Genomic DNA, 62,612 nt, shown 5'->3' on the forward strand with positions numbered 1-62,612 from the left:
TGGTTCAATCTTATGCAAGGTAAAACATTGTTGACAGATAAGAAAGTAAATACATACATCTGACAGGTAACAGATTAATATTTTTCGTCTTCACACATTTTCTTCAATAAAATATATTTATTTTTCTTTAATATAGAGAGTGTTGTCTTTTGATTCAAATGTGTGAGAATAGAGATGTACAATAGTCAAAAGGAAAATTTTCTCAAGATTTTTAACAATTCAAATTAATATAAACACAAAAAATCAAATATATGTTCGTTCTTTTTATAATTTCCTAATAAGTATTAGCTTGAAAATTTGTATAACCTAAAATTCAGAAACAAAGAGTTTCTAATTTCAACATATGTAATTGTTTATAAACTAATCTTAACTTTTATTATATGTGATAAGATATATGTAATAAGATAAATTCACTTACAATATCCGATTCTACTAAAATACTGCAGTACTGGATTTTTATGAATTATAATATATATATTTATAATATTCGTTAACATTATTTTTATCTGCGGCATTGTAAAGTTTATTAAAACCTTTATAAACAAATGGCTAACAACACTAACTTCACATTCACAACAAAACTTCTTGATACAATTTTCTGAGATTCTTTTGCATGCAATTTGGAGAGTTAGATAAATTTATTGATAAATCAACTAATTGCTAAAATATAAAGATAGAATTATTGATGTTCAATATAGAAAATTTATCTGTTTGTTCAAAATTTAACTTTCTAAATCTCGTCGATTTGCAACAGAAAAGTAAAGTAAAACAAGTTTTACAGCTTATATTAACGACATTCATGTCAATCTAAAATTACAAAGAATTGAAAAATCAAAGGATATTGCAATAAAAAATATGTTGGATATTACTAACGTGCCAAAGTGCTTTTATGAAACATAGAGGTGATACACATGTACGATAACATTTATTTTCTTTATTTGTATGCTATATTAAAATGTAATATCAGCGATATCTTGTTTTTTTGTGATATATGGATATACAAATTAATTTTTATTGCAAAATCTTTCTTATTAGGTTTTGGTTCGATAAAATGTTCTAGAAAATGTTTCAGTTTCACATTATAGCATATATGACTATTTATTACTTATCAGCTATTTCTTTCAGGTAATATAGAGAAATGGCGAGTGAAGAAATAATTGAAGCCAACAAAAAGCCACAGCCCGTGTTCAAAAATCGTTCGTTCCAACAAAAGTTTCGACCCACTAGTAATACCGGCAAAAAACGCACGTGGCGTTCATTAAAACAGGTTTTGGCTCAGGAACGTTCGTTACCGTGGCCAGCCACGATAAAACATTGTACGTGAAATCCTTGATAAAACTGATTTATTTTCACTATGTCATTGTTATATTTGTACATAGTTAAGAAGTATTCCAACTGTGTAACAAAAATATTTAAAAATAATTCACGCGCGATAAAGAGTAAAATTGTTTGCGTCAACACATATCAAATATATTTAGTTAGATAATATTTAGCATGTATATTGATTAATTTTCAGACAGTTCCATCAATGCACCTCCAAGCTTCAAACCTGCTAAAAAATACTCTGACATTTCTGGATTACCAGTGAGTGGGAAGATAATTATTCTCACGATATCAAGAGTCACTTCCTTTTATCGTTAAATGATAAACTCAAATATTACATCTATATATTGCTTTTATTTTGTAGGCACGATATACGGATCCACAGACTAAATTGTACTACGCAACAGCCGAAGAATTCGCGACAGTGCGAAGTTTACCGATGGATATAACAGCTGGATATCTGGCTTTACGTGGAGCGTCTAGTATTGTTGGTTAAACACGATCTTTTATAGATTATTATATTATATTATAGAAGATAGATCGTGTTGTCCAATATGACTCCTAAATTTACGTATTTTAAACACATGGAAAGTTTTAAAGTTTCACTCACAGAAACCAAGGGAATATATTTCGACAAGGATATAAATGCAAGAAAAAAAAGATAGATACAGAATAATTCAATAGACGAAATAAAGTATCGATATTTTTATCTCATCGTACAACATTTATAACATTTGTCATGCCAGCCGAGTAGTGCTTCATAGGATCTTACAAAATAATTCCACAAGTAATTTTTGTTACTCCCACTGTTTTATCTCTTCTTGATATTTTATACGATACATTATTAAAAAAGCTTGTCCCATTATAACTTAATATATGAACTACAGGCTAATAGGGAGGAGAGATGTGAAGGATCCTTAAAGACGTGTATATGTTCATCGGTTGTTTTACAGTATGCGCTGTGCCTTACCCGGTACTGTTTTGTCTCATTTCATCCTTTTTTTTCTTTAATATATTTTCGTGCAAACTTCTTTGCTATCTTCTGTTTTATAGTGAAATATGCTCTATCTTGATTTATTCAATTTGCATCTTCATTTATTTCGTTATGCTGCGGAGAGTTATACAGTTTCCATCCAATTTTTATAAACTTTCATTCGTTATTTTTATTAAAATTTCTTTGTATTCAGGTAAGGCTATAATACAGCAGCTTCAATGCTGTTATCTCGCCTATTGGTTGCTTGCTTTCTTTCTCTTTGCATACTCTAATATTCTTCTTTACTGTACCAATAAAGTTATTATATTCATTCAGTTTGCTACTTGCAACACGGTCATTAGCGAATCTGCAAAATTTGCAATAGAAGAATACAAATAGCAAGGCCTACTGAAATATTGCCCAATCGTGCTCTATCATTAGGTTGCCATTTGTTTTTAGTGTAATTCATTATTTAATTAATTATTCGATACAGGTATCGTTTACAGTTATTATTTTAATCATATAAATCCGGAAGATCTTCGTCATCGCTATCCGCCTCGGCATCCCCTAAATCATCTAAGTCATCAAAATTCGGTTTTTTGTCACCGGAATCGCTTAAGCCACCCATTTGCCGCATCATCTATAAAAATCAGAGGAAATATTCTTTTAATAAACGACCATTATGTAGAACATAAAAAATTAATACTTAATACAAGATACCTCTTCTAAGTCAGGTGGACTGCTTTCGTCTTCGGTATCATCCTCATCCTTCCATTTGTTAAAATCACTCTTTAACCAGTGAGCCTTTGTTTTGTCCTTGATTAATCGTGGCCAATATGGTCCCTCCTCTTTCTTAACAAGAACTAATTCGAAGGTTCTACCTTTCATGTTTTTTATAGTTTTGTTTGGATCAATCTCCTTGTATAAATTAATTGTAACTTCATGCATTTTATTCTCTGTGCCTCCCTCTCCTTTGAAATATACTTTTTCTGGTTCGATTTCAATTATAGGATCCTTACAGTCTTCTAGGCAAATAGTAACATACAAGATATCTTTCCTCTGAGCCCACATGACTGGTGGAGGAGGTATCCTGAAAATATACAATATATACAGGAGTACAGAATAAACAATTCAGATTGTTACAAGTTATATTTTAACTCTTTCCAGTTGTATTTTTCATAGGCATGATAGTCTTACTGATCTGAATTATTTTTGGGTCGCGCACACTCAGTCAATTATTGCTTACAAAATGTACAAATTTTACTCAAATGAGTTTGTTTAAGCTATGTGCATATTATTTACTATCTTAGTATTTGATATTTCATCTAGACTTAATTATAGTTTATGCATGTTGCATAGTAGTGTAAAATTCATCGCCACTACTTTGCACATTTTAATATTCACTAGGCTTTTGTCCCCTCTTAGACATTTCAGAATATAATTTTTACAACATTAAAAATAATATAAATACTAATAAGTAATAAAAGAAAAAAACATTAAATATCAATAATATTAAGTGTGCTGCCTGTTCGGAAAAAACGATTTCAACTGACTGAAACAATGATTCCTGTAGACAAAATTCATATTCAACGATTAGGTTCATATACTGTGCGATAAAAGCAGTGTCATGTTTCACTGCAAAACAGTCCGCATGCCTGTGCTGAGAATACCCCGGCATGCGACGGCAACAATAAAATAGCCTTGCCGGGGTCCGACCGGAAAGAGTTAATATTTTTTAAGAAAACTGGACGGGCGAACATCATCAGGCGATTCTCCACGTGTACGGGGCAACAGGAAATTTGACCTGTTGTACATCTATAGGTTAGGTCAAGGATCAGATTCCAAGGCTACCTGAACGCTTTGTATGAACATCGTTACATTCGCGGGATCGTAAGAAATGTCCCGACGAGGAAGAAAGACTCCTACAATTGTTACACTACAGTTCATCGGAAAATTATTATGAAATTGAGTTATAACGGGCTCTCCGGAGAACCAAGAGTCATCGAGTTCATGCTTTACGACACGCGACCCGCTTCATCCATCCGACCCTTAGGACGCGACCGAGCAGGATGCGGTTCACGGAATCAGAGAACGCAAATCCACGCCAGACGAAGCTGCGGGCCAGAATCAGCGCTCGCATTTTCGTCCGCGAGGACCGATCGCGTCGAATTTCTCGCCTGGAAACCTTCGAGAATCAATAAAACCGACCCATCAACATGGCGGTGCTGTTCGAAAGCCACGGGGCGGCACTTGAACGTCGGCCGGCCGCTCTAACGCGACCGTACGCGGTCGAGCGAACGCAGGATTCAACGATCAAGCACGATTACGAGCATCGCCACGCCGAATTACGCTGATCAAGATGTACTTACTGGCCTTCTTGCGTCATGTTCCCGATTGAGTCCGTAGGACGAGAAAGAAACAAATACACGACGCACTCACGTACCGCGCCGCAAACACGATTCGAGATCGTGCGTTTCGAGATCTCGCCTGCTCTCGACGACACTGACGACAGGCTAACGCGCAGGCTCACGGCGAATGAATATTCCCTAAAAGAACGTGGTGACAAAGGTTGTGTACCTGGCAGTGCTACACAGATATATAATTGATAAAGTAACAGATAAAATAGTAAAAATAAAAATAGTATCAGATAAAGTAGTAAAAATAAAAGATAAATAGTAAAGATCAAGCAAATTGATAAAGGATTAAAGGCAGTCTATACTAGGTACACTGGGAAGTAACGTATCGTGCCGCGTTAAGGCCATCGCATACAAACGAAATTCAGGAGTAAGGCTCAGTTCCACAACTTGCTTTAAACGCAGTTTAAAGCTAAACCGATGGTTAAAAGCAATAGTATATGCGCATATACTATTGCTTTTAACCATCGGTTTAGCTTTAAACTCAGTTTAAAGCAAGTTGTGAAACTGGGCCTAAGACGTAAGCAGTAAGCAAATCGACCAATCACAATCGAAATTTAAGGACGCCATTTTTAAACTTACGAGAATAATTGATTGTGATCAGTTTCTTTACTGGTCAGTTTCTTTACTGCTTACGTTCATTTGTGTGTAATAGCCTTTAAGTATTTTTCATTCAATGGTCCCCACCTATTGCGCATTTTCTCCTCCGTGCTTTCTTCTCCAGCGATCACAAAGAAGGCGATACCATATCACCGATACCGTATCATAATTCAATTGTTTCTCCTTTCATTTATATATTTATATATAAAACGTAATTAATTGTCTTAATTAAATATAAAGCCAATGATACAATAATAAAACTAAATCCTAATATAATGTCAAGAAATATATGTATTTGTTGTTGTATATATGTATTTTGGTTATTTTAATTTTAGTTAAGACTTCAAATAATCTATGAACATCAGTATAAAAAATGTTATGTATAGTTCAAGTATTTTCTGTAATATATAGTAAATATTAGAGAGAGAAACATACTGATGACTTGAACACATACATAAATATATATTTAGTTCTTACTTTCATTAGCTAATTATTAGTTTTATACAAGTAAGTTATCAACTATAAAATAACTTTATACTACGAGCAAAGTTATAACTCATTATTTCAAATAATAAATTTTATATTAGGTCTATGCATAAGTTTTGTAGGTTTTTGAGTTGAATTATTTTATTCACCAAACGAAATGTATACATTATTTTTTAATGAAACTATTCTCTCCCGCTTTCTACAACCTTTTGCCATCTTTCGGGCAAAGGATAGATTCCTCGTCGGAAGAACGCGGTATCTTTCGACGCGATGAATTCATCGACCCATTTTCGGACATCGGCCTCATTTCGAAAGCGTGTGCCAAAGAGACCGTGCTGCATCGATCGGAAAAAATGATAATCAGAAGGAGCAATGTCAGGCGAGTATGCCGGGTGAGGTAGGACTTTCCATTCGAGCTCGAATAAAGTTTGCTGAGTCGCCTCAGCGACATAGGATCTAGCGTTGTCATGAAGCAAAATAATCGAACGACGTCCATTGCCAGTGAACGGTCTTCTTTGCTCTAGATTATCGTTCAAACGGTTCAAACTGTCAGCACTGTCAATTCAAGTCAGCAATTCCAACTGTTGACTATAACGCTCCGCAGTGACAGTTTCGCCCGGTCTCAGGAGCTTATAGTATAGTACGCCTTTCTCATCCCACCAAATACAGAGAAGGACTTTATGTCTATGAATGTTTCGTTTCGGCGTCGAAGGCGTCGCTCGGCCGGGGTCTACATAATATCTTTTCCGTTTAAGATTGTCGTAATAAATCTTCACTTTTCATCGCCTGTTATTATTTTCCAAAAAATTCGTCTCTTCTTGTCGGGCAAGCAATGAAAGGCAAATGTGCAGCCGGTTCCTAACGCGTTTGGAGAGTTCACGCGAAACCCATCTTCCTTCCTTCAGAACCTTTCCCTGTGCATGTAATCGCCTACAAACTGTTGTTTGAGCAACTCCTAGTTGTGCTGCAAGCTGTTGTTGCGTTTGGCTAGAGTCTTCGTCAAGTAGTGCTTGCAGTTCACAATTTTCTATCTTCTCAGGCCGTCCTGAGCGGTGCTTGTCATTAACGTCGAAATCACCAGTTTTGAATCTATTGAACCAGTATTGACACATGCGATCGGTCACAACGTCATCTCCATATATCGCACAAATCATTCTTTTTGCTTCTGCAGCGGTTTTTTGTTGATTAAACAGAAAAAGTAAGCAATGTCGGACATGCACTTTTTCCTGCTCCATTATTACACAAACTAAAAATGAGGTTATGTGAACAGCTACGATCTGTCGTCTATTTAGGCTGCGTTCCGATATTCACTGTCAGTATTGAAAATATATATACTTTATGTTACGTATACTATAGAATTTCAGTGCTGGCAGTGAATATCGGAACACAGCCATGTGGTTTGTTCTTTTTAGCTGCACTACTGAACTGGTGCGATAAGTTAAAGTGAGAAAAGATATATTTGTCTCATTCTAACTTATTGCACCAGTTCTGCAGTGCAGCTAAAAAGAACAAACCAATTGTTGCCACTTATGACGTCATTGATGGAACTAGATGCTGCTGCAGCGCATTGCACGCTTACAAAGAGAAATCTGAAAGTGGCTAAGGCTAATATTACATATGTTATACGATAAGCTTTTCGGAGACATTGATTGGCGTATGCAGAGCAATAGAAATATTCTGTTTGTTAATCAATCAACGTATTCGAAAAGATTGTTGTACGACAAATGTAATATTAGCCTAAAGCCAGCGGTACACGGTGCTTGTTTTCGTGCTGGATTGCTTGCTGGATGAAAATACTGCGTTCTGATTAGTGCATTTCCATCCATCTTCGGAAATGTACGTAAATCACGGCATTTTCTGCGACACCGACTTTCCGCACTAGGAAAGGACGCCATCTGCATCCATTTTGAGAGAGAAACTACGACGTTACATCCACTTTCAGATCTCGGTGATATGCATGTGGCGGCATGTGGTGGAAGTCTGTGCTACATCCACTTTCCGGATGTTTATGTCCGTGCTGCAACCACAGTTGCCATCTCTATGGCAGACCATGTCCGGAGGTCTTAAAGGAGCGAAAGGGGGGAGAGGGGAGGATCAAGAAAAATAAAAGTACTTATTAAATATTAAGGGCGTTTCCAACTAAGGAACTGTGTTACACACTAGTGTTTTACTGGCTATATATTATCTACAACATCTTTTTAGATAATGCATAGCCAATAAAATATTTTTGTGTAACACAGCGTTTCTTGCTGGAAAATAGCCAGTATCTTAATATATGTTGCCGTATCAAAGTCTCCTGTATAATAAACGATTTGACACGTCTGGAGAAGCATGATGTATCGTTGCCCGCGTCCCGTTCCCTTCGTCCTGCTTCTCAATTCAACATCCCGTCCGCTCCGGACATTCACTCGTGGCACTGACAGTGGCCGTCGGTGAGCATTCGATCCACTCGGAGGAGCACGTGTTAATTAACGCGACGAGACTCCGATTTTAAATATCCCGCGAGTCGACGAATATCTGAACTTTTAAAAAAAGCATCAAAGAAAATCACGTTGATGTTGTCATGGGTGAAATCTCACCTGGTACATATTTTTTTATTTTCGAAATAAATAAAGCCAAACGAATGCAATTAAATGTTGCAGCTGCATGTGAGCAGCTGCAACGCTTCTCCAATCATCTATGTCGGCGCGCTTCTACTCCTCAGATTTCTGTCATTAATAACTCGATAATTATTGCGAATCTCGCAAAACGGTATGGGACTTTTATGTTTGTCTCAACCTAATCTATCCTCACACTTCGGGTTGATAGCTAATTACCGGACACTTCGTATGATCTTCATGATATTAATCATACACAATGTCAATTCTTTTTCTTTTTGCACATGTTAACATGGTAATTCATATTATAAACGCGTAACAATGTGCGAGACCGTGCTTGTCAAGAACGCTATTATGGTTGTAGCACGGATATAAATCGCCTGAATATAGATGTAGCACGGATTGCCACATGCAGATTTTACCGCCGAAACCTGAAAGTGAATGTAGCATCGTAGTTCTTCTCTTAAAATGGATGTAGATGGCGCCCTTTCCCAGTGCGGAAGTCGGTGTCGCCGAAAATGCCGTATTGACCGCTCTCACGTTCCTCTCTGATATTATCATTGCTCTTCAATTACCTCCGGGCCCTTTCAGACCCCTTGGTCGAATTTACTCAAGGCTATCAGTCTTTATATTATCTCGTCGGTGGTTGCGTTCAGAAAATACAACGGTTCAATAATTCGTCAACGTGATCGGTCTAAATTTAGGGATTTAACAGTAAGAACCAATGTCATTGACATCTACTGATTGCTTTTATTTCGTTAAACTCAGCTACTTTCTATATTAAAATCTATATATATATATATATATATTCAGCACTAGAAGACAGAAAAGCGAAGAAAGAAGTTGAGAGAAAGTGCATAACTTCATTTCATTCATTCATTCAATATATGGTTCTGAGCAGAGTTATTACACTCCTTCTCTTACGCCAATCACAACGATTTTGGATGGAAATAAAAGAGAAACAGGGACAACGCGTACGCAGTCCCCAAGATTAAAAATATGCGTAGTTACAGGAACCACATCCAATCGCCGCGGAGGCGAACAAAAGACTTAGAAAGCGCACAACGTTACGAAAAAGTTGCTGAACGCATCTAATGTATTTATTGGACGGAAGATGGCGTGTGACGCACTCTTACGGTGCTCCAAACATTACAGACATTGCAATGGCGGCGCGATGATTCGGATTCGGTAAGTCCTGTCCTATTTTCCGTGTTCTTCTCTCGTCTGAGACTAAATTCTTGCGCTATCTTGCCAAATGACAGTCGTGCACCAAATATCGTATTGGCTTTGGCAAAATAAATATCGAAAGTAAATATCAAGCCGGTGTTACGATAGACTGGACCATTGTCGGTTACATTTACGATCCATCTAGAGTCAGTTATGCGTGAAATACTGTTGAAAATGGCACGGATCGAGAATACCAGCGATGAATTTCGTGTGCTTATGCAATTATTGTTATCGAAAATTGTTGAAAATGGATATCTCTCGCGTAACGGCTCGTCGGAAGTATCGAGTGAAGTTTGCCGGTTTGACGCTTCGAGAATCTCAAGCGGCGCCATTAGCACGGTCAGTTATGGAAAGTCGCGAGGCCTCTCCGATTTCGGTTCGCCGAAAGTGAGTCTTACGTGAATTGAAGTCATCGGGAGAGCCGAAGGTAAGCCTCACGCTTTTCTAATGAGAAAATATCACGATACGATTCATAAGAGAATATCTCGCGAATTAAGCCGCCGGCGAGTCTTCTGTCGAGCAAATTTTCGATCGTTCGTCGTATAATTGCAATTCGGGCTGTAAATCGCTATTCCCTATGCCTCGATCCGTCGAAGAAAAACCTCTTACGGCGAAATATTTTCGGAATTGTCGAAAGTTAACATTGTGCGTTTATCGTTTGCGTTTAATGCATCTCGGCTGAAGCAACAGGATCATATCATTGATATAACGGATCGTGAATCGGAAGCACCGATCGGTACTTCGAGAATCGCAATATGCATTACATACGTATATCCGGTCAGATTCATGTCGGACTCGAAAAAACTCATTCGCGCGACTTCGGACCGCTGAAAGGAAAACTCGTGCATGAATGTACGTCATTGGCCGAAAGTAAACTTCACGTGCTCGACGAGTATGGTAAACAAGCTATTGTCGCTTGTGTTTACGACCCGTTTAAAATCAGTCACGCGCGGAACATCGTCGGAAGTGGCATGAATCGAGAGCACGTGAACGATCAGTTTCGCGCGTTTGTGTGCGATTGCGTTTAATGATCGCCATAGAAAACCGTCGAAGATTAATATATCTCGCGGTGCGAGTCGCCGGCGTCGTTCATCGCGCGAAGTTTTGAATGTTCGTCACGTAATGGTAATTCGACATTCAAGCCGTTGCTTTCTATGTTTCAAGCCGCTGAAAGAGTCTCCTGAGCGCGAAATATTGAGTATATCGAAAGTAAGCATCGTGCAGCGTGATATCATCGAAAATTCATCGGAAATGAACATCTTGTGACGAACGACGGGTCAGAAATATCGAATGAAGTTGGCGCGTGTGACATTTCGAGAATCGCAATATGTCGGACGCACGATTCGTCGGACTCGAAAAGTCATCCTATGTTTATGCGATCTTGATTCGCCGAAAGTGTGTCTCGCGCGAGAATGATCGTCATCAGTAGTGCCGAAAGTAAGTTTCACATGTTTATTACGATGAAAGTATCGTTAATTATCGAAAGTCTGGACTGGCAGTCGGGAGTGTTGAATATCGCTAGTTCACCGCATTATAGCAATTTGAAGCTCCGTTTTGTGTCTTCGACTTGCTGAAGGAAATATCGGCATACTGATGTGAAGTAAATACTGGAAGCATAACTTATACCCGACTGTTTGTTTATTTATAAATTTACATCTAATGTAAAGTAATATGTTCAGATTAGCGAAAAAGTATACATTGCCTGAATTCCAAAAGTCGAAAAAAGAAATATTATAGTATGTAAAATATAAGAAACTCTGTTGTATTCTCCATATGTTTGAGATGAGTATCAAAAATCTCCTTTTGTAATATGCTAATAATTGTTATTAATACTTATAACAGAGAGAGGTAGAAAGAATCTGGATTTTTTGTAAATAAAATTAGTTTCAAGTATCAACAAGTTGGTACATATACGTATAAAATATTAGCGTCTTTATAGAATGAAACGGTCGGTAATGTCGGTGCTCTTCAATTATCGGGCCTCTTCCTTATACATTTATTAAATAACGTTTCAATTATATTGAATATTAATGCGAGAAGTATTTAAAAAATTGCCTCTAATATTATTCTAATATTATTTACATTTAAGTGAATTTTTTTCCCTTAATTCTCTGTTTCTCAAAAATTATTACTCTTTATATTTTTCATAATAAATTGTATTTTGCATAAGGAAAATCGTCTCTATGTTCGTTTATAATCATAAAGTGCTAACAAATATTTTTATCGCATTTTCCAACTTACAATTTCAACTTCAAATTCAATAACATTCAAAGATAATGTTTCTCCGTGTAATTTCTTTTATTTTTCCTCATTCGATGCATTCGCGGAAATGGGAACTGATTCACTGTAAGCGTCGCGACTTATAGTTTGAAAGCTGTTTGTTACACAAAGTTCTTCGTTTCGTCGCGACAGAGACTTGCGCTTGCGAAAAACGACGACGATAGCGATAAAGAGAGAGAGAAAGGGAGAGAAAGAGAGGGAGAAAGGAAGAGAGGCAAAAAAAAAACGTCGATATCGCGACGGATCGACGTGCGGAGAAGGGGATAGAGACAAAACGGTCGGAGATAGATTGTAGGTCATCCGTGGGGGGGCCGGGGGGAAGGGGGAAGAGACGGGCCCCGATGGAGGGGCCACCCTTGTGCCGCAAACTAACTGGACACAGACTGACGGTACCAGCAGTCTCTGTCTTTCGCAGGTTCGATTCAGGTGCGATCTGTCATCCACCGCGCTCTCTCGCTCTCCTGCGTACGCGGTGCGTGCATGCGTGGGCGTGCGCGAGTCATCGCGAGAGACAAGCCGTCGTCCTGGCATTGACGTCGATCGCGCGGCCCGACCGCTGTCGATCGACCGATCGATCGTGCGACGCGACGCGACAGTCTTGCGGCTTCTCGGGCGCGTACACGTGCGAGTGTTTCTCCGCGCGATACAAACGGGAGTTCCTCGAAAAGGTAGAGAGAGAGAGAGAGAGAGAGAGAGAGAGAGAGAGAGAGAGAGAGAGAGAGAGAGAGAGAGAGAGAGAGAGATACGAGAAAGGAGGCTGAAAAGATATTGAATAAAAAATGAGGAGGATATTAGAGGGCGTGAGGGAATGAAGGGCACGCGATGTACGAGATGCGCGTTGCATGCTGCCGGCAGGAAAAGGAGAGTGTCAGGAGAGCTTAAAAGTGAATATGTTCGGGAGAAGGCTTTGCAAATCGTCCGACTAACAGGGAAAAACGATAAATGTTGCTCGAGAGGACTCTGTGAGACGCTACAGTAAAAACATGACGATTCTTTTATGTTTTATATATGTTAGCTTCTCCATGAAATTTGCATAGACGATTGAAAATAGGAGAAGAACACATTTGACAGTTACAAGTCTTACGCATGTCTCAACATTTGTAGTCGCGACAGTTTTCCTAGTACATTAAATGAAACGCGCAGTGAAACTGAAAAATCACAATCTCGTTCGCACTGTGACACTCTTCTTCCTATCGCCAAGAGGGCATCCACGCACACACATAGAGACAGACGTATCTTTGTTTTTGTCCTCCATGAAAGAAAATAAAATGTTCAGCTTATCTGTGTTTGCAATGCCACAGCGTGTGCAACGTCTGCGAGATAAACGTAATGGGCGCGACGCGAATTAACTCTCGTTTCATATATTCACTTTCTTATCTGCTGCGTCCGATAATATCAATATCACTACCGATACGTTTCGCGTGTGCAGAGTGTGAGTGCGAGGAGGATTTCCGGAGCGGAAACGAGGGCCGAGGGACCGGCCGGTCGCAGGAGCGGAAGACGGCGACAATGATCAGGACGACGCGACCTTCGATTTGAAGCAAACCTCGTCATCGGTTGCGGCACCATGTCGACGAGCTCGCTCTTCTACAAGGACAAGTACGCGGTGAGTGCACACATATGTATGTTGTGTGCATTACGCACCGACACTTATACGCACACCTGTTTCTCCGCTTTCCATGCCAGTCGTTTTTAACCTTCGTAGCTCGACCAGGGTGCCTACATAATAATAAACGTGTGTTTGCATGTGCGCATATATTTATGTACGTATATATATATATATATATATATACTCTAATCTACAAAATAACACGTTAAAATTCTAGCAAGGGAAAGTTCAGGTGAAATTGGCGGAAGTTTGTATGATCGTCGCTTATTCATTTCTTACAATCTCATTTTGTAAAAAGCACCTTCACTTCGATCGTGTTCGTTGATTAACGAAAAGTTAGTGGACACATTAATTATAATTAGTACATAATCAGTACATAAGTGAGATTGGACTGAATCGTTGATATCTCAACTGACATCTTATTGATCGTGTTTTAATATTTTGTTTAACGTTCTACTCACTTCGCAAGTGGTATCACATTAATCCGCATAACTGTGAACACCGAGATTTTCTCTCTCTCTCTCTCTCTCTCTCTTTCTCTACTGACCCGCGGAGCTACGAGGGTTAATATGTTATTACTGGAAGAAAGCGAGCTTCGCCATGAAGGTGCTGGATGAACGCGAGAGGTGAAATAACGTTACACACGGAGGATACACTAGAGAGCGGCGCGATATTCCGCTTTCCTCGGGTCGCACCGGCAGATATTTCTAGTTGAAGAGTTAACTCTTCACGAGACGCTGTGGTTACCACTCGTAACTACTTGGTTAGTAACCACGGAGCGACCGCGCGAGCTGGCTAATTTACATGGTGGTTACAACTGCTAACCATCGCCTTTATCGAATTTCTGTCATTTTATTGCCTCCCGAGTGGTATGGCTTTCGACGACCGTTAAGAGCGAATGCGTGGGAACTTTTTCTCTCGGTAATATTAGGAGAAAAACGAGACGGCGATAATATAAATTGCGACGACCATTATTTCGATGAAATTTTCATAATTTCATCACTTTTTCCTTTTTCGTTTCTTTTTTTTTTTTGATGTAATCGCAGAGATCACGAAGGAATTAATTTTCTGAATACGAGTTAAATTGCGCGTTAAATTCGGAGATGCTGTTTGCTGTACCGTAATTTCTAAAAAGTACCATTCAAATTCCGAACGTTTTGACTCCTTTCTAAACTAGGATACGACCGTACGTTCCGGTGAGGCGTGCTGTGTTCATCGCGTGTTCGCCTAGTGCGCAGTATGTAGTTGATATTTGCGGTAGGCGTAACTTAATCTCTGTCCGCGGTTATCAACCACCGTGTTTTTAAAGATGCCGCGGTATGTACGGCCTCGCCGACACCTCGAATTTACACTCTTTCTCCTCCTAATTCTAAAGTAAACCTTCAAAAGTACATAGAATTAGTACTTTCTTTATGTTCAGCTAGCATTTTACTCGTTCGTTTTATATTCGCGCGTTCTTATTTCTCTCTCTCGCTTTGGTAAGATTGACTTTGACTTGACGATTCCGTCGTTGCGCGAAAAACCTGTCACTTCATTGAGCTTCGCACAAAATCCCGAAAGTTACGCTTCTGATACAGACGAATATTTACCGTCGCGATTTATCGTCGTGCGAATTTCGTGCTTTTTTTTCGACCGCGTTTCAATATCGGCCAAGATGGATCTAGCAATCTGTTGAAAATCGCCGAGGCTTGCTGCAGCGCGACTCACAATCATTATATAAATATCTATCGGTCAGGCCGGAAGAATGCGCGGATGACAGCGTCACACACTCGCGATGAAGTGACTTCGCTGTCGGAACGAGTTCCTGGGGATCGGGAAATCTCTCGCGATTGTGGTAAAAGCGGTATTTATAATGACGTGCTTTCACTCTCGCCTTTTGTCCGCGTCAATCCGACAAAATCGCGCGCGATGCACACTCGATGCACCAGTTCCGCCGGTGCGATTAATATCTCCGCGTGCAAACCAAATGACGGTCGATCGATTATCCGCGGTGACTAACGCCGGTTAATTATACCGCGGTGCAACAATCGCATCAGGCCGGCGCTGCGCAATGCATTTCGACCGTGTTGTTTTCCGCGAACGTAACGCGCGCTGCGCGAAGCACAATAATGGCAACTTGCTGATGATGCATTTACCTGAGCTCGGGGTTACTCCACGGTAGATTTATCGTGGAATGATCCGTCGATAAAATCAAGATTCCAGGACATTCCGCGTAACTTGATTTTCTTCTGCATTTTCTCTTCCTACTTCCGTTTTTCTCTACTTCCTACTTTATGATTTGATGCTATACGGACAAAAATGTTTGGTTGAGTGGATCAGTTTTCTGTAGAAATGTGAACGATTCAGGAATTCCGATTGAGAAAATCAGAATTCTGTGTTCTAAGTTGACCAGAAATCTTGATCATTTATACTAAATTCTGTAAACTTCAACCGGAATTTCTGTATTGTTCACATTTCATTAGAAAAATTAGTTCACTCGATCAAAAATCACGATCAAAAATTTTTCTCCGTTGTATACATCTATGTAATGTTACTCTTACTTTATCTTTGATCCATTTCTTATTGCTTTTAGAATAAAATTAAAAAACCTCAAAGTAAAAAGGCTAGGATATCTACTCTGATATTTTATTTAAATTGCAAAGGGGAAGATTAATTTAGATCGTGCATTGCACTCTTCTTTATCGGGAGGAATCATTATTGCATCTATTTGCGCCTCCGGTCGACGAGGGCTTAGGAAGCGAGGAGAAATTTCGAAGCGCGATGTAATCTCGTACGAGCGTTATTTGCGCTCGTGAAACCGACAGAAATTCACAACGGGGCAAAAACGATACGCGCGCTGTAGAAAAATACAAAAGGCGATGTGTTACAAGGCCGAAAGTATCTCATATCTCGTAAATGCATCTGCCGATGCCTGTGAAGAGAACGAACTGTTACTCGTCTCTCGCTTCTTTTTCTTTTTGTTGAGGTAGGCGAAAACATGGGCAATTAATTAAGAGATAATCGAGAGGATGGCCTTCGTCCCTCTCGCTTTCCCATCATGAAAATTTCAAGTTCCCTTTTTCAACCGCAACGGCCTCGATCGTATAAATTAATAATCATTGCTTGGCGGCATCGCGATATTTTTGTTTTCTCTCTCTCAGAGAGAGAGAGAGAGAGAGAGAGAGAATAAGAAAGACATATAGAGAAGGTGAGCGATCACGCGCATGCGGAACGACGTATTAGCTGCGAGTTATTATTGGATCAAACCAACAAAGCTATCCGTATCGGCTTGTTAACGGAACCCCACTGACATATCGCAGATAGTATCTGACGTTACAAGTTACCAAAAGCGCTGCTACATCGTGTGTAGGAGCTATACCGGCTGAACGTGTGCCAAGCTCGTTAGATTAAGAGCGCGCGTAAAAGATATAAATAATACGAATATTACCTTTTATGAAACGACTGTATATTTATTTCCTCGAAGGTAGGCCAATGAAATCGCTTAGGTAGGGTAGGGTGAAGGGACCGTCGACGAGAAAGTTCAAAACATGAATCTCGAGAGGAAGAGATTCGGTATTAATGTTTCAATAATGTATAATGTGAATTATGCGACGTGCCCTATAAACGACGTATCTTCCGCTATGATTAATAGGAGCGATTTTTCGAGCCGCGTGCACAGCAGTGTAATAGAAAAGAGCCGGATCGTGTTATTATGGAGTCTCGTTATCCGTGGCTCAGCGGCAAAAACGCGAGTCGGTTCGTAATGAGTATCGTTATGGGAATCATTCGGGTCGCTTTCGAGAGCGCGTTCTCCGATCGCAGGTGCATCTGCAAGGAACGAGTCGCGTCGCGGCAAAATTGAGAGAGGATTTTTGCCCCCCTTTTCTCTCTCCCTCTCTCTCTCTCTCTCTCTCGCTCTCGCGAGTAGGGCACATTCTCGGACTTTCCGTGGGATCAGAACCCGTTCCGCTGCGTGGGTCGCGCGCTTGTCCGGCATAATAAGATGCATGTCTCTGACATAAGACTTTCACCCCCGAGGGGCCCTCTGCCGCTCCGATCGGCCCGATGGATCGGTTTACCGCATCGGGCCGCAGCACCGTCATTACGGTTACGCGGGCCCGTCGTACTGAATTATTCGGCGCTTCTGTTGCACTGACCTCTTGACAATGTGTAGGAAGTCGACCTACTCTCACCGAGCGAAGTAGTATCTCGTTACGCATCTAATGACCTCATCAGATAATTGCTTAATTAGAAGAATAGAGGGAGGGAGATATATACACACATACATATATATATATACATATATATATATGTGTATACATAATATATACATATATATATATATATATATATTAATTTAATTGGTCAATCGCACGATCGCGATCGATTGATTGCTTTATCGAGTAGTAAGCGAGATACAATGCTCGATATCGATATCGTTGACAAATTACGTGAACAATTCGCGCCTGCAAAATATCATTTGTCGCGATTTTCTTGGCGAATCCAAAGTTCTCTTGTCGGCAGACGCTACTGCGCGCTGACGTACATGAGAATCGCGAATGTGTTTGCGCAGTGTCCACGAGGTTATTCGTGTTTCTCAGCCTTTCTCGCCTCCGCTCGTCCCCGATCCCCGCGGCCTTATTCAATAATTATGTAATCAAATAAAACGCCACGAAGCAAAACTCTTCGCGGCTGAACTTTACGCGCGCGGCCGTTACGTCTGATCTTGCAACCGGTGCAAATGTGATTCTGCACTTAAGCGCGGAAGATATTGACGAGATGCCGGGCATTTAACACGTCAAGTCATGAGTAAACACCTTGTATAAGCGGGGAACGTGGAGAAAATTCTGCTCTATCGCTCGTTCCTACGGGCAAGATCTGTCCACAACGACCGTTCGGATCATCAAGTCTTTTTAGATACGATTTAGATTACCGGCTAAATGACTTCAAACTTTTGCTTCCATTATATGAGATTTATAATTGAACAAGAGTTCCGTGTTTGCGTGAGAAATGCGCGGCATTCCACAAATTTTGCGCAATTTAAAATGTGTAATCGGTCGAACGCTACATTGTTAACGGATTTGGAAAATTCTTTTGTAGCGATGATTTAATTAGAATGATTTAGAATAGAAACCCGACGACGGAAGTGGACGATGACATCTCTTATGAAATGTACAGTTAGGTAAATACAGTTGTAGATTGCTCAACTCGCGCGTTACCTCCTTCTGGATGTCACCCGTGGCCATCTTGCTGTTATTAATGAACAGTACTAATCGTTGCTGTAGGCTCGCGAGCATAGTGATAAAGTAAGCTTTTTCGAGGTAGAGAGAAAGACAGACGCCTGCGTCTCTCGCGTTCAACAGAATTCGCAACGGAACTGTTGGACGCGAGGTTTTTCCAACTTGGTGCTGCGATTGAAGTCATACGTCGGTGATACAGTTAACCGTCAGCGTTAATTACCACCTACCGAGCGCATACTCGCGCAATAGCCGACGTTGCGATGGCAAATGGCAAGCATTCCATTGACTCAGCCGCGATAAAACGGTAAACTTTGCGCGCTCGCGTCGATACGGAATAAAGGTGAAAAATCACGAAGGTCAGTTGGAGATTTCCCGAACTTTGGAACCGAGCGTTCTTAATGCGATGCAATGCCTAATTCCGAGGTTAAGCGTAACGTCACATTTATCGATTTCTCGTTGCGACGTTACGTAACAACGCGCGAAACTCGATAAATTTTTGCTAGCAAGACTGCCGAAGAATGCCGCCTGTTGTGCAATAACGAATTTTCACTGGGGAAAAATTCATTTCAATTTCCGCCCGACATAATTCGCCTCGCTTATTGATTCCTACCTTTTCGAGCATCGTTCCCAAGCGTGGAATGAGCTCTCGTATTGTAGTAACACGCAATGCTCAAAACTAATTCCGCGACGCAAGCTCTCCGAGTCGACGCATCGCTCGAACAGTCGATGCGACGTTTTCTTCCGTCGTGCATCAACATCTTTCTCTCGATTGATTTACATTTCTAACGTTTTGTATCGCTTATCGTATATATGCCATCTGACGATAGCGAAGCACCTTTCTCTACCCGTGATGAAACGCGAAATGCGTACTGCATTTAGAAACGATTGTGCGGTGCGCTACGTACCAATGACGTACTTAGAGTTGTTAGATCCTTGCTCGAGGCCTTTTAACACGTAGGCACTTCTTTTCACTTCTATTATTATCAAGTGTCAGTCGCATATCTTCGTTTAATAAACTCATTTATTATCTTTCGTAAGTACATAAAAATATTGTACATTTCGGGAATAATTCGCAATAATTACGTCAACTTCGGTGTAAAAATATCATTTTTGAGTGCCAGTGCTGGGAAATGATGTTTCAATTTTATACATAATAATGACACGATCCACTAGATTATTGCTCATTTGTAATTTATTTTTTAAATTCCAATTCGCGACATACGAACGATGACTTACGTCATCGTATTTCTCGTATCTTAGGCGTGTGAAATAAAATATACTCGCCTTGGGTGGGATATTCTTACCGGAGAGAGACGGAACAAATTTGCGAAGCTCGAGTGAGTAGCGTCGGAGATTTATGAATTGAATCGAATTAAATCGCAGACTCCCCTTATGCGCATTCTTCTGCTTCGCTTGTTTCTACGCTTATATCTACAGCCCTGTGATGTACGATCACAAAGTGTGAGAAAATGCGAGGAAAACGGCCGGTCGACCGACTGGCCGTTGCATTACGCCGAGGGCATCGGATCAAGCGAATGCGCTCGATACGATTTTTATCGGCGCAACCTCGTAAAGGTCGCTGCTGGTCGTTATACGCTCCCCCCCCCCCCCGTTGGTACATATCCGCGCTACCACCATTGTGAAAGCACAGTTTTGATTACGTACGCGCGGTCGACATTCTTAAAAATGATATTCGTATTCCGGCTAATGATACCTCGACTCCAATATGATATATTTCGTTTGTGCTTCTCTCTTTCTCCTTTTCCCCCTTTTCCTTTCCTTTTTTTCTGGGACTACTGCCTACACGATAATGATTGCTTATGCCACATCTTGCATTCCCATACAATTATATACACTGGATCTTGAGATTTTCGCTTTGAAATCTGATCACCTACCGAGCAATTCTGAGACATTTCCCAGGTTTTTCTATTTTTATTGCGCATGTGTGGGTCGAGTCGTAAATATAACTTTCAACGCACACAGCAAATATTTACTTCTATCAAACACTCTCGCGGGAAGAGACGGGAAGCTGTCTGTGTTGCTTGGGAATACAAGTCATTATTTATAATAACATATATGCAAAAGATCGAGCCCTATTGTAAAATATTCCACACACGTATGAGAATAAATTTAAAGAGCGGAATAAATTTTATCGAGGACTTAACCCGAGTATTTGCCCGGAGTAGATAGGACTGACGAACCCAAGACTCACTTACAGTTAGTAAGTTCCAGATTTGTAAATTGATAGAAACAAACAAACGAGAAAAAGAAAAAAAACCCGTCGATATACTGATCCGTAGGGATTCGTAGAGCCACAGAATTCCGATTCTCTATTAATAACCACTTGAAACCGAAAACCGAATCTCTCTATTAATAATCATGCGAAGCCGCAGACAGGCCTTTAGATTCACAATTTCACACATCGATATATCGATATATACATATATGCGTGTGCATGTATGTATATATGATATACATATGTACATATATGTCGTCGATCGAACGCGTGACGCGCTCTATAGTAACGAAACTTGACGTAAACTACCGATCAAATTTCGATACGTCGTTGCGATCGCGCTCATTCGTGCTTAATTTACTCTCAAGCTACACTTGGCCGCGTGCAGATATCATCTAGCATCGTCGGAATTCCGTCGGTCGATCGAGTGCGGCCGTAAAAACGTCGTCGGCCGATCGATGCCCGTAACGACAGTTCGCAGACAGATCGAATTCGCAAGGCGCAAGCCTCTTCCTGGGAAACGTTAATAGCACACTTGTGCCATGTACTTAGAGCCTGCGCGCGTGTCCTTTTTTGCACTTGTCACGGCGCGAGCGGATTGTGAAAGAACCCGGTTCCGGTGGACGGCTCGTTTCCGGTTAGCCGCGGCGCGCCGATGATGACGGCAACGGCAACGGCAACGGCAACGGCGACACGGCTACCACGGGGTACCGCTACGCGATACCGCCGTATTGATTACCTCCCGATAAAAAGCGTCCGTCGTGTCCATCGCGCCGAGGAACTGACCTGTTCAAACGGTGAGGTGTCTTCTTCGTTTTGCGCGACGTGTCGGTGTCGTACCTCGTCACGGGGTTTCTCCCTACGCGGTTCGCGGCCGAGAAGATACTTTGGAGAAATATCCAATATTTGAGTCATACGTACAACACTCTTCCGCTTCTTCCTTCTTAATTTAATGGCAAAACTTTAGAATAGGGCCTTTTCCGAATTTTGATGTTTATTTGCTGCTCTCGTGGTAAGAATCTTTGTTGTGACTCCGACAGTGATAATCAATCGGGCGGGGGGGGGGGGGGAGCCCGCAAAAAAAAATGTTACCCACTTATTTTTTGAATAATTTTTTTGGTAAATATTCAGAAGTACTATTATATCAAAAACTACGTTTTCTTGTTCAGTAATTTACAAAACTAGCTGTAAGAAAAAACATGTACACAAAATTTTACATATATATTAAGGAAGGGGAGAGGGGGGCTAAGATCTCTGTAGGATAAAAACATGAAAATTTTATTCCATATATTAAAAATTTTAAATATCGATTTTATACTAATTAAATACCGTTCATAGTTGTTACTCGAATCTTTCGCCTTACTAAACAGATGAGTCTACGATATACTAAAAATGAATATCGAAAAGATTAGCAAGACCTCTACGCAAGGTAGGACGTATCATCATGAATTACAAGCAAAATAAAGCAGAGCATTATTCACAATTACGCTCTGCTTTAATCAAAAGCACAAATTTATATTATAAAGTCTAAATTATAGCGGAGAATAGTTTATGTCATTGGTTTGTTAAAGTTCATTGAGTTTTTTATACTTTTACTCAATAGTTTAAATTTGATCCATTTTTTCCTGCAGAGTTTTGTAAGATCCGAAAAAAAGTTGAAAAAAATAGGTCGGTAACATTTTTTTCGGATTCCACCCGAATTGATTATCATTCGTCGTAGTCACAACAAAGATTTTTATCCAGCAAGTAGCAAAAATATATCAAAATTCGGAAAAGGCCCTATTCTAAAGTTTTACCTAATTTATTTCCCTATGGAAGACTCGATGCAACTTGTGTGCTCATCGTTGATTGATAATTACTCGTGTTTCTGATTAACACGTAGCTCGTCGAGTCTTAATGCTCGGGTGTTCGGGGAAAATAAGTACTCACTTACTTCGCGCACTTCCGTCTTCGGCGGAAGTTACTTACCCGGCTTGTTCCGATAATATTTCAATCGCCAGAGAAGAGCAAGAATAATTAATAAGTCCGCTAATTAAAATTAATTAATTTGATTATTTTTTTCCGGATTATTTCTTCCTCTTGATTGTTTCTGTTGAATTAAAGATAAACGTCGAGAAAAGAACGAATCTTATCTGCTACAAATCTGCTGGAAATCTTCTTTATTGTTTAACAAGCTGTGTCGTCCGTTGACAAGCAAAGGAATAGGTTTTAATCGTGGATAAGCGTATTTCTGACCTCGTCGCCGCCCGACGTATTGTGCCCTGACAAATTGTGCCGTGTAAATTGTCACAAGTCGAGGACTCGTTGACACCACGTGGCGAACACGTAATCGATTTACGCGTTATCGTCGTCGTTGTGCGTGGGTCACTTTCGTCATCGGAAGAAGCTCGTGCGTGCTTGCGCGCCTATACGACATTTAGTTTTTACTGTTATCTATATTGATATTATCGACAGGAGGGCCGACCATTATCGTGTTTCTCGCTTAATATCGGATTGTCGTCGACAAATTTGAAGTCCACTTTAGCCGAGTGGAAATGTTGCGAAAGGCCATTATTCGTCACAATTTTTTCCCGTCGATAGTTTATACGCGCGCACGCGGCTAACGCGCGGTAATTATTCGCCTTTCACCAAATATTAGCCGACGCGAAGTCAACTTCGAAAGTTTATCGGGGAAGCTGAACGAGACAAAGTAGGTTGCAGGCGCGAGACGTCCCGCGCGCAAAGAGGAACGCTCTGCTTGTGCAAAAATTCGCGTGGCTCCGCGCGCACGTACGTTACCCCGCGTTATACGATGGACAGCGGGTTTACAGTGCAATTATCTCGAGGATAACGTTTCTTTTAATGTCCTGCCGCGCGGAGTGTTTTCCCCCGAAACTGGACTGCCGAAGAGAAACGACGGGGCCAGCGATTTTACACGCGTCAATTAGCCGCCATCTACGGCGCGCTGGTCGTTCTTCGTTTTACGGTCTACACCGGAGAGGAAAGCCTTTCGCAAACGTGCTTTGTGCATTCGACTTTTACGCATCTCCCGCGCGAGAACGGAACGGAGAAAGTAGCGGCGAATAGCACCGTTGTATGAAATGAATGAATACGTTAAAAAAGCGCGTACTTGAAGCTCGCGCGCGGCCTCGTATCGATTCGTACTTGCAAGTAAACCAAGCGCGAGCCAAGAAACGCGTCCGACTTATGTTGTGCTTATGTTTTCTCGCGACTCGACATATATGGCTCGAAAAAAAGTTCAAAGTCGTGCCATCTTCCTTCATTTCTCCGAGAAATACGGATTCTCTTAGAAATCGCGATTCAGCTATTCTCTCGCACATCATTCTTGACACGTAAAGATTCTCCGTCATTTCTTACATATCGATTACTTTATTGTCAGGTTTAACGCCCACTCGTAAGTTTCTTGAAAGTTATTCTTTGCGTGAGCAAAATTTCTCCTCAGACGGAGATCTCTTATCTTACCGGATGTATGTTTGCTCAGAGTTCTCAGCGGTGTCTTGTAAATATGCTTTACAGAGCACTTGTGTACATAAACGCATTCGATTGTCGATCTGTCGAATCGTGCGCGATAATACACGACGCACTCGGAGCACTTCGGCATCTTTTTGAAAATTTCACCAACGCTACCTCGGCCGATAAGCCACCAGTTGGTTTTACGCGACGTCAGGCATTATCACCAGTTCGACTTTATCTCTAGCTCGTGCACTATGTCGGCTGAGGCCTCAGTGGCGATTCGCCATGTTTCGCGATCGAGCGGAATCCTACGATCGTGTCGATGCGGAGAGAGAACCATCGGTCGCGGGGTATCCTTTCTTAATTCTCGACTGGTTTAGTGTGACAACGGCAATCGTGGGTCGTGAAGATCGAAGCAGGTATAATTTCGATGTATGCGTACGTCAATGCTGCAGACGTGTTGAATCATCTTCTTGTAATTACTCACTTATATATTTACCCTCGTGCTTATAATCTCGTGGATACAATCGTATGTTCGCAGAATGTCGTGATCGGCGTACGATAAATTTGTTAATGTAATTAATGTAATTAATTAATGTAATTAACGTGCTGTGTGCCCCTTCGTGTCTACAAAGTGCCATCGGAAGCTCGTCTCGTTGAAATCATGATGGTTAATTAAATTATCACGATTTGGAAAGATAGAGAGAGAGAGAGAGAGAGAGGGAGAGAGAGAGAGAGAGAGAGAGAGAGAGGGAGAGAGAGAGAGAGGGAGAATTATTAAACCTCATTAGGTTAATTACCGGAGGTAATTACACCACAATTGGGTCGCCTGCTAAACGTCACTTTCGTTTGATCTTCGTTTCCAATTTTTATCCGCGACAGTTTTTAGTCGCCGACAGTCGGTTTTAGTCGGTGACGGTGCAACAAAACAACGGTGTACCGTATATGGACCCGCGTTACGTCGCTACGAGACTAGAATGTTTCCGGTCTCACATCACTGGTTCTCCGGCTGGATCCGCCCGAAGGCCCCGCAGGACTCCCACGTGAGTATTCAAGTACCTACATACAATGTGGCCGAGACGAAGACGACGTGCGGGATGCGCGGCTGTTATTACCGTGCATTTTATTCGGCTTCGCTCCTCAATATGCCGGATACGCGACACGTGTTCGAAATCCGCCACACTGCAGAGAACCGCGCGTCACTTTGCATCTGTCCATGAAAAAGTACGTGTGCACGTATCGCATGGGCTGTCGCCGAATTCGCGCATCTCTCTCGAACCGCTGTTGATTCGGAGAAAGAGAGTTCAAATTTGTCTGGGATATTATTTGCTATTATGTACTGCACAAATATGCGATACATATATATCAAAATTGTTATTTTCGTTATTTTATAATTTGAGAGAATTAAATCAATTCCTATTTTGCATTTGAATGAAGTGTTGATGGAAACATTATTTTACATACACTCATAATAAATACTCTCTTATTTTGATTCTTTAATATATCTATATATACCAAGTTTTCAAAAAATAACGAACCCCCCCTATCTCAGAATCTATGCATTATAGGGAAAAACGACCCGAACAAAACTTTTAGGGTTCATAAAGTTCTGTTTTTTCGTGACTTAAAATTTGACCTTGACCTCGACCTTGAGGGTCATGTGAAGGTCAACTTGCGTTTCTTAAATGGGAACCTCCATTTTTTATTACACTGCTTTTTTCTACAAATTAATTTGAACAACTTTTGTCTAAAACATGTTTTTATTTGCATAATATTTTTTTAGATATTTGAAGAAAATTTGATAACTTTTTCAATATTTAACTTACAATATCTCGCTAACTATTTGTCGGAAGAAAAAGTGGCACTAGACTTTTCTGCTCTATTTAATCTCAAGAATATATTGTTGTAATAGCGCCCTGACTTTTGTTAATTTATCGACTTTTGGAAATTTCAAAATCATCAAATTAACAAAAATCAGGGCACTATTGTAACAATATGTTCTTGAGACTAAATAAAATAAGAAAGTCTAGTACCACTTTTTCTTCCGATAAATAGTTAGCGAGATATAAGTTAAATATTGAAAAAGTTATCAAGTTTTTCTCAAATATCTCAGAAAATATTAAGCAAATTAAAAAAATATCTTAGACAAAAGTTGTTCAAATTAATTGGTAGAAAAAAAACAGTGTAACAAAAAATCCCGTTTAAAAAACGCAAGTTGACCTTCAAATGGCCTTCAAGGTCGAGGTCAAGATCAAACTTGAGGTAACAAACTTGAGGTAACAAAAGAACAGAACTTTATGAACCTTAAAACTTTTGTTCGGGTCATTTTTCTCTATAATGCATAGATTCTGAGATAGGGGGGGGTCCGTTACTTTTGGAAAACTATATATATATGTGTGTTTGAGTATATGTATGTATATGTGTATGTATGATTAGTGCACCCTTAAGGATCGAGCTATCTAAAGTAGGACTACGATAAGTGAATATACTGATGAGAGACAAGACGATACTTCGTTCTGCAACTTAGGATTTATCGGGCACGAGCGATATACCGATTTCGCGCGCTCACGGTTGACCGACTCGCGCCTATTTTAACTCGCTCGAGAAGTCGCGGAGAGCCGCATTGTCATAAGACGGAATGCCAAGATCCCGGCGAGAAAGTAGTTCGTAGATCTAGAGGAGCGCGTGGAAGGAGATCAGTAGGATGATTTGATGAATTCGAAATTTTACCCTCGTGCCACTTTTCCGCGCGAAATTGCCACAGACTCGCGGTTTCCCGTCAAAGCTACGTTGACGGTCGGAATCGGAGATCGTGATATAGTTTCGGCCGCGTCAAAGCATCCGACAAATTGCGGAAATTAGCGTGATGGATTGGATTCGCGATTTCACCAAGGCGTGTCTTTGCTCCCCTCCCCCTCCCTCTTTCTCTCTCTCTCTCTCTCTCTCTCTCTCTCTCTCTCTCTCTCTCTTTCTCACTCTCTTTTTCTTGATCTTCCGATGATATTTCGATGAATCAACTTGCAAATATTTCAGCGGTCGAAATAAATGATTTCTACACCTATATAGATATTATATAGATACTTGAGATTTTTATGATATGTCTTTTGCGGGAAATATGAGTTATCTTTACGAGAACCTCGACGAACCAACGACGAAACGTCTGCTCTAACCAGATGACAAATTGTTTACAATGTAAATTTATCAACATATTATTTCGTCATCAAGCAGTTTTACCAAGGAACACGGACATGTGGCGACGCAGAAGAATGTCGCGTGTGTCATACAAGTAACGATAAGAACGATATTGTTGACATACGCGTCATTATCCCGACACGATCATAATTCAATGTACGAATTTTGTAAAAACGCCTCTTTCCACGAGTAACGCTTCTAGTAACGAGGTAGTCGCTTCTTTTCGTTTGTCATATAGTTTCTTAACGACGAAACGGGAGTAATATTCGCAAAACCATAGCGTCTCGCATACCGTGTGTTTTTTGTTCTCAAGTCCATGTCGTAATCTCTCAGGTGAAATGATTTCTCGTTATCGCCAAGATTGACTCATTTTATGTATTGCTATACGCAATACTTCCGACTCGTTGCAATTCCGAGTACCACTTTACTAGTGAAAAAAATGAAGGTGAATTCCAGTGTTGCTCGTTTGTAATTATAATCACTATACATACATTTCTTCACGTTATATGTGGAAGTGAATTGATTCTTTTTTACGTGTTGTCTAATTTTTTCCATCTATCACACAGAAATTTTCTCTGTTATTTTATATCAGTATATTATAGTTATTTTATACCAGTAAACTTACACATAATTCAATCTATACACGTTTGCTACGTTTCAAGATGAGCCTTGTGATAATTTGTCGAGATCTGCACACCCGAGTTTCTTAATCTATGAGCTGAGAAGGAAATCTTTGATTAAAAAAAAATTTTATTTCGGCAGAAAGAACTCGTACGATCGCTCGCTGCCGACGTCGTAATGTCGTAAATCGATATGGCCGTAACGAAGAAAGAGGAAGACCTCAGTAAGAAGGGTTTAAAACGCGGCGCCGGGAAGAGCATTCTTGAACAATCGGAGCGATAATTACGACTTTTGCTTTTATTATACGCGATATTTCATTACCAGACTACACTATCTAATGTCCGAGCACTAACGAGTCTATGAAAGGTGGCTGCTCTATTAATTTCACACTGGCGATTTTCCTGATCCCGGCAGCGGCGCGGCGTGGCGTTTCCTGTAACGCCGCTTTCTCGCGGTACCTCTCGGACGCGATTTGTCGTTACGCTGTCTGCTACATTTTTCAGACCGCTTCATCTTGCCCGTTCGGCACACTCGGCGGGATAATTTCCAACAACTCGCACGGGGAATGTGTCTCTTACGATTAACGACAGAAATGTGCCGTATGTGAATGAAAGTTAGAGAACGCGATAAGGCTTTCGACAGTATTTTCTTCGTTATCGGCTGCTTTTATCGTCAACAGTCAAGAGAAACGTCTCGCATTTGATAAACGCCGGATTTGCTTCTGCGCTCCGCATTGTTCCTTCGGCAACGATAACGTAATTCACGTAACGTTATCCGTATGTATATATATATATATATATATATGTCCGTGAAAAGCGGACGCGATAATTACCGTAAATTTCTGCCGCCGTTATCACCGTCAGTCACTTCCGCGCGCGTTCGTACGGCGCATCGAGAAAACGGCGGGAAAATGTGCGAACGCGCTTTTCACGCGATTGCACCTTCGACGGCATGCACCTGCTGCAAGGTCGCTCGGCCTTCGCCGCCGATGAATCTTCTCTCCATGACTCCGTGAAAACTTCCATCCGTGCATATGCAAACGCGCGGGCTCGTCGGCACTCGTAAAGTATTACCTCGTTCCTGCTATCGCGACATTTGACTCTTATCGCGGAGTTACATGCTCATGCGTCTCGCACGACGGCATAATGCCCGTTTGCTTACATGAGGCACGATTGGAGCTCGCTGTTCCGAATTATTCCGGTTACTTGCGCCGGTTATATGACAAAACTATGCTAAATGTGGATATATCACATTGCCCCATCGAAACCCAGCTCGATTATTTTGTATATTTTATGTTACCGTTATTTTATCGTATCTCAGAAAAATATATTCATTCGACACTTCTGACATTTGTATTCGTTGTCGATGTGATACATCACCGGTAAAAAAGTTTAATCGACAATTCGCAATGTTGCTCGAATAAATGCTCGAATAAATTGCTCGTCTTTCCTTTTTGTTTTTTTTTTGGAGGAAAATGCAAGCGCATCTTTTTCGCGACATGTCGCTTTTATTTTCCTCTCTCTCTCTCTCTCTCTCTCTCTCTCTCTCTCTCTCTCTCTCTCTCCCTCCCTCCCTCTCTCTCTCTCTCTCTCTCCCTCTCTCTCTCTCTCTCTCTCTCTCTCCCTCTCTCTCTCTCTCTCTCTAGATCGGTCGCACACGAGGATCCGGCGGTGCATGCACGACGCACGTGCTGCGGTTCTCGGTTGTGTGACGCGAACGGGCGTGTACGAAAGCGTGAGCGAGAGCGAGAGATACCGGCTAAGAGCGGCGGCTAAATATAATCCGGAGAACAGAAAACACGCTTGATCCCCCCCGCCTAGAGAAACACCAGTTAGTCGCCTTAAAACTACCCACTGGCTCGCCGTTCGTTTTGGGGTTATACCGGTGCACATGCCAGTTCCCCTCCCTCTCCGCCCCGTGCCGCCCCGGACCTAACGTGTTCGCCGCACTCGTTCCCGCAACGACACGGGCTTGCAACTGCAGTAACTTGGCTGCAGCGCTCGCGCACGTATGCGCGTTTTACGCGCGTCGCTCCGATTACGCACCTGTGCGTCGACTGGAGGCGGCCATGTGTATGTGTGTGTGTGTACGTGCGCAAATTGCAATTGTGTTCGGCTGTTACCGCGTGCGCACGGGTAAATGAGCGAGCGAGCGTGTTCGTCGACCGGCCATTTAAAATCGCTGGCAAGTTTGGTGCGCGAACGATACGGAGGAGAGGAACTTGTGAACGCTCCGATTTATCTCTCGATATTCTCTCGGTATCAAGGTTGCTGCGTTGTTTGTAGTATTGTGTGTGTGTGTTACCGCTGAGAACGTAATTGCGTACGAATACCGTTCGTGGGCAAAAGTGCGCGCGAGCGAGGCCGATATTCGGCATTTCTGACGTATCGCTGTCGCGCGTTCTAACGTCGAATTTTGACACGCGATTGGCACGGTCGGAGACATTGAACCTGGGCCGTAAAGATATATACCTTGACATTTGGCGGTCGTGCCGCCACGAAGGTGAAATTGATGGAAATCGAGATTGCTCGACGTGTGCGGACTGACAAATAGCTCGCGCGCGACAGAGACAGGCGGAATTCAGCTGGAAATTTACCGAGGAATGTTGCTCTCTAGCTCATGCCGTATCGCACATAACTTAGATATTCCATATTATGCATACCTATCTGAAAGGTATATATTATATGCTAAAGTATTTTATTATTTTATAATCTCATTTATGGTAATGTCTCTCTGTCGAATGCTGAGATTGTCAAACTGTCGTGCTATTTAGAGAGACTAAGGAGAGGACTTTGCGAGGAATTAGCGTTGGTCCGCGAGGTCTCTATTTTCGTTGCAACGACGACGACGACGACGACGACATTTGCTTATTCTAGAAACAGTGAGAACGCAGGTCTGCGGCCTCGATTTTTACACCTTTACAGAGCGGAATGCGAAGCGAACAGTCGAGCCGAGGAATGTTGAATTCTATTTTAGTTTTACGAGAACGGCCCGCAAATGTGTGTGCGTCATCGACGCTATCAATTCCGCGAGGTATTAGAAGGAGAAGCCACGAGGCCGAGTGCGTAGTAATTCATTGTTTCTGCAAAATCCGCTGTTTCCCCCCTTCGATCTCTATCTCCATCACTATTCATCGCGAGGATAAGAACCGAGAATTAAATCGAAAGCATAGAAATTTGCGGCCAAGACAAGAAAACACGATGCCTTGCTGCTCGCGAAAGTCAAGTGCAACGTGGAACAATCTCGCGGAATGATAGCTTTGTTCCGAAGCGCGTAATAATATCGCGCTTAAGGATCCAGCGGAGGCAGGGGGGCGCCGCGCAATCTTCGTTAATTAGAGATTGGATCGACGAATCTCGCGGGTGAGGCGGCGCTGCGGCTCGCTGCAAAATCGCCACTGCGCGACGCGACGCGACGCGACAGGCTGCATGTGACCACGTCGGTTGTGCAACATGTGTACACGCGCCGTAATACGGACACATAATTGTTCGGCCGCGGTTGTGTAACGCGACTTCCAGCCGCGCCGGCAGTCGTCGGCGGAGCGTCGCTCCGACACGAAGCGCGTCGTAAAAACCGCGTAGATTCGGCCGCCGCCGCCGCCGCTGCGCCGCCCGCGTTGCGCGACGCGCTCGCGACGTTATCGATACTCGAACGGCCGCGATCGAGACGATCGAACGGTCGACGGTGAAGCCGCGAAATTCAATCGGCGGCTGTCGGCCGCGCGAGCTCGCGCGCGAACAATCGTTCTCGCTCACAACCGAACGGCACCTGCCGTGCAGCTCAAATCAAAGCAAGTTGAACGTCGTTGAACCTCGAATGCAGTGAACGTACACAGCAGATCGCGATATCGAGTATCGTTGCGTGTCGATCTATTTGGCAACTGTGCCGAGTAACGTCTCGGATCTCGTACTTTCCGCTTTTCCTTCTTGTCGATATTGACCGAGGACTAGGATCCCAAAATCCGTCGTGTCCTCTTCATTCAGAGATGGCTTATCCTCTGCATCGGTCTTCGGGGAGACTCGAGGCAGCGAAGTGAGTCAAAATCCAGAAGACCGTCGGACGCGGCGAAATCCGCTGCGGGCGCGTAGAATTGAAAACTCGTCGTCGTCGTCGCGCGTTCGCACGTCCCGCTCGCGATCGTCCGCGATTTCGCTCGACGAGCGCAATCGCGAGTGCAGCACGTCAGCGTGAATTCGCGCTCCCGTCGTCGCTGCGAGGTGGCGGCCGCTTTTTGCGCTCGTTACGCGAAACTGGCCGATCGTCATCGGCGGGCTCGTCTCGTGGCCGCGGCGCGCGCTATCCAGTGCGCGACGTGACGTCGGGACGCGCGTGACACGCTTCGTGCAACGAGAGCGTGAAGTAATGAGGAGAGAAGAGGCAGGATAGAGAGGAGGCAACGAAAGGCAAGGAAACAAGAAAGAAAAACAGAGAAGAGATAACGACGATTCGAGCAATTTCGAGCGAAATTGGAGCGCGTTTCTGCGCCGCGCGCGCTCATAATTACGTAATACCGGCCGCCGAGGAAGGTGCGACCGTTCGCGTCCGTCCGTTTGCATTCGATCGCGCCGTTGTCCACGTCGCGCGCCGTCCATCCGCTGACCCGCGCTCGTCATCGTCATGGTCGTCATGCTCGCCGTGCTCGAATAACACGCGTCTCCGCGCGAGTATGCGTGTACAATCTTGGAGCGAGCGAGACCGCTTCGAATTCCATCGCTCGCTCGACGCCGTTGCGCGCTTCCACGTGAGTCGCGCCGTGCCGTGTACGCGTTCCTGTCGCGCGACGAGCCGGTGAGTGGCAAGGTGAAGCGGCCCAGGGGGAGAGGATAAGAGCGAAGCGAGGTGAGGCGAGGCGAGGCGAGGCGAGGCGAGGCGAGGCGAGGCACTGCGCGTCGCGTCCGGCAAATTTATTGCCCGACTTGTCGCTTTCTTTATCTCGCGTCGCGAATATTGGATCCGCGCGGTGGGAGGGAGAGAGAGAGAGAGAGAGAGAGATAGAGAGAGAGAGAGAGAGAGAGAGAGAGAGAGAGAGAGAGAGAGAGAGAGAGAGAGAGAGAGAGAGAGAGAGAGAGCGCGATTTTGCGAGGCCGCGAAGCGTCATTGCCGAGGTCGTTACCGTAACGCGAATCCGTCCGAGGCTGTTTCGCCGTGTCACCTCGCGATTTGCCGCCTTGTGTGCCTGCAGGTGAAGCGGAGTCTCGTCGGATAACGTCGGCGATCGACGACGATTACGCGCGAGCGCAGGGCGAGACGCTTGGAAATGGTGCTCGCGGACTTCGTCGTCGGGGGATTCTGCCGAGGTCTCGAGTGGCCTTTCGCCTTTCGAGTTTGAGGAAACTCGCGGATCTCTGCTATAACCGTTGGACGTGTGTCGCGACGCCGCCGATGTTGCGATGTTGCGCGATAAGTGAAATTCGCTAGAACGCGAAGAATCGCAGTGTTTTCTTGTTCTGTGTCGCAGGCGAAATTTCCAGGCGTCGTCGGTGTATCCTTGCGATAAGCGACACTCGCTTGGGAGCCAGGATCATTGCGACTAAGCCGTGCGATCAGCGAAACTCGCGGGGTCACCCGTGGATGAAGCGAGTTCGTGTGGTGTGTCATGGCGCTTTGTAGCTGAAGAGAAGCGAAAGACAGATTATATAAATAATAATCGTTCATCGTAGTTGACGCACGTGTGCACGATAAGGAAAAGCGTTCGCGCGCGCGCGCGCGCGCGCGCGACGACGCGCCTCGCCATCGACGGCTCGCGAGTGCACGCATTGCTCGTAAAGCCACATCGTAAAGTAAAATGCCATGGAGCCGCTTGGAGTGGTTAGCGAGCTGTTACGCGTCGTACGAGAGGAAACTCCGCCGTGAGGCAGAAGAAATCTCGCACGTATCCCGGATTCCTCGATAACGAGACGCGATCTCGCGACGACGTGCGCGCGCTCGCTCGCGTCGTGCCCGAGGACGTAGAGCAGCTTTCAATTAGGACCGTCGACGTTCTTCTTCCTGCACGAACGACCGAGGCTGACGAGAAGAAGGCTGAAAAAGGGACGAGAAAGGCCGATGCGATATCGCGCGCGCGAGCCCTTTTCCGCTCAAGCAGACGGGAAAATGAACGCCGAGCGACGAACAAGCGGCGACGTTCTTCTTCCCGCTCTCGATAACAGCTGCGCGCGTTTCGCGAGACACGTTTCGCTTCACCGTTGCTCGCCGCGATCCGATCGCGGCCTAGTGGCGTTTCTCGCAACGGGATCTTGATAGGATCGAGCAAGAAGAGAAAGAAACGAAACGAAACGAAACGAAACGAAGGGAACCGACTCCGCGCGGAGGAGTCTCGCTCTCTCGATCTATATATAACGTCGCGGAACGGAGATGAACGAGGTGAGGCACGTTCTGACGGCTCTGAGGTCTCCCACGAAGAGCTCGACCTTGAACAACAGCGTGGGCGTCGCGACGGCGACGTGGTACGACGTCCCGGCGCCGACCATCGTCCACTGTCGCGAGTTCCGCGAGGACGCGGAATTCGGCGCGAAAGAACGCGAGAAAGGGGGCGAGGGGCGGCGGGCGAAGGGGTCGGCGGTCGTTCTCACTTTCGCCGAGAAGGACACGAGCGTGACATTCATCGACGAGGACATGGAAGCTGGCTGCTGCGAGAACGACGGCAACGCCAGGTCCTCGGAGAAGAACACGAAGATCGGAGGGTCCTGGTCTCCGAGCCACGGCGAGGCATTGTACCAGAACAATGTCGAGGCGGCGTTGAACAGCCTGAGCAAGGTCTGCGCGGAGTCGTCAGGACTCGAGACGAGTCCAGAGAGCTGTCGCGCGAACGACAACGACCGTAACAGCCGGAAGAGACACAGCTCCACGGTGGAGCTGAACGCCACCACGACGGTGAAGACTGACAGTGACGGGGTGCCGACGATAAGCTTCAGTTTCCTGCGCGCGGACGAGAAGTTCCAGCTGGACGATGAAGAGGAGGTCGTCGTTCTGGAGGTCGATACCAGCGACCAGACCGACTGCTCGGCTCATCAACTGTACGACCTCCCCAAGAACGCTGCCCAAGGCGACAGTCGAGTCTCCTCGGAGCGGCAAAGAAACGACAAGGAGGAGGCGGACGTCGATTCCTCCTCGTCGTCGACGGCACGTCAGGATCTTTACGACGTGCCGAAGCCGGCGAAGCAAGACGTCTCGCGGGATGAGGAGGAGACGCTCGACTGTAATCTTCAGCGGAAGGGCCGCGAGGAGAGTGGCCGAGGGACGTTCGATCTAGCCAAGAGAAGCCAAGGCGATCAGACGAAACGGTCGACCAGGTCGCTCAAGTCTGGCAGAAGGAGTTACGGCGCGTCCGACAGCGACGGCTACGACGCCGGCATAGCGTCCATGTCCGGCTCCTACTCTGACCCGGAGTGCCAGAACGAGGCGGCGTTGTCGGTGAGCGGCGGCTCGGAGCGCAGCAAGCGGCTCAAACTGCAGAAGAGGCGGCTCGGCAAGGCCTGGGGCAGGATGCGCAACTGGTTGCGAGAGGAAAGGACCAAGCTCGGCGAGGTGGTGAACAGGCACGCCAAGTTGCAGGCAGTCGGCGCGCTCACTGCCGAGGTAGCCGAGGCGATATCCGCGTTTTTCGCGTCGGAAGGGAAAAGAAACGGCATGAAGAAAGAGAGAGATAATAAATTGACACGTCGTTGATTAATACGTCGAATGCCGACGGTGGCCGTCGCCGTCGCCGTCGCTGATCGGTATCGGCGACGACCGACGTGTCCCCTGAATTTACACGCGAGGCGTAATTGAGCGGGTATAACGAGTCGTCGTCGGATCATACGGTCATTAGAGAACCGATTAAGCGAGATAGGAAGTGCGCGCTCTCGAGATTGAATTTATCTTTATCGTATCGTCGGACGTGCGGAATTTTTTAGCCGAGCTTTTGAAGGATGGACATTAGCGGCATTCGATGTGTTAATGACGGCTGAGATAGGTAGCGAACACGGGACAAGCGGGATCGAACGGAGTCGAGAGAGATTAGAAGCGATTCGCGAGAGATCGGGCGAAATTGAGGGGGAGATTCCAAAGAATCGAAAAGAATTTCGGTGTGTTATCCGTACGAAGGTTTTTCCAGAGGGAACGGATGATTTGGTAATTAGCGAGACAGCTAATATCCGCGCACGACGACCCGCACTCGATGCGAGCCTCAATAATCGCGAGTCGCGAGTTCGCGTACGATTTCGCATTTCCACAATTTCACTCCGCTTTCACCCCGAGACCCTTCATACGTCGCCCGAGTTACGGTAAACGTTTCCCGTTTACCGTAACTAATGCCAAGGTAGCGTCGAACCCGGACTCTCGAGTTGAACACGACACGAGACGAGAGTTTCCAATGTCTCGAGACTTCTCGATTCCTCGATCGTCCTCGGTCATTCCGAACGGCAATTCGTCGGCAAACGCGAGGCGAATCTCTCGCGATTTACACGCGCGCGCGTAAACGTAAAGGTGAACGTAAATGAAGGCGAGACGAGGTTCGCCGTCCGTACGAATCTTCCGGTGAACACCTCGGCGGATCTTTCAATTGCGAATTTCTCGCTCGAAGACGCAGAGCGAGACCGTTCCCGGGGTGTCGACGAAGAGCAAGCAGCGCGGCTTCTACGATCTGACGCGGGCTCGCACGCAGGAGTCCGGCTCCATCACCAGGGTGGAGGAATTTGGTCTGTCATCGGTCTCAGAAGAGGCGAACGTCTCCGACGTGGAGAGACCGGCGTCGGCGTCGCCCGATTCTGGCAAAGCGTCGGCGAACGGTGCCGGCGCGGCGTCGGAGCGTCATCGACAGTTACGCGGCAACCTGAGGCAGAAGACGGCCAGCTCGGACGACCTCTTGGACGGCAGGACGAGGCTGCAGCCGCAGCCGGTGTCCTTCAGCATGGACAAGCTCTGCTCGGACGCGGAGAACGACGGGGCTACGGCGACGATGACAGCGGCCGATGCTGAAGCGGCGAGGGATCACGGTGGGAAAGGTGGCCTGATTAAGAGGAGAATGCTGGGGTCAATCAGAGGGTTAATGGCCTCGACTCATCTACTGCAGACCTACGAGATCGAGGAGGTACTTGGCGCTCTTGTGTCTCGTTACTTTTCTCCGCTCGTTACTTTTTCCCCGCGCCGTTTACGGTGGCCGACATGTTTGCGCGTTTGTGCCACGTACTTGCGACGGGCAAACGTTGCACAGAGAAAGAGAAGGAGATAGGTAGAGCTAGAGAGAGAGAGAGAGAGAGAGACTCACGAGCGAGAGTAAAGGGCATAATCGTGTGTGTGTGTGTGTGTGTGTGCATGAATGTGCGCTTCGATCGGAAGCGGATTATGGACGCGCTCGAACGCGCACGAGTGCCATCGAGGAGATACGACGATTTGAATAATTCAAATTTAGTTAAAGTTAACAAAGCGGTAATCTAATATTGCCTTGGTAACGGACAAGAAGGAGGAGAAGTACCACGTAACGTCAAATATGAACAGAAGCTTTTATATTTCGGAAACTTTTTATTTCCTTTTTTGCAGGTAGTTGGAGCCTATTTTACGAGTCGCACGAATTTCCATATTTAACGGATTTCCAGCACTCGCGCTGGCGACCCGAGGAGGACTCTCGCGAGTGGTACGCGAGTAGTATTCGCAACGATAATGCCCGCGCTCCTACGCGATATATTTAGATTCGCGCATCTTCCACGCGGAGAAGTGTGTACTCTGAATCTCTCTCTCTCTCCCTCTCTCTCTCTCTCTCTCTCTCTTTTGTTGCATAATGAATCGGATACGCTATACGGCAGTGCCCTTGTCTAGCAGTCCAGATGTTATAGGAGTTTAAACGCGCCAGGCTCGTGACGAACGAGGTCGCGAATGAAGTTTATGATTCACAGTCGATTTAGGTTAATATCGACACGTGCGAGACCATTAGGGACTGCGCTGTCGGACAATGAAGATCGCTCGGTAGCTTTTAACAAGAGAGCCAAGGGCAATCTCTTCGCGACAGGTGACTTTAATGAACAGACTGGAACGAGAGACGCATCTTTCCCGTGGGGGGAATGATCGTGAATCGAGTGAACTATCGCGTCGCTTGACGCTCTTCGTACGTAAATGCGCGTTCATGGTTCGAGACGAAACGGACACCTGGTCTGGTCGATTGAAATAACCACGCTTAGCCGCTCGTGACTCATTCATCAATATTGAATGACGTATTATTGCTGAAAGTTGAGCTTCGCTGCTTCGGAATATCGCGAATCAAGCGCGCGTGATTCATGTCGCTCGTTTCTTCGTTTACGCCAGTCTTATTTCACTCTTAACGTCCGCTCAGGTGAGGCGCGCTCAACTTGGTACGGCTATTCCGCGAGAGTGAATTGCAGAGGGAACGGAAATTTGTGTTGCAAAATGCGCCGAATTGTTTTCTTCAATCGCACCTCGTGTCTCGAATGTATCTCGATCGATAAAATCAACTCTCTCTCTCTCTCTCTCTCTCCTCTCTCTCTCTCTCTCTCTCTCGCAAGCGCGATCTGTCTTGTCGCATTGACGAAAATTTCACTCTCACATGATATAATTTTTCAAATCTCGTTTTTCCGAATGAAACAGCAGGATATTCGTGCGGAAAAAACCTCGTGATTCACTGATTGTCTCAATGACATCAGCGATATTACAATGCACTGTCTGTCGAACTGCCGAAAGCTTTCGGCTCAAGATAAAAAACGGCCTTAAAGTGCCCATTACTTGTACGTGATTAAGGAACTCCTTATCCCGCGGAGATCTTCCGGCAAGCCACAAATGTATTTGTATTTTTATCGTCGACCGTCGGGACGCGTACGCGTACGAGATTGCCGCGTTTCCACGGTTATTTCGTAGCCAATACGAGAGTCAGATTCGGCCATTCCGGCGAGACTTGGCGAGATGCACGCGCGATAAATCAGCAACACGTAGTCCGTAGAAACCGAACGTGACTTTTTTCCTCCGCGAAACATGCTTCTCCGTTGCGAAAGTCTCTTTGCCGATCGCCGTTCTTATCGACGCGCGGCATTTTTCACGCCGGCGCGTTATGGCTTTCGCCGTTACGGACTTTTCTCGTCGATTCTCGTCGAAACGCTTCTTGTCGTCTCGTTGGATCAAAAGTCGCGGATGTGGATTCGTCACGCATGTAACTTTGCGAAACACCGAGTATCGGTTACACACCTTCGGCAAATATTAGCCGCGAGTTCCATACACGCGGCTTTTTCGCGGATGTTCCTTCTTCGATGGGAGGCAAGGGAGAGTAAGATTAACATTATTTAACGCTATTTAACCTTTAGAGGACCGCAATTGTTTTCTTCGACTTGTTTATTTTAAGTGTTAGAAATTTATTATTAACATCATTGGGTTGAATGACGAAAAAGATGGCGCCACTTTCGCGCCAATATATTGGCTTCCGGTCCGGAAAAGAATCAGGATCCTTCTTTTTTTTGGTTTTTCAACTTGATAATGTTGTTAGATATTATTAGAATAATTTTTTAACATCATTTTAGAGAAAAAGTTTGACAAATAATATGTATAAAAATTTTTATACCGCAATTTATGAAGTAGAAAGCAGTCAAAATGCATCATACATATTTATATACATCAATTTATTTCGCAATAAATGCATACTTTGTCGAAAATATAAAAATGAGCTTCTACAATACATTTAGCAATTTTTCTTGGTACAGTTTGAAGCACGGTACAAACGCAAAGAGGTGCATCGCATTCGCCCGCATTTGACCCTGTTTCAACAAATCGAAACTGATACAGTACAAAGTATAACGTGCAAGCGAATATAAAATATAAAAGTAAAATATTAATAAATTAAAAAATATCTTACAATAGTAAGTTAAAACCTGATAAATTAGTTTTCGGGCCTCCAAAGGCAAAAGCAGTTAAAAGCCAATAAATTGGTTTCCGGCCCTCCAAAGGTTAATGCGAAGAGAAGAAGGAAAATTTTTTACACACCTGCCGTGATTCCCATGATGGCTCCGCTCGGCCCGTTTTCCCGATACGATCGCAGAAAAGTTTCAGGAGAAAAGTTTCGACAAATTTGACTTGATACAATCGCCGCGAAACCGACGATCCGTAAATGAGACTTACCACGTTCTCGCGAGCGGGTTCAACCGCGTCGGGGAACCGCGCCGTTCGACGTTTTCCAGCTCGCGGCTGCTTTCCCCGCGTCGTTGGCAGCGTCGAAATTTTACAGATCGCTCGTCCAGATCGCGAGATTTATCGACTGTCCAAGAGAAATGGCGTTAAGCCGGGCACGAGCGCGCCTCGGAGCGCTGCCGAGCGTCGCGGAGTTCCGAAGCATGGAAAGTGTGGGAAAGTTGCGCGGAGAAAATAGCCGACTTTGTTTCGTGCACACGTGTGTGCACGTACACAGCCCGGCTTGACCGCCTTCCTCGCGCGTGAATCCTCCCGCGGCTCGAGGATCATCGAGCGCGCGCGCTCGCGAGTGCGTTTAGACACGCGCGGCCCTGAAGAACGGGAAAGACCGCCGCGCGCGTTCTGCACCTTGACTCGTCGGTCGCATTCGCGACCGCTCGTTGCCTCGATAGCGCAGTATGCCGGTCATTGAGTTTCTGCGCGTGCGCTTTTTTTCTCAATTACGTCGGAAACGTGACGCTCGATTCGTCAAGGACGAGGAGCGCCGTCGGCTGCGTAAACGGGGACTGACGGGGAGATTTTTCGACGGCTCTCGTTAGAACTGAACCGACAGGTTAATACGCTCACCTTTTTTTTTTTTCTTTCTTCGCGACTGTAGAATTATACGGGTGAAAATTGAGCAACACTCGGCGGCAATTATCGATCGGATCACGATGGACTACTGGCCCAGCGAAGGAAATCACGTCGTCCTTGCTCGTGATTTCATCCGCACCCGGCGCAACGCGCACGTGTTAACGCAACGTTCGGAATAACGGAAAAACGAACGGCTATGTCTGGCGCGCGCTGAAGGGAGAGGAAGAGAAAGAGAGAGAGAGAGACATTCTATTCAGACATTTCGTGACCACGTACGTAAAATTAAGCGCGCTGGAAAGTGTCGTGTGCGCTTGAGACGTGCACGCGCGTCAACGACCAACAGACACGGCTTGTCTTCGTGACCTCCGCGATTTCTCTGCGAAGCCAACGTGGAGGAAGTATATTGTCGGTAAAAGGGAAAGGAGTGATTCGTTAAATATTCCGACGGTGTGTGCGCGTGCGATTTGCGAGAGTGTGCAGGTGACTCGTGCAACTCGGAACATCGCTACGATTTACGATTTCGCTTGTTGTAACGATGCGCCACGATCGCATGCATGGTTCGCGCGTTTATGCGTGGGATACAAAGAAACGGAGATAATAGCTGCGCTTAGCGCGTGTGTATATTTCCAATATAAGCGCGAATGTGCGATCAAGCGGTCGAGATTAACTAACTCAATTTTCCAGTCATTAGAGATGAGAGGTGTGTACTTTATGCGCGCCAAGATTGGATCTTGAGTGAATATCGAGGATCGGAGGGACCGCGACGCAGACATTTCTTCGGTTAACCAGCGATATTCTTTCATTTTCTTTTTACGAAACTGATCGAACGCGTCGAACGGTAGCTTTCAATATTAGGTGTACAACTTTGCTTCCGTCGTTTCTTTTTTTCGAAATTCGAGGCTTTGTTGTAAAAAACTGGTTATACATTTATGATTCAAAGTATTGTCCATCGCTGGCCACTACTTTCTCCCATCTTTCGGGCAGCGTACGAATGCCGCGTTGAAAAAACTGGTCATCTTTTGAAGCGATCCACGAATGGATCCAATTTCTTACTTCTTCATAAGACCGGAAGTGCTGGTTAAGCAGACCGTGTGCCATTGATCGAAACAAGTGATAGTCAGAGGGAGCAACGTCTGGAGAATACGGCGGGTGGGGTAGGACTTCCCATTTCAACGTTTCCAAGTATGTCTTGACCACTTTCGCAACATGGGGTCGAGCATTGTCATGCTGCAAAATCACTTTATCGTGTCTCTCGTTGTATTGCGGCCGTTTGTCTTTCAATGCTCGTCTCAAACGCATTAATTGCGTTCGATACCGATCGCCTGTGATTGTTTCAGTCGGTTTTAACAGCTCATAATACACTACGCCGAGCTGGTTCCACCAAATACAGAGCATGACCTTGAAGTCGTGAATATTCGGTTTGGCCGTCGACGTGGAAGCATGACCGGGATATGCCCATGATTTTCTGCGCTTGGGCTTATCGTAACGAACCCATTTTTCGTCCGTAGTCACAATGCGATGCAGAAATCTCTTCCGTCTTTCCGCCTTTCAAGCAACTGTTCGCAAGCAAACAAACGCCGTTCAACATCTCTCGGTTTCAACTCGTACGGCACCCAATTTCCTTGCTTCTGAATCATTCCCGTGTCTTTGAGGCGTTTTGAAATTGCTTGTTGAGTCACTCCCAATGATCGTGTCAATTCTTCTTGACTTTGACACGAGTCTTCATTAAGTAATACCTCCAATTCTGTCCAAGTCTTCGAAAACCTTCTCTCTTCCAGCGCTATGCCGGTCTTCGACGTGAAAATCTTCACCGTTCTTGAAGCGTTGAAACCACTCACGACACGTTCTTTCACTAATAGCGGCCTCACCACACGTATTTGAGAGCATTCGATGAGCCTCAGCCGCAGATTTCTTCATATTGAAGCAGAAAATTAAAACCTCCCGTAAATGACGAGAATTTGGCTCGTAAACTGACATTTTCAATCGAGAATAACTTTATGCTGCAGACACAAATCGACTAATGTTTCTATGGGGTTATGTTGACAGATACCGAAGTTTATTGCATGACGTCTATGATCTATTTATTTCGACCACTACTTACCGCTAAAGCCATCTATAGGAAAACGGCAGAAGCAAAGTTGTACACCTAATATATATTTTTGCGAAACATCCCGTTCGAATTAATTAGCGAATATCTCTCGATTTCCAACCACTTGTGGGTATCGCGTTTCATCGTGTGTATTACTTCGGAATTTAATATCGAATCGGAACAACGACGACGAGATTAACGAGCTAATAACCGCGGCACACAGGCGAACGCTCTTAGCGATGAAAGTTTCTTTGTTTAGCGATAAATGTAGATGGACTCCCCGATACGGCGAGATAAAAGGGAAGTCCCATTCGGAAACTCGCACGCGTTGTCTCGCATTAACGTGGCGAGGAAGTGAGGAGAGTCATCCGCATTAAGCGGCCATACAGCGGTTTGAATTAATACGAGCGTCGCTGGCTTTATAATCGTGTGTCGTGTTGAAATTTCAGTCGGGCCTCTATCGGCGCTTCGTGTAAGATAAATTCACCGGCGAATATAGTCGGACTCATAAATCGAGAAGATGTAGGGAATAAAAAAAGAAGACAAACCGACACTTTTATTAAGGCTCGTGTTGAAGTGAGCGTCAAAGTGGGTTTTAATTATTCATCGAAAGTAACATCGCTAAAAACTCAGACAGCACGAAATGTCCTGAGATCGTCTTGACATCGTCAAGATGTCCTAAGATGTTTCTCAGGCTATTCTGGACCTCCATTTTGGTGCTCCAGACGATTTTGGGAGAGCTTGTGCTCTCCCAAATCGGGAAATAATCGGAATCGCTGTTGACGGCGACTGACGAAACGAACGAGTTGACGAGCGAACGAGCTCTTTAATCGCAGCACGATCAAACGAGAATCGAGATCCGACGCAGTGTCGCGTGTTGTAACGTTTTAAAAATAGATCACTTTATATGTGTCCGCGCTCTGGCAGACATCGATTTAATGGTCATCGACTACTTGCCATTGACTGCACCGTGCACCTGCTCATTGCGGCGGGGCGAATGGAAATAAACTACCTGTTGCAAGTACTGCAAGTACACGCCCGTTCCTTGTTGTCGTCATCGACGTGCCGCAATAGACGTATCGATTAACCTTTCAGAAGTGCACCGTCCGCGAGTCTCGATGCAGCAGCACGTCAATTTATTTCGTCTCTCGACCGTTAGCCATGAATAATAACAAGCAATAACGTTCGTAATAACGTTCGCGCTCTCGGAATCGACGACCATGCCGATGTTTCTTCTGAAGAGGGAGAAATGGGAGGGGGGACACCTTTTGTTCTTTTTAAAGAACAAAACAGTTTAAAGAAGGACCACTGCAGAGGATGAGGAGAGAAAGAAGAGAGAGAGAGAGAGAGAGAGAGAGAGAGAGAGAGAGAGAGAGAAGTGGAAATTATATCTACGACACTCAAGCACACTCATTTATGTACACGTGTTTTGTTCGTGGGATTACGTTGCTGTCGCTAATGAAGGAGAAATTCGATCAGCCACTTAATCGGAAGGTGAATCCGCCGTTTTCGAGCCGCTGTCATTGATTACATATTTCTAATCGGCAACGCACGATGTGCGTCTCACAGCGAAAGGAGAACGCTATCGGAGCGGATTGCGTGATCCATTATCTCGAACAAGTCATTGAAAGAGTGCAGAGAACGCTCGAGAGACGGCGGTGACGGCGGCTTCTGGGCGAACCGGCGGCTCTCAGCCTATTTTCGTGACATTTCATTAATCCGCGAGTGGGATTTCAACTTTCGCCACCATCGACTCGTGCGACTCGTAGAAACGCGCCGTCGCGTTTGCATAAATTCGTCGTTAATCCGCCGGACCGCGGCGTTCAGTTTCACGCATCGCTTATCGCGACGCACCCCGCACCGGCGAGGAATTTACGACGACGCGACTCCTAGACACGCTCGATATAATCAAATTAGAAATCTTCCCGAGCTTTAGCCGGTTGGATGAGCAGACACAGACGGTAGCCGTCGCCGTCGCCGCTCGAGCGAGATGCGATAATGCCGGCCGAACGGCTCGCAATGTGATCAGACGCGATCGCGATATTACGTTAACACCCTGCAGGAGCAAGACCTCTGAGAATGGAAACGCGGTAGGTCCACTTTCGGTAGAATTCAGACCGAGTCCGTAGAAAGTTGCTCCGCGTCACTTTGTTACTCGCCGTTGCAAATAGACCATGTCCGTTTTAGATGTCCGGCTTCACACGATCGACGAGCTACCGTATCGATTATTATTACGCCGGTTCGGCGCTTTTTTCCCCTCCTTCTTTCTTTCCTTCTTCTTTTCTTTCCCCCCTTACGACCGCGTCAGAAATCCAGCGTGACGCTCGTGTTAAGAGCGCGTCGTTGCGGAATCGGGCTGACTTGTTTACTTCGATACTTTAGTGCCCCGCGCACGGCCAGCAGTTCTACGCCTGTGAAGTAGCTTTCATAATTTTTTTTACCGCGAATGAAAACTCTGTCCTCCTTCTCCCTCCGTTTTACCTTTTGCCTCGCGTTAACGCTCACTCGAACGTTAACGTTCACTTCACGCGTTTTCGAAACGCGCGCGTTTGAAATCTCGCGATGACTCTCTGCGTCCCCGCTCGGGCGATCGAAAAAGCAGGTCGGCGTTGATTAGCACGCACAAAATTATCCAAACTTTTCAAGCCGGATGATTCACCCTCGTTATTGCATATTCAACCTGCCTTGCTATATACAGATTAAGAAGTAAATACGGAGTATGATTCATTCAGGCCGAATTAGCATATCGCAAAGTGATCTCCGTATATTTCGCGCGCGGTACTCGTCGAGTACGGCAATCATCAAGTCGGATCACTCCCGCGTATCTTATCGGCATTATCGATGCTCTGCCATTGATCGTTCCGAGATCATGTACGCGTCGATCGTGTCTCGGGACGGTGAAAGACGACGTTCGGCGCGAATTGAATTCGTGAATTCGCACTATTTCGCCGTTGTGTATCGCGTCGAGATAAACGACGCGAGTAAAATAAATTCGCAAAACGGTGAAGTGATAAGGCTCTCGCGGTCGGGCGAGCGTTTTGCGAAACGAAACAGCCGTGGCTGCTCGAAATCGAGCGTGAGGCCCGCACTCGGTAATCGCACTCGGTCGCATAAGTTTCTCGCGATACGTTGTTTCTTCGTTGCACGAAATCCAGCTGCGATCGCGATAATGTCTGTCGGGATGTTAAATCGATTGACGAGCCTATAAATTTGCAGCTCGAATTTCCTTCTCGATTCTAAATCGGCGCTAAGAACCGACCGAGATCACACGCGGCGTTCGCGGATCGCTCTCCTCGTCGTCAGAGACGCGTGGGTGTAATCATATCGATTATAGCCGCACCAAGCCATGAAGCCTGGCATGACGCCTGGCGTCGTAATGGACACCCGAACTTTGTTCCTGCTTCGTTCTACGACTTCGTCGGCGCGACTTTTTAACGTCTTACGTAACGTTTACGCGCCGTAATCGCGCCATGTGCATGTAGACACGCGGATGACGGAAATGTAATATCGTTGCCAGTATCACGCTGCATTCCGATATTGTGTAATCTGATTACGCACGATGATCAAATGTCGTGTCAGCGGCGATGTAACCTGCCCGCTCGGAAATATCCCCGCGAACGCGAGAAATTGGCGGATCATGTAGAATAAGGACAAGCAACGTTTTGCAGTGCGATATACAGCGTGTTCATTTGAAAACTTTCCAGCTAATTATCTTGAAAACTATGAAGGATATTAAAAGAAGCTGAAACACGAGTTCCATGATTTCGAAGGAGATAGAGAATGGTATCATCAGTTTTTTATTTAGAGGGCATTTTCAAGATCAGTTGAAGGTCAACTTAATTTTTTAAAATAGAAAGCCCAATTTTCTATTATATCTTCTTTTTCCACCAATTAATTTTAACAACTTTTGTCTGAAACATTTTTTTATTTGCCAAATATTTTTTGAAATATTTAAGGAAAACTTGGTAACTTTTTCAACTTTAATTCAACTTACGATATCTCGCTGAACTTTCGACGAACTATTCGTCGAAAGAAAAAATAGTATTAGATCCTTTTACTTTATTTACTATCAAAAATATATTACTATAATAGTGCCCTAAATTTTTTTAATTTAACAATTTTGAAATTTCCAAAGGTCGATGAGTAATATATTGCAATATATTGTGATCTGTGGGAACGTGACGCGAAAGAGGGAACGATCTACTTCACGTTCGTCTTTATATAGCCGTCTTCGAGGGCGGTCGAATCGGCGTGGTTGTTACATACGGCAAATAAGCTATGATCGTAAACTTTGCACAGGTGTGCGAAGAGTGTAGGATCACAACCCGGAATGAACGTGAGAAAGCGGCAAGTCTATTAAAGTTGGTCTCACATTGTTCGGCTAGACGGCGACTGTCCTTTCATCCTCCGCCAAATTGTTCCTTCTTTTTTATAAGAATGCTTCAGGGACACTGAGAATATTCCGATGCGAAAGCATTGAAGAATGTTTTGACGGAGTCTTATCTGCCGTCTGATTTTGTGAAGCAACCTAACTTGTGATTTCAGCAGAATATTCATTTATATATTCATATTATATATTCATTTATATATATATTCATTTTTATTTATTTATTTTATTTATTAATAATATACAGGTCTGACCCCTTTGGTGTACAGGATTGATACAGTAAGTAATAAACGAGTAAGGAAATTCTCATACAATAAAAAGTGAAAGAAAATACAAAATAGCATATATATGGAGAAAAATATATAGAAAAAAAAAAGAGAAGAGAGAAAGAAAGAAAGAAAATGGAAAGAAAAAAAAGACAAAAAAATATATACATGACACTTGTCGTACAATTGACATCTTGAGGGCGATTTAGAGAGGTGCAAGATGTATAGGACCGTTGCTCTTCGCACCGCGAAGCGACGTCTTCGTTCGAATTTACAAGTCACACGCTCGCTGATGAATTCACCTGCCTTCTCACGATCCGCAGGACACGCGTCCGCGCACGATCCGCGCGATCTATTGGGACCGAGACGGAAGTGCGTCGCACTGACAATCGCCAATCGCACTTAACACGCTACGCTCCACCGGCTCCATCGTGGAAAGGCAACGACCTGGCTCGCGGCAATTCGCAAATTCGCGAGCAACGGCAAATACTATATTTTCCGCCGTTTGCGCGTTTATCGCGGTCACGTGCGGGGCGATACCGCTAATTACGTTCGCCAGGGCTCAACTTGACGCAGCACCGCGTCCCCCCCCCCCCCGCTTCGCTCCACCTCGTCTTTGCTTTTCACCTCGAGGCGGATTCGCGTAATTCGTTCGAGCCGTACTAATTATCGCGCGGCTCTCCCAGCCTCCCTTCGCGGAGAGACCCGAGTCATCAAGTCATAATGCTCACTTTCACCTACGACCGCCTCGGGTTGTGATTAAACTTTAATCAGAATCTAAGCGCCAGAGTCAACGAATACTCTCAGCCGCTAAGGAAAAAGAAAGAGCGCGCCATCCGATAGCCGCGGGAACGTTCCTGCCGTGAATGGACAAAGGTCCTTCCATTACACAATCGGTGTCTCGCGATTTCATCGCTTCACCGACTTCCTGGAATGGAAAAGAAGCTTCCTCTTGCCGGGAGGATCCGCCGACGACGTGATCGAAAAGCTGGAAGCGCCGGGAAGACGCGGCCGCATTGAAATACAAAAAGGTTTTAGTAACGCCTGATTGAAACGAGCAACATTCGCGTGTTTTTGCTCCTTTCGCGTTTTGGGCGTTTGTACTTTTCAGCGAGCCGTGGCGGGAGAGCCGAAAATTTGGCGAGCCTAATTACCAGGCGAACCGGTCCGCCGTCTTTTAACGTTGTTGTGCTTAATTGCTAATTTTACGAGCTCGCGCAGCCGACTTTCTCGACGCTTTTACGGCGAAACAGAAAAACCAAATGGGAACAAGTCGCCTGTTTACTTGTCGACTAAAGGCTGAGCGTTTGTCAAAACGTCTAAGTGAACACGCGATAAACATATCTGTGTCATTCTCTTTTTGGTCCGTCAAGCGTAATAGTTTATTGGTAACAATCTGGTAATTTTTAAGACACAAGACACTCGAAGGAAGTATTCTCGTTAAGTGGATCGAAGAAAATCATATTTTATTTGGTCTCAAAGTAAGAGAGAGAATATACAGTAGTTTTTTTTCTTTTCAAAGGGAGAGAGAGAGAGAGAGAGAGAGAGAGAGAGAGAGAGAGAGAGAGAGAGAGAGAGAGAGAGAGAGAGAGAGAGAGAGAGAGAGAGAGAGAGAGGAAGAAAGTAAGAATCATTTTAATTAGAAATGCAAGCTGATTCCTTCGTAGATCGTAGGTAATACTTTTCATGATCCGAGCGACCGCGTTTGCGTAACTGGCGTGCTTTGTAAACAAAATATGGCCGGATCAGTGCAGCTTTGTAAGTACCGTTCGTGGTAATCTGGTGCAATAAGTATACGAGAAAGCTAAGCGAGAACGCATAACAGCAATGAGGCGAGCGACTGGATGAGTGGATAATGACATGCACCAGCCTTCTATTGCGACTAAAGAAACCCACCAGCTGTAATGACTGAAAAGCGTTAACAGGGACGATAATAAGCGACGCACAAAATCTCGCGTTACGGTCGCATACGTTCGATAGACAAGGCCGTCGGTCTTGTGGTATTTATATATGTATTTTTTTTCCATCCTTATCTTATATTAATATTTCTCAAGTACGTTCCCTAATGTTTCTTTCTTTTCTGTTTTCTTCTCTCTGCCTTCTTTTCCTCAAATAATTTGCCGCATCGAGCTTTTCACTGCGCCTTCGTGATATTCAATTCGCGTCTCTTTCCACCTGCTTCGCGCTTTTCACGCGAGGTCAATCGATCAGGTCGTCGTAGAATTTTACTTTTCCTCGAACAAAAATTCAAGCACTTGGAGGCTGACGATTCTTGCGCATTAGCAAACTCTACGTGTTGTTTACCGAATTCCACTTGTACGCGGGCGTGAGCAAAGAGTAGAGCACGTGGGTTGCTCCAGTGTGGTCGCATGTGAAAGAAAAGGCATCGTATAATTCAGTTGCGAGCGCGTTGCATCTGGTGAGCCGCGATGCGTGGTTACCGCTATTTCCCTCGTGCGTTTCCCTCGAGGGCCGAGTGTATTCGAGCGTGGCATAAACTATATTTTTCTTCGTCTCTCGAAGACGACGGGAGCTGCCAATTCCTTCCGTAACACCGGCTGAACGTTTTAGAGTCGATAGAAACGTCAATTTTGATTGGTAACTTTTGATAAGTAACATGAGACAGTAGAGTAGAGCATTGCTGTTATATATTATTACAAATTACTTTCTTTACCATTGTTATGCTTATTGTCTAATCACGATTCTCTTTGTCGGCAACTCAGCGACTATGCTGCAGTCTGAGTGCATAATTATTAGGACGATCACCACCAGTTTTATTTATCTTCGTTTTATTTATTATTCAGTATCTCTGTACAAATTCTCTCTCTACATCCTGCTCCTCACTGGCCCGATCATTAGTGAAGAAAATTGGAAAATCGGCTGGACATTGTAAAAATCCCGCTTGTTTCTCCCTTTTTCTTCCAATATACACCGCGAAACACGTACCAGTCTCACTCGTACCATTCATTCGTCTGGTTGCGCAACATTCTAATTTATTGTTCTGTCGCGTGCAGGGAGGACAAGGCGGCTTCGAGGACGTGCGAAGATATGTCAAACAAGGAGGCGACTTTTGCAAAGAACTGGCGTCGATTCTTCATGAAAGGTATTATATTTGGTAGCCTGTGTCGCGTGTGTCTTTTACTGATCTTGCACGAGTGATTTTTCAAAACGTGAAAATTTTAGAGCCGAGTTGGAAGCGACTTACGCCAAAGGACTCAGCAAACTCAGCAGCAAGCTGACCAAGGCATGCGCCAAGGATCAAGGTAATTATTAGTGTCCTACTTCCACGAACTTTACACCGCTGTAATTTATCGTGCATTGCTGCATTCGGCTCGAAACGCGGTTGAATGTTAATCATTCAACCTAGCGAAGATTTCGCGATCGATTAACGTTCCTCATGCAATGTTTACCGTTTCATCGTAAATATCCGATTGAATAATTTATTTTCTCTTAATAAAGAAAAATTTCTGCGCACATAAGAAACTCTCTTTTTCTTTGAATTTATTTCCGACTACATCTTCCGCGTGCAAAGATTTCGACAAACATATTCAAAATTAAAAGTTGTTTGCTCGATGTCTTTTCCTAGCTTTTCCTTCGATCAATGCGTAAATTAATGCATCTGTGGATATCAATGTGATATTTCGGTGTCGGGCGGCGGCCACGTCGGCGGAGCGTATCTTCTGAGTGTCTTTTGCAATGCAGGTGGCAATAGTAGCGGAGGTGTGAACGAGGCATGGAGGTGTGTCGGCGAGGAGATGGAGGCTGCCGCGGAAGCCCACAGGGTATGGGGCATCGCGCTGAGCGAGCAACTCGCCAAACCGCTCCGAGTAAGTCCGACTTGCGGCAGATAATTACGCGTCGCGTATTGCAAAAGCGAGCGAGGGGGACTCCGAGGGAAAAAGTGACGTCACTCAGCGCGGCAATTGCGCTTACGTAATGCCGCATAGTCCCAGGCGCGATCATTGTAAAAAAACCGCGTCAAAGTAGGAAGTATCACTCTCGGCTAATGAAGTCGTGCCTTCGAAACGAGGATTTATCTGCGAGGATGACAATTAGGTAGATAAGAAGCAGCAAACCGTACTCAACAGTATCATCTTTCTTTGTTGCATTGTGACCTACCGATGATAGTGTCGAAGTTGATCACCATACCAAAGGTAGTTAGATTCAAATCTTATTTAATAGGACACTGTATATTATCTTACTATACGTATATATTATTATATACAATTTTTGATAAGTGTTATTTTGATAAGTATTAAAACCTAAAATCTCACGCGTAAAATTTGCAGTTAATTACGATTTGGCTTTTATTGGCTATCCAGTTGCCCTCATTAATTAATTATAGTATCTCGTAAGTCGATACGATACACCAAAGCCTTGAAGGCTTATCTTATCTTCGTGCGTATTCGATTGACGAGGAGGTTTGTCGAGTTTTACAAATGTTCGGTTAATAACTTTCCATAAGATCGCCGCGTGTTTAGACCGTTCTCCTCTGCGCGCATTTCTCGGCGAACGTCGAGTCGACTTTCTCTTGGCGAAGACTTCGATGCGGAGACACAAGTGTATACAATCGCGGTGAATGTCAGATATTGCGGCGCGTATCTCAAAGATTATCAGTACGGAAACACTGTGCTGAGCGATTGAGTGCTGACGTGATTGACGAAAGGACGCGCTTGTTTCAGGTGGGCGTAGCGGAGGCGCAGGGCCGATCAAGAAAGTCCATCGAGAACTCGGTGGACAAAGCGTCCAAGGCGCTTCAGGAATGGCGCGGGATCGCATCCAAGAGCAAGAAGCACAGCTTCGCGTGCGCCCGCGAGAACGAGAGGCTGCAGGACCTGGCACGGCTGCAGACCATCAGTCAGAGTCAGCAGAACAACAACACCAAGTCGTCGAGTCATCACATGACGGAAAAGGAGGCGAGCAAGCTGGAGACCAGACGGAGGAAGGCTGAGGACTCGTCGCGTAGGGCCGACACGGAGTTTTACACGGTGAGCGTGAGAGCAGAAAGGGCCAGACTGGAATACGAAAGCACCGTCAGGAAGGGTGCTAAGCAAATGGAGCTGCTCGAGGAGGAGCGGCTGAGCGCCTTGAAGGACCTGGCCAATGTATACCTGGCACATCTGCAAGCACTCGCGCCGCGACTGCAGCAGGTAATACGTCGTCATATATGCGACGGATGGAAGATTGATTATATCGCTTAAGATTGAATATGACGTTTCCTGACGAGTCATCTTGGGACTCGTTGAGACAAGCCGGCTGTCTTTTCGTGAAGGTCTTTGCGTGCGTGTCGCTTGGTAGAAAGAAAATTTCCTTTCCGTTGTAGGCGTTACTGTTCCTTGTGTATTTAGAATAATTCGTCTTAAAAAAGAGGTTTATTAAGAGATAAAGCAAACTTCTGTTCATTCATTATATTTTCGGAAGGCGTTATTTCTAGTTATTCTATTAATTAACGAGGTCATCGCAAGCGAGCGACAAGATCAACAAGTGAGTAGTTTAGATTGACAAACAAGACGTTTCTATTTTATTTTCAGAGCGCCGATCGCTTGCAGACACCTGTGCGCAGCTGCAACGTATCGCAAGACGTTGAGATCCTAAAAAATCTCATACGCCGGATAGACAGTAATGACACGACGAATGCGGAACAGTTGCTGCCCGATTTCTACGCTGAGCATGTCACGTTAGCGATGAACCGTGAACGGCGAAAGCAAGCTTTGGTGAGGGTATTGCATCTGATCAGACAAGACCTAGAAAGGGAGAAGCGGGGCCGTGAAGGACTGGAAACGTTGCATCGAGCTTTCATCAAGACACCAGCGTTCGCTGCTGATGAGAGCACGCAGAATGTGACGGACAAGCTGCATCACGTAATTTCTCGATATTTGCGAATTTAATGATATTTACGAATGATACCTCCATGACGCCAATTATATTTACCATATAACGCGATTGTTGTTTCTTTCCGCAGATGCGCTCGATGCTATTGTACTTGGAAGCGGCCAGATACAAAGTCAGCGGTACGCTTGCGGAAGTGGAGGGTAGCAAACGAGGCAAACATCCGTTATCGGAGCACATCTTGGTCTCGAGAGACAAGCAGGGCCTACAGCAAAGTGTTCTTAAGGTATGATCACTTGTCAAAGCTTTAGGTATTTTATGATGTTCAGTACGAATAAAGCATTAACTGTCAAGAAGTTGATGACGGATGAATACTGCTGGCATAAAAACAGAAACCGACTGACTGAGAATATCGGATGTGACAAATGTTATCTAACTGATAAATAGAAAAATTGAGCGATAATGCGATTATCTAATCCTGAGATTTCTTTTAATATACATACGGTGTTCTGAGAGATGAAAATTCGTTGGCTGTGTCTCGCATTAAACGTACGAATGTGTAGGGTAAAAGAAATATCGTGATGAAAATTATATGACGTTTTGTGTTTGCAGATTCCTTCTTGGGCAAAGAATGAATCCTTTGAGATTCAGGACGGCGACGATGAGCTGGAGATGCAATTAACGAAGGATCAGGATGCCGAGAACCGCGACTGGGCCGATCGGACGGCCGGCGACGGCAACTCCGAGAATCCTCCGGACGAGGACGACTTTAGCGATTTCGACGAATTTAGCAGTCACTCAGAGGACAACAACAACCAAGACGTTGACGGTACGGAAGTGACGGCAAAGACCGAGCGTGCAGAGCAATGTCGCGCGATCTATCAGTACTCGGCGAATCTGAACGACGAGCTGAGTCTCAGTCCGGGCGATTTGATAACCGTGCATCAGAAACAGGCGGACGGCTGGTGGATAGGCGAGTGCAGAGGTCGCACCGGCATATTTCCCGCTACTTACGTCCAAGTCATTCATTGATACATGCGAACGATGTTTCCCCACATCAACGAATACGTTCAGCGCAACTCGTTAATGCTCGCGGAATCCGCATGCGTGACGACGCAGGTTCTCTCACGCAGCAGCTTCTGTTTGGCTTCGCTAAAAAATTAGGTAAGAGTATTATAATGTGCCAATAACGTTTCACGCGACGATTATTTTACGCGCGCAAGTCGAGTATCGGTAGAACGACTGGAGAATTAGTACCAAATAGTAGTTACCATCATGTGCGAGATGGTCACCGCGGGGAGTTCCGCGCCAGCGGAATTAACTTAGTCGTGTCGTTGCTATTCGCTTATATTTCACATTTGTATCGTTGGTATCACTGCGATTAGTTTATTTATAAAGCTCCGAAAATGAATGAGACAGAAATAGAGAGAGAGAAAAAAGAAGATCGATATTTTGTATGAAATCTGACTATTTATCTATTCTTGTTAAGGATATACAGTATATTGGAAAAGTATAGGGAATCGCGTCGAGATTTCGCGTTGCTATAAACAATATATTTTTTTATATACACGCGCAATAAGAGAAAGAGAATCAAGTGCTAAAATATCGTAATAATGAAAACGGAGAAGTCTACGAGCTACGTCTTGATATTTTTATATATAATTTTTAAATACGACACGATCATCGTTAGTTAATCTAACTACGGGGTAATGCTTACAAAATAATCGCGATATTATCTTATCAGTGACTATTCCGCTAGCACAAGGTTATATCGATCCTTTACAGTTGGCATACTCTTATTTCTTGATATAATAATTATATGTGATCATTTCTTTATAGTTCATGGTTTTCTTTTCCAAAATTGTCAATTCATCTTTAAATTATTTTTAATATTTTCCGAGCACGCTGTATACGTACATCGCGTATCTCACGTTTACGACCAAGTTTTTCTCGTGTTCTTTTTTTCTTAATTTATTAAGGAATGTACTTGCTACTACTATACTATGAGAAAATAATCCAATTTTTGGAACAGCGGACATCGCGCCTGCTTACACGCGCGTATCGCATTTAATAAAGACGCGCATTAAAATGAACACGAGAACACTGTAAATATTATTATTTGTATTATGTGAAAATTTTCAATCGTATGTGAAAATTTTCAACTGTACATATATGAATATATCGGTTATTTAAGCATATTGTACCCGATGGAGTTGATAGCGCATTTATTTAGAAATATAATAACTTGTCTAATCAATAGTGGTTGTGCCGCAACTTTTCAATTCTCGGTTTCATCATAATAATCCTGTTCCAATTGCTTTTTCACTTCCTCGAGGGCGTCAGTGTTGTTGACTGTAAAAATATCAAAATGAGACGCCGCGGTAGCGGTAGTATCATTATAAGAACAACTATATTATTGTACAATGCAAGGAATATTTACTGCAAAATGGACTGCTACTCGCGGTAGCCACGTAAAATGTTCCACGTTTGTTGTACAATTCAGCTCGAATGCCCATCTCCGCGCAGGTATCGTGATTGCACGGATTTACGATTATGTTGGATATATTTTTAGACGTCCAATCCCAAGGATATCCCCAAAAGGTGCAATTGCATGTATTCGCAATCATCAATGATTCCGTGAAGTATTCGTAGGAACGTCCGTGACTACATGTCGCCTGTTCTATCACTAAAAATTTAATAACGCACTTGGCAACCATTTATTCTTTACGATCAATTTACGATTCAATACGATCATCTGATTAATACTAACCGTCGACGGGTATTGTTAAATATGATATAATGTTTAACGATTTGTCTTTTTTGCAGCCAGGTTGCGTTTTACCACCGTTTAAATAGAAATCAATACTGCCTGTAAGCAAAAACGTCAAAAGAAAAATAAAAAAAGGGACATTAAAAAAAGGGGACGTATGAGTTCCATTTACTTCTCTAATGTCTCTTTTTTTATTATTCATATATATGTGCGTGTGTATGAAAGTTCCATTATATATATAAGTGTATGTAGTTTATATACCTTACATATGTAACTAAAATGTAATGTAACGTCGTATCCAGACTTATGCGCTTCCTTTTATCTATAGATTTAATATCTCAACCACATTGTTAGAAATATTTATCATATAAAGGAAGCGCGGTAAGTCACCTTTACTGTACTATTAGGTGTACAACTTTGCTTCCGCCGTTTTTTTTTCGAAATTCGAGGCTTTATCGTAAAAAACTGGTTATACATTTACGATTCAAAGTATTGTCCATCGCTGACCACTACTTTCTCCCATCTTTCGGGCAGCGTACGAATCCCGCGTTGAAAAAACTGGTCATTTTTTGAAGCGATCCACGAATCGATCCAATTTCTTACTTCTTCATAAGACCGGAAGTGCTGGTCAACCAGGCCGTGTGCCATTGATCGAAACAAGTGATAGTTAGAGGGAGCAACGTCTGGAGAATACGGCGGGTGGTGTAGGACTTCCCATTTCAACGTTTCCAAGTATATCTTGACCACTTTCGCAACATGGGTCGAGCATTGTCATGCTGCAAAATCACTTTGTCGTGTCTCCCGTTGTATTGCGGCCGTTTGTCTTTCAATGCTCGGCTCAAACGCATTAATTGCGTTCGATAACGATCGCCTGTGATTGTTTCAGTCGGTTTTAACAGCTTAATACACTACGCCGAGCTGGTCCCACCAAATACAGAGCATGACCTTGAAGCCGTGAATATTCGGTTTGGCCGTCGACGTGGAAGCATGACCGGGATATGCCCATGATTTTCTGCGCTTGGGGTTATCGTAATGAACCCATTTTTCGTCCCCAGTCACAATGCGATGCAGAAATCCCTTCCGTCTTTCCGCCTTTCAAGCAACTGTTCGCAAGCAAACAAACGCCGTTCAACATCTCTCGGTTTCAACTCGTACGGCACCCAATTTCCTTGCTTCTGAATCATTCCCATGTCTTTGAGGCGTTTTGAAATTGCTTGTTGAGTCACTCCCAATGATCGTGTCAATTCTTCTTGACTTTGACACGAGTCTTCATTAAGTAATACCTCCAATTCTGCGTCTTCGAAAACCTTCTCTCTTCCAGCGCTATGCCGGTCTTCGACGTGAAAATCTTCACCGTTCTTGAAGCGTTGAAACCACTCACGACACGTTCTTTCACTAATAGCGGCCTCACCACACGTATTTGAGAGCAATCGATGAGCCTCAGCCGCAGATTTCTTCATATTGAAGCAGAAAATTAAAACCTCCCGCAAATGACGAGAATTTGGCTCGTAAACTGACATTTTCAATCGAAAATAACTTTATGCTGCAGATACAAATCGACTAATGTTTCTATGGGGTCATGTTGACAGATGCCCAAGTTTATTGCATGACGTCTATGATCTATTTATTTCGACCACTACTTACCGCTAAAGCCATCTATAGGAAAACGGCGGAAGCAAAGTTGTACACCTAATATATTATACAGAGTGTTTCTGAATGGTCTGTACAAACTTTCAGGATATGTTTCAGGATCACCAAAACAAGCAGAAAATGTCATATAAATATGGGGTCGAAAACGCTTTTTTCCAGAGTTATAACGGTTTGAACGGGTTTTCTGCAGTAGAAGAAATTATAACGTTAAATCGTATAGGAGGTGCACAGAGAGAACGATTTAGTTGAATCTAACAAATGCTTATTTGGAATAGTCGAAATAAATTTTTTGATTGACCGAACAAAATTTTGTTTGACGCAACAAAAACATTTCGTTGGAACTAAGCTGCAACAAAATATTTTTGTTGCGTCAAACAAAATTTCGTTCGATCAATCAAAAAATTTATTTGGACTATTACAAATAAGCATTTGTTGAATTCAACTAAATCCTTCTCTCTGTGTGCAAACTGTATTTATTTATTTCTACGGATATAACAAGACAATACACTTGCTATAGCAAATGCTCAAAATGCCCTCCGTTATATTATTCCAAGGAAGCCTGTGCACGTCGCTGATTGGCGAACCCGTTGGAAAATACCAGATATATTACGGATGATGTCGCAGCCATCCAGGATCCGCTGACGAAGAGTTGCAACATCTGGTACTGGGGCAGAATAAACAAGAGTTTTCAAACACCGCCAGAAGAAGAACTTTTTCAGACTTTTCTAAACTTTTTCAGACCGTCGAACTCCAAATCATCAAACTTCAGCAATTAATCGGCGATTATGAGAAATTGGGCAATTCAGGCCGGTAACAGCCAACAATGGTGCTCCAAGAACTGTTCGAGAACTGTTTGAATCTGATGTTGAAGAGAGAAAATTTTTCTCAAAACGGCTCTTTGAATTGTCGTGACTCTTCTTCTACTGCAGGAAAATTTCGAATCGTCATAACTTTACAAGTAAACGTTTTCGACCCCCCATGTTCATATGACATTTTCTGATATGATATTTTCTGCTTGTTTAGTTCCTGAAACATATCCTGAAAGTTTGTACAGACCAGAAACACAGAAACCAGAAAAACAGAATTCAGAAACACTCTGCATAAGTTGTACCTATAGGTTCAGGAAGACCGAGACCTAAGTTTAGAAGATGCCTCCCGTTTGTATGTATCACATCAACGAATGGAGCGTCCTTGGCGTCCAGATGAATCGATCGATCGGTATTCCTGAAACAGGGTTGAGCTGGATCCAAACCAGTGATCCTTTGCACCAGCCATTTGTTATTTCGCTTCTTCAATTCCTTCGCGGTAACTCCGCAAATGTGAGCGCCGAGACTATGTCCTATCAGATGCAAAGGGCCCCAATTACTTGTATCTGGTCCTTTGTCGTTGATCGTAGTATTCGTTAAATGTTCTATAAATCTTTGCAAACGAGTTGATTTTAAGAAAACGATCGAATCGATAGGACGATTGTTCAAAAGATGTATGACAAACAGACGAACATAAATTAAACGGGTTGAAGTGACACAAATAACATAAATATCTATAAAACATCTTAGAAGCACTTCTACGATTATTTTTTTATATGACCTTTAGGCATTTTCGAGATTTATCTTAGACAGTGATATTATTTAGAAAAAGATAATGTCATAAAAAAATTGAGAATGTCTCGGTGTATGTATATATATATATATATATATATATTTATATAATTAATCGGAATAAGTGAAAATGTAATTTGTAATTTTTTTAATTTTAATGAAGTACTATCAGTGTGCCTTTTATCAGGCATTAACTGCAATGTAATCGACATCTTTTGAACTTTTGCATTTTTCGGGTGGAGTTATATTCTCATATCGCACGCGTTTATGCATACTTTGAGATTTGATATCCTACTATCCTGGTATTGACCGCCGCCTTGTAATAATTCAACGTATTACTACCAGCACTCCAATCTATCACCACTACGTTTACGTCATTCTACGGATAATTTAACGCAAGATGAGCATTTATATATCGATATATATTTATATATCGTGATATCGCGGCTAATCACTTACCCACTCGAGACACGTCTTCTCCATGTTCTTGACCCAATCAACTCCGCCACTCGACAAAAAACCGTGCACTATTATCATCGTCCGTCGTTCTATCTTGAAGTCCGTCCACTGTAGACCGAATTGTTCGCCAAGCACTACTTCCACACGACGTGGCTGTTTTCTGGTGGACATGAAGAATCGTACATCCAGCGCGTAGCTTCCGTTGGGCTCGCTCATAAAGTGCTGTTCCAGAACCTTCGCAATATTTTCACCCAATCCCAAGCAATCCATCAGTTTAGACTGGGACTCATTCGTGGGCAGGTTGTACGTAAAATTCGCCAGGCTGATATTGTTGGGTTGCAGCAAGGTTTCCGCAACGTTCGACGTGTAATTGTGCAGATTACGGAATACTTGAGCCACATGGGTCTGTGATTTACTAAGAAGATTTGGAACAGTCAGTCTGGCAGACTCGCCAGCGAGCACGAATAGAACGACTGCGAAAGCGACGTACATCCTTATCGTCACGTCGAATCTTAATGTTGTGAATACATTCCTGTTGGCGTGCAGTTATATACGAAGCGCTCGATCACGTTTACTACCCAGTAAAAACATGTATCAGTAGCATAACATTGATATTAGAATATCGGCTCAAATATGTACGTTTAAGTGCGTTACGTAACAGGGAATTATATATCACGTACATGTTACCGACACGTGTGATTTACTGGATAGATAAATTATATTGGTTGTTGCTTGACCGTAGGATTATCAAGAAAACGTTTTTGTTCTTATCTCTTTCTCGATCACAGATTATTATGTAAACTATACTGCCACCAAGAGCAGTCAGCTTTAAGTTTCAAGGTCCTTGGTAACAGTTGTGAGAACAGAATTTTATTTATTTATTTATTTGACGCTCTACGGGTAAACACCCTTTGGTATACATAAAATTGAGATGACTAGTATAATGAAGATCGATCAAACTAACATATAATAAAAAGTATTAAAATTACATATGTCAATAACCAAAACAATATATACAAAATTATTGAAAGATGCAGCGTTTAGTGAGGAACATGAGGAAGCAAAATGCGACGAAGATTGCTCGTGAAAGCATTCAATGAGTTATCGAAAAAGTCAATGCGTGTCGAATATATCTGTTGGCTATTATTAACATTCTATTTATGTAGCTGAATTTACCATAATTCGTGCGATGCCTTTCAATGTGTGGAACACGTTCCACGATCGAATCGGCCTAGCTGGTATATAAAGTTTACAGGCGAGGATGGCTGAGCAAGTGATATGATTGTGCAGAACTTTAAATAAAAATGTTAGATCCAAGTATTGCACGTCTAGATTCTAGTGACAATAAATTATGAGCTGAGCAAAAGCTCAGCTCACATAATTGTGATCCGCGAAATGCATAGGATCATTCGCGCAAAGAACCTGGCAAGGCGGAAAAACCGGTGCTGAATCCTTTCGATTAGAAGACATTGATTCTTCTGATAAGGTGATCACACAATACCGATCCATATTCAAAGTACGGGCGAACTAGCGTGACATAAAGAACTCTAATGGTTGTGATATTCTTAAAATATAATATTTCTTAAAATACTTGAAAGTCCTGTTGATAAAACCGAATGTTCTGAAGGCATTGCCAACAGCAGACTTAATGTGTTGGTCAAACGATAGTGGCGGAAGTAAAAATTATGCCCAAGTCACGAATACGATCAACACTAGTCAACTACTTGCCGTCTAAATTATAACTAAAAGAATTCCTATTGGTTCCGCGATTGAAACGAATAACGTGGCACTCAGAAATATTAAAATATAGTTTATTAACTCTGCACCAATCCATAAGCCTCAGCAAGTCCCTCTGCAAAAGATCGGCATCTTGAATATTATCCACCCGACGAAAGATTTTCAGATCGTCTGCATAAAGCAGGAAGTTACTATTTTCAAACATATTGATATCGTTAATTAATAGAACAAATACATAGGGGAGGACCCAAATGGGAACCCCGAGGTACTCCCGAGAGAGAACCGAGATCTCTCTAGATAAACTATACCCAACCCTTACAGCTTGAGTTCTGCTGGATGGAAAAAGTTCTTTAACCACATGATAACTGCCACAAAACCCCAAGACAGTTTCCTAATAAGTATGGAATGGTCGACCGAATCAGAATGTTGGAGAATAATTCTTTTTTGGCGGGGGCCAATATCCATCTTATCCAGGGTGCTAAATTTCAAACGTAACAGATAAAAAATCTGGAAAACTATGAGAGATACTAAAACACGTTTTCCATGATTTCGAAGGAGAAAGAGAATGGCATTGTCAGTTTTTTATTTGGAGGTTATTTTCAAGGTCAGCTGAAGGTCAACTTAATTTTTAAAACAGAAAGCTAAATTTTTTATTACTTCTTCCTTTTGGGCCAATTAATTTGAACAACTTTTGTCTGAAATATTTTTTTGTTTGCTTAATATTTTCTCAGATATTTAAGGAAAACTTGTTCAACATTTAACTTATGATATCTCGTTAACTATTCGTCGAAAGAAAAAATGATATTGGACTTTTTTACTTTATTTACTATCAGCAATATATTTCTATAACAGTGTCCTAACG

At 43.8% G+C, this 62,612-nt stretch overlaps 4 protein-coding genes across 10 annotated transcripts in view; 2 read left to right on the plus strand and 2 right to left on the minus strand.

Moving 5' to 3' along the window:
• Positions 1 to 2,032, plus strand: part of LOC105187556 (INO80 complex subunit C) — a 2,315-nt gene extending 283 nt beyond the window's left edge. Inside the window, exons 1-4 of one of the 3 annotated variants that reach the window (XM_011148443.3) lie at positions 1 to 19; positions 1,126 to 1,316; positions 1,517 to 1,584; positions 1,688 to 2,032. The exon at positions 1 to 19 is cut by the window's left edge and continues 82 nt beyond it. In XM_011148443.3, the coding sequence (XP_011146745.1) occupies positions 1,139 to 1,316; positions 1,517 to 1,584; positions 1,688 to 1,819 (378 nt within the window). In that variant the 5' untranslated portion in view covers positions 1 to 19; positions 1,126 to 1,138 and the 3' untranslated portion in view covers positions 1,820 to 2,032. Of the gene's footprint in view, positions 67 to 1,125; positions 1,317 to 1,516; positions 1,585 to 1,687 lie in introns of all 3 variants that reach the window. The other 2 variants (XM_011148442.3, XM_011148445.3) reach the window with 2 other exon arrangements.
• Positions 2,014 to 4,870, minus strand: p23 (cytosolic prostaglandin E synthase). Of its 2 annotated transcripts, none has more exons than XM_011148439.3 (3): positions 4,666 to 4,870; positions 3,017 to 3,386; positions 2,014 to 2,936 (listed from the first exon to the last, which is right to left on the minus strand). In XM_011148439.3, the coding sequence occupies exons 1-3, from the start codon at positions 4,680 to 4,682 to the stop codon at positions 2,811 to 2,813; spliced, it is 513 nt and encodes a 170-aa protein (XP_011146741.1). In that variant the 5' UTR covers positions 4,683 to 4,870; the 3' UTR covers positions 2,014 to 2,810. The 2 variants fall into 2 exon arrangements, with proteins under 2 accessions (XP_011146741.1, XP_011146742.1); XM_011148440.3 differs by lacking the exon at positions 4,666 to 4,870 and adding an exon at positions 4,505 to 4,653.
• A 26,094-nt stretch (positions 4,871 to 30,964) lies between these two features.
• On the plus strand, positions 30,965 to 55,795 carry Nost (Nostrin). Of its 3 annotated transcripts, none has more exons than XM_025307081.1 (10): positions 30,965 to 33,069; positions 33,413 to 35,808; positions 36,794 to 37,300; positions 50,722 to 50,810; positions 50,891 to 50,970; positions 51,410 to 51,534; positions 52,390 to 52,857; positions 53,239 to 53,568; positions 53,670 to 53,822; positions 54,149 to 54,568. In XM_025307081.1, the coding sequence occupies exons 2-10, from the start codon at positions 34,585 to 34,587 to the stop codon at positions 54,566 to 54,568; spliced, it is 3,396 nt and encodes a 1,131-aa protein (XP_025162866.1). In that variant the 5' UTR covers positions 30,965 to 33,069; positions 33,413 to 34,584. The 3 variants fall into 3 exon arrangements, with proteins under 3 accessions (XP_025162866.1, XP_025162869.1, XP_011146752.1); XM_025307084.1 differs by having other exon boundaries at positions 30,965 to 32,262; positions 33,689 to 35,808; XM_011148450.3 differs by lacking the exon at positions 30,965 to 33,069 and having other exon boundaries at positions 33,283 to 35,808; positions 54,149 to 55,795.
• LOC105187559 (pancreatic triacylglycerol lipase) lies at positions 55,745 to 60,738 on the minus strand. 2 transcript variants are annotated; one of them, XM_011148448.3, is made up of 6 exons: positions 60,014 to 60,738; positions 59,830 to 59,933; positions 59,068 to 59,375; positions 56,307 to 56,405; positions 55,977 to 56,222; positions 55,745 to 55,888 (listed from the first exon to the last, which is right to left on the minus strand). In XM_011148448.3, the coding sequence occupies exons 1-6, from the start codon at positions 60,503 to 60,505 to the stop codon at positions 55,815 to 55,817; spliced, it is 1,323 nt and encodes a 440-aa protein (XP_011146750.1). In that variant the 5' UTR covers positions 60,506 to 60,738; the 3' UTR covers positions 55,745 to 55,814. The 2 variants fall into 2 exon arrangements, with proteins under 2 accessions (XP_011146750.1, XP_011146751.1); XM_011148449.3 differs by having other exon boundaries at positions 59,092 to 59,375; positions 60,014 to 60,737.
• Between the last annotated feature and the right edge of the window lie 1,874 nt (positions 60,739 to 62,612).

The sequence above is a fragment of the Harpegnathos saltator genome, unplaced genomic scaffold (genome assembly GCF_003227715.2).
Source record: "Harpegnathos saltator strain DR-91 unplaced genomic scaffold, Hsal_v8.6 scaffold126, whole genome shotgun sequence".
NCBI classification, from domain to species: domain Eukaryota; kingdom Metazoa; phylum Arthropoda; class Insecta; order Hymenoptera; family Formicidae; genus Harpegnathos; species Harpegnathos saltator.

Bases quoted from the DNA above. Each gene is read 5' to 3' on its own strand.
- LOC105187559 (XM_011148448.3), bottom strand. From the start codon at position 60,505: ATGTACGTCGCTTTCGCAGTCGTTCTATTCGTGCTCGCTGGCGAGTCT. The intron at 59,934-60,013 runs GTAAGTGATTAG...AATTATCCGTAG, and splicing joins AGAAGACGTGTCTCGAGTGG to AATGACGTAAACGTAGTGGT. The intron at 55,889-55,976 runs GTAAATATTCCT...ATATTTTTACAG, and splicing joins GAGTAGCAGTCCATTTTGCA to TCAACAACACTGACGCCCTC.
- p23 (XM_011148439.3), bottom strand. The intron at 2,937-3,016 runs GTATCTTGTATT...TGATTTTTATAG, and splicing joins GTCCACCTGACTTAGAAGAG to ATGATGCGGCAAATGGGTGG.
- Nost (XM_025307081.1), top strand. From the start codon at position 34,585: ATGAACGAGGTGAGGCACGTTCTGACGGCTCTGAGGTCTCCCACGAAG. The intron at 37,301-50,721 runs GTACTTGGCGCT...TGTCGCGTGCAG, and splicing joins AGACCTACGAGATCGAGGAG to GGAGGACAAGGCGGCTTCGA. The intron at 51,535-52,389 runs GTAAGTCCGACT...CGCTTGTTTCAG, and splicing joins AACTCGCCAAACCGCTCCGA to GTGGGCGTAGCGGAGGCGCA.